This window comes from Loxodonta africana, chromosome 1, assembly GCF_030014295.1.
Source record: "Loxodonta africana isolate mLoxAfr1 chromosome 1, mLoxAfr1.hap2, whole genome shotgun sequence".
NCBI classification, from domain to species: Eukaryota; Metazoa; Chordata; class Mammalia; order Proboscidea; family Elephantidae; genus Loxodonta; species Loxodonta africana.
The window spans coordinates 41,361,351-41,433,439 of record NC_087342.1 but is presented as its reverse complement, the minus strand read 5'-3'; the positions used below and the strand labels follow the sequence as shown (position 1 = coordinate 41,433,439).

The window sequence follows — 72,089 nt, the reverse complement described above, 5'->3', positions numbered from 1 at the left end:
TTTAGTACTGTCATTTTGATGTCTTTTTTTGTGTGTGTTATTGTCAATGTCTCTTTCCCACTTAATTTTTTTGTGCTGCATAGTTTATCTTTATATATATTTTCTTTTCCTCTTATTCATTGCTGTTGATTTTGTTTTTGCAGTCTTTATTTTGTTTTGATGAGTAGAATTGTTAGTCTCTGTTGTGGTTAACTTAATATTTACCCTTATTTTTCTAAGTTTAAACCTAACTTTTATTTCTTTATATCACTTGACTTCCTCTCCATATGAAAGATCTATGACTACATTTCTTTGTCCCTCTTTATTGTTTCAGTGTTGTATTCTTTTACATAATGACATCTCTGTTTCCCTGTTTTGACAGTTTTTGTTTTTTTTTTATCTTGATTTATTTTTGTGATTTCCCTATCTGGGTTGACATCTGGCTTTTCTGTCCTGTATTCTAGTTTTGGGTGGATATCTGATATTATTGATTTTCTAACCAGAGAACTCCCTTTAGTATTTCTTGTAGTTTTGATTTGGTTTTTACAAATTCCCTAAACTTCTCTTTATCTGGAAAAGTCCTAATTTTGTCTTCATATTTGAGAGACAGTTTTGCTGTATATATGATTCTTGGCTGGCAATTTTTTCCTCCAATGCTTTATATAAGTCATCCCATTGCCTTCTTGCCTGCTTGGTTTCTGCTGAGTAGACTGAGCTTATTCTTATTGACTCTCCTTTATAGGTGATTTTTCGTTTATCCCTAGCTGCTCTTACAATTCTCTGTCTTTGGTTTTGGCAAGTTTGATTATAGTATGTCTTGGTGACTTCCTTTTAAAATCTACCTTATGTGGAGTTTGATGAGCACCTTGGATAGATATCTTCTCATCTTTCATGATATCAGGTAAGTTTTCTGCCAACAAGTCTTCAACAATTCCCTCTGTACTTTCTGTTATCCCTCCCTGTTCTGGTAATCCAATCACTCGTAGGTTATTTCTCTTGATAGAGACCCACATGATTCTTAGGGTTTCTTCATTTTTAAAAATTCTTTTATCTGATTTTTCTCCAATATATTGGTGCCGTGTTTTATCTTCAGTCTCACTAATTCTGCCTTCCACTTGCTCAATTCTGCTTCTCTGACTTTCTATTGTGTTTTCTAATTCTGAAATTTTACTATTAATCTTCTGAATTTCTGATTGCTGTCTCTCTATGGATTCTTGTAGCCTATTAAATTTTTCATTATGTTCTTGAATAACATTTTTAATTTCTTCAACAGCTTTATCTGTGTGTTCCTTGGCTTGTTATGCATGTTACCTGATCTCATTCCTGATGTTTTGAAGAGTTCTGTACATTAATCTTTTGTATTCTGCATCTGGTAATTCCAGGAATACACCTTCATCTGGAAGATCCCTTGATTCTTTGTTTTGAGAGCTTGTTGAAGCAATCATGGTCTGCTTCTTTATTTGATTTGATATTGACTGTTTTCTCCAAGCCATCGATAAGTTATCGTAGTAGTTTATTTTATGTTTGCTTACTCTAGCCTAGCTTTTTGCTTTGTTTTGTTTTGATGTGCCCAAATGGGCTGCCTGAGTGAGCTAGGTTGATTATTTTCCCCTTTGAAGCTCTAACGTTCCATCACCAGGTGGCTAGGGCTGTTATCAGGTATATGAACCTAGAAGTCCATTCACTTTTCTTGTATGGATTCAGTTCAGGTGTCCAGGTAGTTGGTCATCTAGTGTGTGCTACAGGTTCTGTCCTACAGTTTTAGAGGGCCAGGGGTGATTGGTGTAGGTGCAGGTATCTGGTTGCAGCAGGGGGTCATGCTCTGAACAAGGCAGGGGGCTGACCACCATCCCCTGAGTGTTTGTGAGGAAAGCACATCCCTGTTCCCTAGAGTGCACAGGCGGGTGGGTTCTGGGTTCTGCAGCTGGACAGTGGGCTCCCAATGCTTTTTGTTGTAAGGTCTGGGAGTTACCACTTATCCTTGGAACCCTGTCATGGCTGGCTAGGTGGCGTGGGTGGGGCCACCAGTCCTTAGGCCCCTCAAGTGGGTAGGTGAGGACCGAGTTTAATAGGCAAAGTGGTGTCAAACATCAAACACCCACCTCTCCACCACCCAGCTGAAATGGTTGCAGTCCTCCAACAAGGGCCTGTTCTTCTGAAATGGGACCACACAGGTCCATGCAAGGGTGAAAGGTATTCAAAGTTTGTAGACTGTGCCTGGACCGAAGCTGCTTCTGTCCTGAGTTCCCCATCTTACTGCAGCTGGCATGTTATTTTTCCCCCCAGTTTTAATTTATTCCTTCTCCTAGGCTGGGAGAATGCTCAGTGCATGCAGCAGGACCTATCTCAGGCCCAGGAAAATTAACAGGCACTGAAGCCAGCTTGGGGGCTGGGGACTTGGTAAAATAAACACAAGTACTTAGCTTTTGCCAAGAGTGCCATTATTCCCTGGTTTCAGAGGTGTGAGTAGGCTGTGTGGCTTGCTGTCTCTCCCTGGGTAAATCACGTCCAGAGTGATACCACCAGGCCTGCTGCAGTTGCTCCAGGGAATCGTGCCTGAGGGTTCCTGGTGAATCAGGTCCGGCAACTCCTTGCCACTTTTGAACCACTTCTACCCACTCCCTCCCCACCGCTCAGCCTGTTTTCTAACTTTGCCTTTCATGTTCAGGACTCCTAGCTTGTCGTATATATAATCGTTTCACTTGTTTTTTCAGTTCCTTCTTGTAAGAGGGATCACCAGAAGCATCTTACTACTCTGCCATCTTGGCCCCACCTCTTGAGATTGCAGCTCTTTTACACTGCTGTTGGGAATGTGAAATGGTACAACCACTATGGAAAATGATATGGTGCCTCAAAAAGCCAGAAATAGAAATACCATGTGATCCAGCAATCCCACTCCCAGGAATATATCCTAGAGAAAAGAGCTGTCACATGAATAGACAATATTCACACCCATGTTCATCGCAGCATCATTCACAATAGCAAAAACCTAAGTGCCTATCAGCAGGTGAATGGATAAACAAATTATGGTGCATCCACACAATGGAATACTATGTAAGGAAAAAGAACAATGATGAATCTGCAAAGCATCTCACAACATGGATGAACCTGGATGATTCTGAGTGAAATAAGTTAATCACAAAAGGACAAATATTGTATGAGACTGCTATTATAAAAACTGAAGAAAAGGTTTGTACACAGAAAAAAATAATCTTTGATGGTTATGAAGGTCAGGAGGTATAGGGAGGGGAAATTTCTTACTAGGTTATAGAGAAGTGTTAACTTTGGTGAAGGGAAAGAACCCATGATATAGGGGAGGTCAGCACAACTAGATGAAGGCAAAGCCATAGAAGCTTCCTAGACACATCAAACACATTTAGAGACCAAGCTACAGGGAATAAGGGCTGGGAACCATAGTCTCGGAGGACATCTAGATTAATTGCATAACGCAGTTCATAAAGAAAATGCTCTATATCCTACTTTGGTGAGTAGTGTCTGGGGTCTTAAAAGCTTGCAAGGGACCATCTTAGATACATTTATTGGTCCCATCACATCCAGAGCAAAAGAGAGTGAAAAAACAAACAAACAAACAAACAAACCCTAAGACACAAGGAAAATATTAGTTCAAAGGACTAATGGACTACATGAACCACATCCTCCACTAGCCTGAGCCCAGAAGAATTAGATGGTGCCTGGCTACAACCGCCAACCCCTCTGACAGGGATCAGAGTAAGAGGGAGAAAACTATAGTATAAAATTCAAAGTTACAAAAAAAGAACAGACTTACTGGACTGATGGAGACTGGAGGGACTCCCAACACTATGACCACTGTACACTCTGCTATCTCAGAACTGAAGCCACTTCCAAAGTCTACCTTTCAGCCAAAGATTAGACACGCCTACAAAACAAACAATAACACATGGGACGAATGTGCTTCTTAGTTCAATCAAGTATACAAGACCTTTTGGGCAACACTTGCCCAAAAGCAAAGACGAGAAGGCAAGAAGGACCAGGAAACCTTGATGAATGGACACGGTGAACCCAGGGTTGAAAAAGGGAGAGTGCTGACAAATTGCAGGGATTGGAACCAATGTCACAAAACATTTCGTGTACAAATTTTTGGATAGAAAGTCATTTGCCCTGTAAACTTTCACCCAAAGCACAATAAAAAAAAGACGTGAATCAACTGGAACTGCCATACATTGCTGGTGGGAATGTAAACTTTGGAAAATAATTTCTTAAATTAAATATATACCTGACTCATGACCCAGCCTTTCTTTCTAGATATTTACCAGGAAAGGAAGCACATATCCACACAAGGTCTTGTACACAAAAGTTTGTAGCAACTTTGTTTGTAGTAGCCAAAAATGAAACAAAGCAAATGTACATCAATGGATGAACAAACAATGGAATATCACTTAGCAAAAAAAAAAAAAAAAAAGCAAACTATTGATACATTCAACAACATGGATGAATCTCAAAATAATTATGCTGGGTGAAAGATGCCAGCCAACCTGCGCCCCCCAAAGAAGTATATACTGTATGATTCCATTTATATACAAATCTAGTAATTGTAAAGAAGCCCTGGTGGGGCAAATGGTTAAGTGCTCAGCTGCTAACCCAAAAGTTGGCAGTTTGAACACACCAAGAAGCTCCACGGAAGAAAGACCTGGTGAATTATTTCCATAAAGGTTATAGTCAAGAAAATTCAATGGGGCAGCTTTACTCTGTCACATGGGGCCTCTATGAGTTGAAATTGACTCAACGGCACCTAACAACAACAGCAAGTAATTGTAAACTAATCTATAGTGACAGATAATCAGCGGTTGCCTGGGGTCAGCGTTGGGAAGAGGTAGGAAAGGATTACAAAAATGAATGATGAAATTTTAGGGGCTGGTGGATACATTTACTATCTTGGTTATGGTGAACAGGTATATACTTACGTATACCTTATCAAGACGTATACTATAAATCTGTATAGTTTATTATATATCAATTCTTCCTCAATAAAGCTATTAAAAATATCTCTAACACCTTTTCCTACTTTTCCATTCCCACTGACCCACCTATGTTCAGGTCCTTATTATACCTCACCTCTACTACACAGTAACACCTTACCAATCTCCCTGATTAATTACCTCCAATCAATTCACTCTTTCGTGCCACAAGATGGAACTTCTAAAACCCTAAGAATATACCAATACACTGCTCTGAAATCTTCAACAATACCCTTTATCCACTATTTAAGCAACAATAATAGCTGTAAAAAAGGTGCAGTGCATCTGATGTACTCTAAATTTAAAACAAACAAACAAAAACCAAACCTGTTGCCATATAGTTGATTCCAACTCATAGCTACTTTACAGAATCAAGATCATCAACCTTGGCCCAGGGCTGATTCCTATGAGGTGGAGGTCAACCATACCTCCATCCTCCAACCTTTTCACCAATTCAGACACCAGTTGTCCCTCCCGTTGCACTCTACTTCTCTGCTAGCTTTGATAATTCATTACAATGGCCACACAGAACTCACAGACCATACTCTCAGTTATGGGGTTTATTAGGGAAGTAACAGGTTACAATTCAGGATCAGGAATGACCAATTCAGGATACAGTTCTTCAATCAGGACAGTTTCTTGCCATGCCCATAGGCAGGACCCTTGACACCTCAGCCCCTCAGCCTCTGCCTGCTCAGGCAAGTGTTACAAAACTCTTTAGCTCTGCCAGTAAGTGCCAGGAGGTACCCCATTCCATCAGCAAGCCTCCTGTCTGAAGGTGCTTAGCTCCGTCACTCCATGGGTTGGCATGCCACTGTAGCTGTCCTGCTTTGTGGGCTGGAAAGCCCGCTGCACTGTCTCACACTGGTTTCCTTGTTCTGCTGCCACCGTTTTTCTGCCACTGGGCTCTGCCATGCTTGTTGCCTCTTATGCTGCTGCCACACCGTATCTCACTGTCTTCAGTGTTACAGCTTTTTCTGCCTCCTCAGTCTAGGAAGTTCTCAGTGCAGGGACCCCTGTCTAAAGGATGTGCTCTGCTTTGGCTCTTCTTCTGATGGTAGTGAGGTCCCTGCTCCACTTCTGGGATTAGCTCCCTTTAAGCCTACTGGGATGGCAAAACTGACCAATCTCTTTGTTAGGGTTCCATATAGCTTATTTGCATAGTCCCATTCCCGCAAGTGTTCTGTGCACCTTATTTGCATTATGATTAGCAGGCTGTCCAATCCCCTTGGTGGGCCACAAGTACCTTATTTGCATAGTTCCACCCAATCATTTTGTGAGAGTCACAAAGACCATGGCTAGAAGGGCCATATTAAAGTAATTCAGTACACCACAATGTGTCAGATTCTTCACATATATTATCATATTTGATCTTTACAATAACCTTTCAATGCAAATATTATTACTCTCATCCTAATTTTCAGATAAGGTCACCCAGCAGCACCAGGAGAAGAACCAGGTCTGTCTGACTACATTAGCCTTTACCACCTCTTACATCCCACACTAGCATGAACTACTCAGCCTGGCATTCACGGTGCTGGACCCCTTCCACCACTACCTGCATCTATGTCACCTATATTTTGAGTCATATAGAATTCCATTTTTGTATGTGTGCATGTGTGTTTGTATATGTATCAGTGGTTGTCACCTGGGGGTGATTTTGCCCCCTCAGGGAACATCTGGCAATGTCTGGAGACATTTTTGGTTGTCACAACTGGGGGAGAGGGTGCTACTGGTATCTAGTAGGTAGAGGCCAGAGATGCTACTAAACATCCTGAAATGCACAGAACAGCCCCCACAGCAAAGAGTTATCCAGTCCTAAATATCAATACTGCCAAAGTTCAGAAACCCTGATCTACACTGAAGCAGAACTATTCATGCCCTTCTTTCTTCTAGAATGCTACTTTCTACCATCTGCACCTGCTGAAATACTACTCAGACTTCAAGCCCATATCAAAATGCTTCCTCCACCTCAAGCTTTTCCTGATAGAGAGATGCTCTCTTGAATCCTTGAGCCTCCACTTTAAGACTTACCAGATACTTCTTTGAATTACCACTGGTGTCCTTGTCTTAAAGCTGTAAACTCCTTGAGAGCAAAGACTTGCTTCTTACTTATCTTTGTACCTTCTTTCATCTCCTAGTGAGTTAACTAAAGTACAAAGCAAAGCATGAAATGGGATATGATACCAAAGATACTGTGCCAGCCCTGTTGGAGTGTAAAGGAAAGAAATATTAATTCAGATTGAGGGACTTGTCCTAGGAGATGGCATTGAACCAGGTCTGCCTGTTATTACCAAATTTACTGTCTGAATCGTTTTATAATTACACTTGAAAATATTTTTAATTTAACCTCTCAATCTGTGTGACTATTTAGGGGTTTATAAGTCTACTACGCATTTATCATATTGATAAATCCTGAGACTCTAGATTCTATAAGGTTAAGGAGCACACCAAAATTATACAGCACGTGATTCCGGAAGCCTGCATCTGTTGGTGATAAATGACATTGCCTAGGTGGGGACTATTGAGGTCTACTGTGTTGAATATGTGAAGATGCTTGTGAAATAGTGTCTTTGTATCTCAGAGGGGTGCCCTTTCATGGATTAAATTAACATGTAGGATTGTCAGCAGCATTCATTTATATAATCTTGGCCTCAAGCAAAAGTTCTTATGGTTCCCAGAATTGTCTTGACTGTGCTTCCTGGGCGTTCCCTCTTTCAAAAAACTCTGCACCTTTTATGAGTGTCTCAGCAGAGACTGAGGGGAGAGAGTGACATGTTCAACACTTTGGTCAGAAATTTTCTGACTGAAAAAGATTACCATTTCATGGACAGACCCTGTTCCCCAAGTTTGACACCTGTGTCACCATTTACTCCCACATCTGACAGACTCCCAGATGTGTCAGCCCCACTCTGTCATTACCATCCTCATCATGAGAGATCGGAGAGATAGCACCATCTCTCACCTGCAATTCAACCCCACACTGTGGCCACAGTGAACATTATAGACTCTCATTTGGATCAAGTCACTCCTTTGACTGAAAATTCTCATGGCTTTCCATTATTTACCAACCACTATGCTGGAATCGACTCGACAGCACTGGGTCTCAGTTGGGGTTTATGCTGGATAATAACTATCTGCAATAACTAACTTTTTTCCTGCCCCCATCCAAGTATTTCTCTTTCTGTCTTCTATTCCACAGTACCCAGTAGCACCCCTGGTCCATAGTGAAGCAAAATAAAAGACTCAAGAATCTGCTGAATCTATGCAAATATTTCTAATTGCCGCAGTGGGGTGGAAAGATTTCGTGACATATTTGAGGAGCTAGTTTTTCTAATTATAAATATTTGATAAATCTGGGGCTGAAGGAAAAGTTGATAAGCTGCAGGGGGATATGGGTATTTGGAATAGCTAAGGAAGGTCCACTGTGCAGTGATAATGGGCAGAGGAACAAGAAAGCAGAGTGGAGATAATATGTGTCAAGTTGTCCTCAAACTAACTCATTGTCTTAGGACAACCTGTCCTCCATTAGTCCTGGATACAGATGGAATCCTGAATACAGGGTCAGAGACTTCGGTGGGGAGTCAGGCTTGAAGGGAAAGCCATGCTAACCTGTGGAAGTGGAACTGAACAAAATCAGTAAGAAGTCTTCCTATTTTCATTTATCGTAGATAAGGATTTAACTCTCTTTGATTTCACCATTCCCTTTGCTTCTAATCACCCATTTTCTTTAGTTATAGTACAATCTGGGGTTAAATTGGTATGTAGTATTAACATGTTTATGTTCAGCATGCAAGGAGTATTCACAACTGAGCATTGTAGTATATTTTTATTATGTTTCCCTTCTCACTTTTTAGTTTTACCTGAGGTTAACAACACCCCCTTTTTCATTTCTTAGTTTCGTTCTACCTTTCATTAATTTTTCTCACTTTCCAATAGCCTCTCAGTGATGTTTTCCACAAGGTTCATAGCATCAGTTAGTCAACTGGGTTTATTTTTGTTTGTGGAGACACCTTCCTGCAGACCTCTACTCACCTTCAGTGGAGGGTGAGTGCACAGGGCTCCTCCTGGACTTCCATTTACTCTCATCCTTGGGATTCCCTCTGCCTTTTTTTTTTTTTTTAATGTAGTTCCTTGGTTGGTGGAACATATCCTCCCACTGTTTCATCAGGATGAAGAAATGTAACAGGGTTAGAGAACACAGTGATGACAGCCTAAACATGCTCTCCCTGAGCTACATGGTCCTCTTTTTAATGGTTTCCTTCTATGTCCAACATATGAAGGTTTTCATCATCCTGGAGATTTTCTTTGTTTTTTTTCTATTTGGACTTCCTATTTTCTACATCCTATTTCTATTCATTGGTTCATTCTCTGTGTGGAAGATATCCTCTAATAACTTCCTGAATAGGATACAAGGAAGGGAATTTTGTTGCTGTTGTTGACAATTTGCATATGTGTGAATGTTTTGATCTACCCTTGGATTTTATTGGTAGTTGTGGTTTAGCATTCTCATGGGAAATAATTTTCCTCCAGATTCCTGAAGGCAAAACTCCACTGTATTCTGTGTTCTAGTGTTGTTTTTGAGAAGTCCCTGATTCTTTGTAAGTAAATTGTCTATTTCATCTCTGAAAATCAAAACTGCCACTAAAGTGGCAGGGCCAAGATGGCAGAGTAGTAAGACCCTTCCAGTGATCCTTCTTACAACAAAGACCTGAAAAAACAAGTGAAACAATAGTATTTATGAAAGCGAGGAGCCCTGAACATCAAAGGCAAAGTTAGAAAATGGACTGAGTGGCAGGAGGAGGGAGAGACAGTTCAGAAGCGGAGAGGAGTTGCCAGACCTGAATCGCTGGGAACCCTCAGGCACCATTCCCCGAAGCGACTGTGGCAGGGCTCATGGTAGTGTTCTGGATGCAGTTTCCTCAGGGAGAGACAGAGAGCCACACAGTCTACTCACACCTCTGGAACCAGAGAAGAAAGGCGCTCCCAGCAAAAGCTAAGTACTTGTGTTTGTTTTATCATGCCCTCAGCCCCCAGGCTGCCTTCAGTAGCTATCAATTTCCCTGGGCCTAAGATAGGTCTTGCTGCGTGCCCTGAGCCATTCTCCCAACCTTGGAGAAAGAATAAATTCACAACTGGGGAAAAGACAATCTGCGAGCTCCATTAAGCTGGGGAGCTCAGGATAGAAGTGGCTCCTGTCCAGGCATAAATGGTCCATGGACTTTGAATAAATTTCCCCCCTGCATAGACCTGTGTGGGCATAGTTCAGAAGAATAGATCCTTGTTGGCAGACTGCAACTCTTTCAGAAGAGTGGTGGAGAGGTGGGTGTTTGATGTTTGACACCACTTTGTCTATTAAACAGGATCCTCACCTACCCACATCAGGGGCCTAAGTACTGGTGGCTCCATCCACATCACCTAGCCACCTGCAACAGGGTCCAAGGATAAGGGGTAACTCCCAGACCTTATAACCAAAAGCATTGGGTGCTCATGGTCCATCTGCAAAACCCACCCAACTGTGCACTCCAGGGAACAGGGGTGAGCTTTCCTCACAGACACTCAGGGGATGGTTGTCAGCCCCTGCCTTGTTCAGAGCATGACCTCCTGCTGCAACCAGATACCTGCACCTACACCAATCACCCCTGACCCTCTAAGACTGTAAGACAGAACCTGTACCACACACTAGATGACCAGCTACCTGGACACCTGAGCTGAATCCATACAAGAAAAGCGAGTGGACTCCTAGGCTCATGGAGCAGATAACAGCTCTAACCATGTGGTGACAGGACGTTAGAGCTTCAAAGGGGAAAATAATCAAGCTAGCTCACTCAAGCAGCCTATTTGGGCATATCAAAACAAAACAAAGCAAAAAGGTAGGCTACAGTAAGCAAACATAAAATAAACTAATACAATAAATTACAGATGGCTCAGAGACAACAGCCAAAGTCAAATCACATAAAGAAGCAGAACATGATCACTTTAACAAGTGCTCAAAACAAAGAATCAAGGAATCTTCTGGATGAACGTGCCTTCCTGGAATTACCAGATGCAGAATACAAAAGATTAATATACAGAAGTCTTCAAGACATTAGGAACGAGATCAGGAAGGAGACCAGGCAACACACAAAGCAAGCCAAGGAACACACAGGATAAAGCTGTTGAAGAAATTAAAAAGGTTATTCAAGAACATAATGAAAAATTTAATAGGCTACAAGAATCCATAGAGAGAGCAATCAGAAATTCAGAAGATCAACAATAAAATGACAGAATTAGACAACTCAATGGAAAGTCAGAGGAGCAGAATTGAGCAAGTGGAAGGCAGAATTGGTGAGAATGAAGATAAAGCACTTGGCATTAATATATTTCAAGAAAAATCAGAAAAGGGAATTTAAAAAAAATGAAGAAACTCTAAGAATCATGTGGTTCTCTACCAAAAGATATAACCTACAAGTGATTGGAGTACCAGAACAGGGAGGGACAACAGAAAATACAGAGAGAATTGTTGAAGATTTGTTGGCAGAAAACTTCCCTGACATCATAAAAGATGAGAAGATAACTATCCAAGATGCTCAGCAAACTCCACATAAGGTAGATCTCAAAAGAAAGTCACCAAGATATATAATCAAACTTGCCAAAGCCAAAGAGAGAATTTTAAGAGCAGCTAGGGATAAATGAAAAGTCACCTGCAACGAAGAGTCAATAAGAATAAGCTCAGACTACTCAGCAGAAACCAAGCAGGCAAGAAGGCAATGGGATGACTTATATAACCATTGAAGGAAAAAAATTGCCAGCCAAGAATCATATATCCAGCAAACCTGTCTCTCAAATATGAAGGAGAAACTAGGACATTTCCAGATAAACACAAATTTACGGAATTAGTAAAAACCAATCCAAAACTACACAAAATACTAAAAGGAGTTCTGTGGTTAGAAAATCAATAATATCAGATATCAACCCAAGACTAGATCATAGGACAGAGCAACTAGATGCCAACTCACATAGGAAATTAACAAAAATAAATCAAGATTAAAAAAAAAAAAACTCTCAAAACAGGGAAACAGTGATATTATTATGTAAAAGAAGACATCATTAAAAGAATAAAGAGAGACTAAGAAATGTAATCATAGATCTTTCATATGGAGAGGAAGTCAAGGTGATATAAAGAAAAAAAAGTTAGGTTTAAACTTAGAAAAATAAGGGTAAATACTAAAGTAACCACAAAGGAGACGAACAATCCCCCTCATCAAAATAAAATACAAGAAAAAAATAGACTCAGCAGAAACAGAATCAACAACAATGAATAACAGGAAAAGACAATATATAAACTACTCTGCACAAAAAATTAAGTGGGCAAAAGAAACTGTCAACAACACACACAAAAAAAGACATCAAAATGACAGCACTAAACTCATACCTATCCATAATTATGCTGAATGTAAACGGACCAAATGCACCAATAAAGAGATAGAGTGGCAGAAAGCTAACACACACACACATAATCCCTCTTTATGCTGCCTACAAGACACACACCTTAGAGACACAAAAAAAACTGAAAGTCAAGGCAAGGAAAAAAAATATATCAAGCAAACAACAATCAAAAAAGAGCAGGAGGGGCAATATTAATTTCTGAGAAAATAGACTTTAAAGATAAATCCACTGCAAAGGAAAAGGAAGGACACTATATAATGTTTAAAGGGGCAATATACTAGAAGCATATAACCATATTAAGTATTTATGCACCCAATGACAGGGCAGCAAGATACATAAAAAAAAACTCTAACACCATTGAAAAGTGAGGTAGACAGCTCCACAATAATAGTAGGAGACTTCAACACACCACTTTCGGTGAAGGATAGAACATCCAGAAACAAGCTCAATAAAGACACAGAAGATCTAAATGCCACAATCAACCTCAAAGACATATACAGAACACTCCACCCAACAGCAGCCAAGTATACTTTCTTTTCTAGCGCACATTGAACATTCTCTAGAATAGACCACATATTAGGTCATAAAGCAAGCCTTAGCAGAATCCAAAACACTGAAATATTACAAAGCATCTTCTCTAACTATAAGGCCATAAAAGTAGAAATTAATAACAGAAAAAGCAAGGAAAAGGAATCAAACACTTGGAAACTGAACAATATCCTGCTCAAAAAAGACTGGGTTATAGAAGACATTAAGGAGGGAATAAAGAAGTTCATAGAATCCAATGAGAATGAAAATACTTCCTAACAAAACCTTTGGGACACAGCAAGAGCAGCGCTCAGAGGCCAATTTATAGCAATGAATGCACACATCCAAAAAGAAGAAAGGGCCAAAATCAAAGAATTATCCCTACAACTTGAACAAATAGAAAGAGGGCAACAAAAGAAACCCTTAGGCACCAGAGGAAAGCAAATAATAAAAATTAGAGCAGAATTAAATGGAATAGAGAACACAAAAACAACTGAAAGAATTAACAAGACCAAAAGCTGATTCTTTGAAAAAATTAACAAAATCGCTAAAGCATTGGCCAAACTGACAAAAGGAAAACAGAATAGGAAGAAAATAACCTGAAAAAGGAATGAGATGGGCGATATCACAACAGACCCAAAAGAAATTAAAAGAATCATATCAGACTACAATGAAAAATTGTACTCTAAAAAATTTGAAAACCTAGAAGAAATGGATGAATTTCTAGAAACACACTACCTACCTAAACTAACACAAACAGAGGTAGAACAACCAAGTAAACCCATCACAAAGAAAAGACTGAAAAGGAAATTAAAAAACTCTGAAGAAAAAAAAGCCCTGCCAAGGATGGCTTCACTGTACAGTTCTACCAAACTCTCAGAGAAGGGTTATCACCACTACTACAAAAGGTATTTCAGAGCATAGAAAGGACAGAATACTCCCAAACTCATTCTATGAAGCCAGCATATCCCTGACACCCAAACCAGGTTAAGACACCACAGTAAAAGAAAATTACAGACCTATATTCCTCATGTACTTAGATGCCATAATCCTCAAGAAAATTCTAGCCTATAGAATTTAACAACATATCAAAAAAAAAAAAAAAATTCAGTATGGCCAAGTGGGATTCATACCAGGTATGCAGGGATGGTTCAACATTAGAAAAACAGTGAATGTAATCCATCATATAAATAAAACAAAAGACAAGAATCATATGATCTTATCAATGGGTGCAGAAAAGGTATTCGACAAAGTCCAATACCCATTCACGATAAAAGCTCTCAGGGAAATAGGAATAGAAGGAAAATTCCTCAAAATAATAAAGGACATTTATACAAAGCCAACAGCCAACATCATCCTAAACGGAGAGAGTCTGAAAGCATTCCACTTGAGAACGGGAGCCAGACAAGGATGTTCTTTATCACCACTTTTATTCAACATTGTGCTGGAGGTCCTAGCCAGAGCAAGATAAAGAAATAAAGGGCATCCAGATTGGTAAGGAAGAAGTCAAAGTATCTCTATTTGCAGATGACATGATCTTATACGCAGAAAACCCTAAAGAATCCTCAAGAAAACTACTGAAACTAATAGAAGAGTTCAGCAGGGTATTGGGATACAAGATAAACATACAAAAATCAATTGGATTCCTCTACACCAACAAAAAGAACCTCGAAGAGGAAATCACCAAATCAATACCATTTACAGTAGCCCCAAGAAGATAAAATACTTAGGAATAAATCTTACCAGAGATGTAAAAGACTCATACAAAGGAAACTACAAAACACTTCTGCAAGAAACCAAGAGACCTACATAAGTGGAAAAACACACCTTGCTCACGGATAGGAAGACTTAACATTGTAAGAATATCTATTCTTCCTGAAGTGATGTATAGATACAATGCAATTCCAATAAAAATTCCAAGAACATTTTTTATTGAGACAGAGAAAAAAATCAACAACTTCATATGTAAGCAAAAAGAGGCCCGGATAAGTAAAGCATTTCTGAAAAAGAAGAACAAAATGGGAGGCCTCATACTAGCTGATTTTAGAACCTATTATACTGCCACAGTAGTCAAAACAGCCTGGTACTGGTACAACAACACATACATAGACCAATGGAACAGAATTGAGAATCCAGACATAAATCTATCCACATATGAGCAGCCGATATTTGACAAAGGCCAAAAGTCAGTTAAATGGGGAAAAGACAGTCTCTTTAACTAATGGTGCCAGCATACCTGGAGATCCATCTGCAAAAAAATGAAACAAGACCCATACCTCACACAATGCACAAAAACTAACTCAAAATGGATCAAAGACCTAAATATAAAATCTAAAATGATAAAGATCATGGATAAAAAGTAGGGACAACTCTAGGGGCCCTAATACATGGCATAAACAGTATACAAAACATTACTAACAGTGCACAAATATCAGAAAAGAAACTAGACAACTGGGAACCACTAAAACCCAAACACCTATGCTCATCCAAAAACTTCACCAGAAGAGTAAAAAGATTACCTACGGACTGGGAAAAAGTTTTTAGCTATGACATTTCTGATCAGCGCCTGATCTCTAAAATCCACATGATACTGCAAAAACTCAACAACAAAAAGAACAATAACCCAATTAAAAAATGGGCAAAGAATGTGAACAAGCACTTCACTAAAGAAGGCATTCAGGTACCTAACAGATGATCATTAGCCATTAGAGAAATGCAAATCAAAACTACAATGAGATTCCATCTCACTCCAACAAAGCTGGCATTAATCCAAAAAACACAAAATAATATATTTTGAAGAGGTTATGGGGAGACTGGAACACATACAGTGCTGGTGGGAATGTAAAATGTACAACCACTTTGGAAATCGATTTGGCACTTCCTTAAAAAGCTAGAAATAGAACTACCATCTAACCCAGCAATCCTACTCCTTGGAATATATCCTAGAGAAATAAGAGCCCTTACTAGAACAGACATATGCATACCCATGTTCATTGCAGCACCGTTTACAATAGCAAAAAGATGGAAGAAGCCAAGGTGCCCATCAACAGATGAATGGATAAATAAATTATGGTACATCCACAGAATGGAATACTACGCATTGATAAAGAACAATGATGAACCCGTGAAACATTTCATAACAGGGGGAATATGGATGGCATTTTGCTGAGTGAAATTAGTTAGTTATAAAGGACAGATATTGTAGGAGACCACTATTATAAGAACTCAAGAAATAGTTTAAACACAGAAGAAAATGTTCTTTGATGGTTACAAGAGCAGGGAGGGAGGGAAGGAGAGGGGTATTCGCTAATTAGATAGTAGACAAGAACTATTTTAAGTGAAGGGAAAGACAACACACAATATAGGAGAGGTCAACACAGCTGGACTAAACAAAAGCAAAGTAATTTCCTGAATAAACGGAATAGTTTGAAGGCCAGTGTAGCAGGGACTGGGGTTTGGGGACCATGGTTTCAGGGGACATCTAGGTCAATTGGCATAATAAAATGTATTAAGAAAACATTCTGCATCCCACTTTGGAGAGTGCCATCTGGGGTCTTAAATGCTAGGAAGCAGCCATCTAAGATGCATCAATTGATCTCAACCCACCTGGAGCAAAGGAGAATGAAGAACACCAAAGACACAAGGTAATTATGAGCCCAAGAGACAGAAAGGGCCACATAAACCAGAAACTACATCAGCCTGAGACCAGAAGAACTAGATGATACCCGACTACAACCAATGACTTCCCTGACAGGGAACACAACAGAGAACCCCTGAGGGAGCAGGAGAGCAGTGGAATGCAGACCTCAAATTCTCATAAAAAGACCAAAATTAATGGTCTGACTGAGACCAGAAGGACCCCAGAGATCATGGTCCCCAGACCTTCTGTTAGCCCAAGACAGGAACCATTCCCAAAGCCAACTCTTCAGACAGTGGAGTGGGTTAAGGGGTAGAAAACGATACTGCTGAGGAGTGGACGCATGAGACTATGTGGGCAGGTCCCCTCTGGAGCGGAGATGAGAAGGCAGAGGGGGACAGAAACCGGCTGAATGGACATGAATGTAGAGGGTGAAGAGAGGGAGTGTGCTGTCTCATTAGAGGGAGAACAACTAGGATTATATAGCAAGGTGTATATAAACTTTTGTATGAGAGACTGACTTGATTTGTAACTTTCACTTAAAGCACAATAAAAAAAAAATTCCACTAAAAAAGAAAATCACAGATCAATATCTCTCATGAATGTAGAGGCAAAAATTCTCAGCGAAATTCTAGCCAATAGAATTCAGCATCATATCAAAAAAATAACACACCATGACCACCTGGGATGCATACCAGGTATGCAAGGATTGTTCAACATTAGAAAAATCAATGAATGTAACCCACCACATAAATAGAACAAAAGAAAGGAATCATATGATCATCTCAATCAATGCAGAAAAGTGATTTGAGGAAGTCCAACAGCCATTCCTGATTAAAAAAAAAAAAAACTCTCAATTTTTCTCAATAAAATAGGAATAGAGCGGAAATTCTTCAGCATAATAAGGGGCATCTATACAAAACCAACAACCAACATCATTCTGAATGGGAAGAGGCTGAAAGCATTCCCCCTGACAATGGAAACAAGATAAGGGTGTCCTTAATCACCATCTGTTGATGACAATTCAGATTATTTCCATCTTTTGACTATTGTGAATAGTGCTGCAATGAACATTGCAGTTTTTGTGTATGTATCTAACTGTGGTATTATTGGATCCTATTTAGTTTTATTTAGTTTTTTGAGGACCTTCCGCACCGTTTTTCATAATGGCTGTAGTATTTTGCATTCCCACCAGCAGTGGATAAGTGTGCCTATTTCCCCACATCCTTGCCAACATATGTCATTTTCTGTTTTTTTTTTTTTTTTTTAATCATAGCCATCCTATTGGGAGTAAAATGGTATCTCATTGTGGTTTTGACTTGCATCTCTCTGATGGCTAATGACGTTGAGCATCTTTTCATGTGTTTCAAGGACTTTGGCTCATTTTATCATTAGATTGTCTTTTTGTTGTTAAGTTGAAGTTTTATATGTATTTTGGTTATAGATTGTTATGGGATATATGGTTCCTGAAGATATCCCAGTCAATAGCTTGTCTTTTCAGTTTTTTTGTAAAGTCTCTTGATGAATAAAAGTTTAAGTTTTTATGAAGTTTCATTTACTTGTTTTGTCTTTTGCTGTTTGTGGTTTTTAAAATCATATTGGACAATGTATTGTCAAATGCTAGACTGGACAGCATTGTCCCTGAATTTTATTCTAAGAATTTTCTGGTTTTAGTTTTCGTATTCAGGTCTTTAATCCATTTTGAATTGTGTGTGTGTGTGTGTGTGTGTGTGTGTGTATGCTGTGAGGCATAGATCCTACTTCATTTTTCTGCATGTGGAAATTCAATTTTCCCAACATTATTTATTGAAAAGACTCTTCTTTCCCCATCTAATGGACTTAGCACCCTTGTCAAAAATCAGTTGACCATAAATGTGTGGGTTTATTTTTAGGCTATAAATTCTATTCCATTGGTCTATGTGTCTATTATTATACCAGTACCAGGTTGTTTTGATTACCATAGCTGTGTATTATGTTTAAATGTCAGGAATTGTGAGTCCTCCTAGTTTGTTCTCCTCTTTCATCAATGCTTTAGCTACTTTGGTCCTCTGGTGCCATTCCAAATAAAGTTGAGGATTTATTTTTCCATTTCTGTGAAGAAAGCTGTTGGAATTTTGATCAGGATTGCATTGAAATCTATAGATTACCTTGGGTAGTATTGACATCTTAACTAAGTCTTCCTGTTCACGAACGTGGAACATCTTTCCATTTATTTATGTGTTCTTTAATTTCTTTCAGCACTGCTTTATAATTTGCATTGTATAAGTCTTTCACATCCCTGGTTATATTTATTCCTAGGTAAAATTTTTCTTAGATATTATTGTAAATTGAATTGTTACTCTAATTTCCCTTTCAGATTTTTGTTGCTGGTTTATAGAAACTCAATTGATTTTTGTTTGTTGACCTTGTATCCTGCAACTTTGTTAAATTCTTCTGTTAGCTCTAGAAGCTTTCAGCATAATGTTTTCAAGGTCCATCCATGTCATAGCATGTATTAGAACTTCATTTCTCTTTATGGCTGAGCCACATTCCACTGTATGATTATAGCACATTTTGTTTATCCATTTATCTGTCAATGGACACTTGGGTTGTTTCGTTTTTGTATCCCCAACACCTACACACTAAATCTTTTTTAAATAAGTGAGGGAAGAAATAAATAAAAGAATGAACTAATACAATTAGGTAGCCATGTCCAGTGACTAACTATGGATTTAAACTGAGACGCTGTGATGTGAAGTGGAAGGTTCTGAAATGACCTACTGATCTTCCATTTTTTTCTTCTACACATGATTCAAAGGAAACCTGTGTATATCTTTCTTCGGCGGATCCCTAGTATCTGTAGAAACTGAGAGGTAATTAAGCTGAATGTCATGGAATTTTGGTTAAGTACATGGGGCCAGTAGAGGAATTAACTTTTTTAGTTAATCACATTTTTACTGAAAGGAGTACAGTCTCAAGTTAAATTCTCCGTAGGCATAATCAACTTTTTTTTTTTTTTTAAATAAGCTATTTTTTTGTGTGTTTGCAGGCAGAAGCATTATCAAGATGATTAGATTGGGAGATGGTATTTACTTGTTATATTAATGGAAAAAGTTGTGATAGAACAAAAAATGTAACAAAATAACTGTGATCTTGATCTATTTTCTTCATCATGTGAAGTTTCTGTCACATGGACAGTGGACCATACATAATTATGATAGGAATTGGATTAGATGACTCAGAAGTTCCTTTCCAGTCCTATGATGCTATGTGCAACAGTGCTGATTATCTATAAGTGATCTAATCTTAGGGCTAAAACAGAGATTGTCACCCAGCTCCATTTATTTATCTATGTTTCAGCAAAACAAGAAAAAAGATCCAGAGAACTAAATTACAAAGTGAGCGTTTGGCACATCTGGTTTTATAGGCTGGAGAAAAAATCATATCTGGACAGGTCCCAGCACAGTGAAGCAATGTCAGCTACCTCTGAAAACGCCCAGTATTAGAGAGAAAAATCTTTTCTTTCAGTAGAATGAGTTATTACATAGGGAGCTTTCAAGATTTAAAACATTTGTGAGCTAGGTTTTTTACATTTATTATTTTGAATCCTCTTTAACCCTACAAGTTGATGTTGCTGTCTCAATTTTACAAATGAAGAGACTAAGGCTCAGAGTGTAGATATAATGAGCTAAGACTCAAAAATAGGCTCGAATTCAAAGCCCATGATCCCTCTGCTGCCCTTCTCCACCCCTTGGTGAGTGACTGTGGTACCAGGGGGTGGGGCAGTGAGAGGTAGATGGTTACAGAAGGAAGAAGGACAGATGTAAGAGGGGGCAGCAGTCAACTCAGTGGCTGCTTTTGATTGCACTCTCAAAAGATTACAGAGCAGAAGGAAATTCCCCTCAGACTTTTACAGTTGTTGAAGATGAAGACCCTCTGCCTAGTCCCCATTTCAAAATAAATTTGGAGCATTTTCTCAATAGGAAATCAGAATACCTAAAGTATCAATAAATAAAAATTTCCCGATGGGTAGGTGAGGAAGTGAGACCTGATCCCTACCCTGCCCCGTTCCTCCATCCTTCCCTGAACTCTCACAATGGGCATGGCTCTGAGTGGTGCTGAGTCATGGATTTAATAATGTAGCCATTCCTTGGTAAATTCTACCTAGCTCAGCTCTCACCCCATTTATGTCTTAGAGTTTTTCACAACTTTTCATTCCATGTTGCTGAAACCCAGTTTAAACTGGATTAGGCAGAAAGAAATGGGGGATTACTGGAAGTTTCAAGCTACCATGAAAACTGCAGAGGTGCTGCTGGCATTAGAAACATCTGTAACTAAGGCCTTAAATATCTCCAGGCTCTCTCCTTCTCTTGACTGCTTTATTTCCTCACACTGGGTTTCTTCACATAGCAGGAAACACGTTCTCACACTTCTAAGCTTCGTGGCCAAAGAAGAAACAAGTCTTTCTCTCTATGATCCCAGGTTCAAATACTCCAGGGAACAACTTGGGTCAAGTGCTTATACTTTATGAGCATCAAAATAAGCCAACTTAGTGATATGTTCTCCCCTGGGCAGAAGGTGAGGGGGACTAGGCCTCTGAGACATTCACAGCTCAATCTCATGTCACATGCTTAGAGCAGAGAAAGCACATGTTCCTGAATAAAAGGGACTTCTGTTATGGATACACAAAATCATAGACATCCACCATAGCTGTCCAAGAAAATTTTCAACAATTCATTCCTGCCCACTGCCAGTGAAATGGATCATAGCATTGGATATTAAACCAGTAGTTATCTGTATTGCAACCTGTTGTAGGCAAGGATTAAAGTCCAATAGAGGACTTTACATGAATTTTATGTTTAAAATATTATTTAATTTGAAGTTACTATCACTACCTCATATGCATATCTTTAGATCTCAACAAATCTTTTTTAAAAGTATCCTTTTGGAGCTGAAGCAAGGTAGTGGCACAGGCAGCTATGCATTCCTGTCCACCCACAACAAATCCAGAAGAACAAACAAGCAAAGTTGGTGAAATCAACAGTCTTAGAACTCTGGACACCAAAGGGTTAGACGATTAATGTGAACACTGAACTAAGAAAAAGTCAATATATAAAGGATAGGGAAACATAGGTTCTACACTTGTCTGCTTCCAACACCCTTTCCTGGCTCAACGTGACCATCTCAGGGCAGCTGTGCACCCAGCACCCCCAGGCAGGGAGTCTAGTGGTGAACCAGTGACAGCTGGCACTGTCGGGGGGGGGTGTCAGGTGGCGAATCTGCAACAGCTGGCACTCCCAGGTGTGTGTGTGTGTGGAGGGGGGCAATCTAGCAGTGAATTGGTGACAGCTGGGCCCCTGGGCAGGGATTCTTGTGCTGGGGTAGCATGGCCAGCACCCCCAAGCAGGGAGACAAGTGGTAAAGCAGCCATGGCAGGTGAGCCAACACAGGAAGTCTGATGTTGCAGTAGCACAAATCAGTGCCCCAAGGCAGAAGCCTGGCATTGTAGCAGTGACAGCTGGTGCTTCTAGGTAAGGTGTCTACTGCTGAAGTGAACTATAAAAAAAAAAAAAATTTTTTTTTTGAACTATAGCCTTCAATAATTTACAATAATAATACTAATAGTAATAAAGAAGAGCAAACCCTAGAGAAGGGGAAGATGCTAATCTCTGAATTTACCACAGTACTAGCTAAATGTCCCAGTCACAAGGGATATGAAGAAATAGGAATGGATGGCCCATGCAAAAAACCAAAATAAAGTGACAGAGACTGTCCCTGAGGAAAGACAGATAATGGACTCACTAGACAAAGGCTTTAAAACAACACTACTAAATATGCTCAAAGAGTTACAGGAAAACACAAAGAACTAAAGGGAATCAGGAAACAATACAAGAATTAAATAAATATTTCAACAAAGAGAAAAATTTTAAAAGAACCAAACAGAAATACTGGGGCTGAAAAGTACAATATAAGAAGTGAAAAATGCACTAGAAGAAAAAGAATGAAGGAATGAAGGGAAGTGAACTGAGCCTTAGGGGCCCGTGGGGCATCATCAAGTGGACTAATATACATATTATGCAAGTACCATCGGAAGAGAGAAATAAACAAGTAGAAAGAATATTTGAAAAAATAATGGCCAAAAATGTCCCAAATTTGAGGAAAGACATCAATCTAAACATCCAAGAAACTTGATGAACTCTAAGTAGGATAAACTCAAAAACAGTCATGAGGAGACACATTATAATCAAATTCTCAAAAACCAAAGACAGAGAATTTTGAAAGCATCAAGAGAGAAGTAAATTACCACATACAAAGCATTTTCAGTAAGTACTAATTTCTCCTCAGAAACCAGGGAGGCCATAAGACAGTAGAATAACATATTTAAAGTGCTAAAAGGAAAGAATTGGCAATCAGGGATACTATTTATATCCAGCAAAATTGTCCTTCAAGAATGAGGGCAAAATTAAGACATTTTCAGAAAAACAAAACTGAGAAGGTTCATCACCACTAGACCTGTCCTACCAGAAATGCTAAAGGGAGTCCTTCAGATGGAATAGAAACAGCCTAGACAGTAACTCGGAGCTGTACATAGGAAAACTCTAAACATTGAACGAGATAACTCCTATTGTTCTTAAATTTTTCCAGACACAGAACAGGAGGGAACACTTCCTAACTCACATTCTATGAGGCTAGCATTACTTTGATAAAAGCCAGAAAAATATATCACAAGAAAACTACAGACCAATAAACCTTATGAATATAGATGCTAGGATCCTTAACAAAATACTAGAAATCTAAACGTAAAAGGATATTAAAAGGATTATATGCCATAATCAAGTTGGATTTATTCCAGGAATGGAAGAGTAGTACATTAGAAAATCAATCAATGTAATATACCAAATTAATAAAACAAAGGAAAAGGACCACATGATCATTTCAGTCAACACAGAGAAGGCTTTTGACAAATCCAACATCTTTTCATGAGAAAAGCACTCAAAAGCTAGGGACAGAAGGGAAATTCTTCAATCTGATAAAGGGCATTCATGAAAAATCCACAGCAAACATCATACTTAACGGAGAAATACTGAGAATTTTACTATTAAAACCAGGAACAAGACAAGGATGCCACTCTCACCACTGCTATGTAACATGGTACTGGCTGGAAGTCCTAGCAAGAGCAAATAGAAGGTATCCAAATTGGGAAGGAAGAAGTAAACCTATCTTATATGATCTTATATATAGAAAATCCCAAAGAATCCACAAGGAGGCTACTTCTTGTGTTGTTGTTAGGTGCCGTCCAGTCGGTTCTGACTCATAGCGATCCTATGCACAACAGAAAGAAACACTGCCTGGTCCTGAGCCATCATCCTTAACAATCGTCGTTATGGTTAAGCTCATTGTTGCAGCCACTGTGTCAATCCACCTTGTTGAGGGTCTTCCTCTTTTCCCCTGACCCTGTACTCTGCCAAGCATGATGTCCTTCTCCAGAGACTGATCCCTCCTGACAACATGTTCAAAGTGTGTAAGAAGCAGTCTCGCCATCCTTGCCTCTAAGGAGCATTCTGGCTGCACTTCTTCCAAGACAGGTTTGTTTGTTCTTTTGGCAGTCCATGGTATATTCAATATTCTTCACCAACACCACAATTCAAAGGCGTCAACTCTTCTTCAGTCTTCCTTATTCATTGTCCAGCTTTCACATGCATATGATGTGATTGAAAATACCATGGCTTGGGTCAGGCGCACCTTAGTCTTCAAGGTGACATCTTTACTTTTCGAAACTTTAAAGAGGTCCTTTGCAGCAGATTTACCCAATGCAATGCGTCTTTTGATTTCTTGACTGCTGCTTCCATGGCTGTTGATTGTGGATCCAAGTAAAATGAAATCCTTGACAACTTCAATCTTTTCTCCGTTTATCATGATGTTGCTCATTGGTCCAGTTGTGAGGATTTTTGTTTTCCTTATGTTGAGGTGCAATCAAAACTGAAGGCTGTGGTCTTTGGTCTTCATTAGTAAGTGCTTCAAATCCTCTTCACTTTCAGCAAGCAAGGTTGTGTCATCTGCATAACACAGGTTGTTAATGAGTCTTCCTCCAATTCTGATGCCCTTTTCTTCTTCATATAGTCCAGCTTCTCGGATTATTTGTTCAGCATACAGATTGAATAGGTATGGTGAAAGAATACAACCCTGATGCACACCTTTCCTGACTTTAAACCAACCGGTATCCCCTTGTTCTGTCCGAACAACTGCCTCTTGATCTATGTAAAGGTTCCTCATGAGCACAATTAAGTGTTCTGGAATTCCCATTCTTCTCAATGTTATCCATAGTTTGTTATGATCCACACAGTCGAATGCCTTTGCATAGTCAATAAAACACAGGTAAACATTCTTCTGGTATTCTCTGCTTTCAGCCAGGATCCATCTGGCATCAGCAATGATATCCCTGGTTCCACGTCCTCTTCTGAAACCAGCCTGAATTTCTGGCAGTTCCCTGTCGATATACTGCTGCAGCCATTTTTGAATGATCTTCAGCAAAATTTTGCTTGCGTGCAATATTAATGATATTGGCCTGTAATTTCCACATTCGGTTGGATCACCTTTCTTGGAAATAGGGATAAATATGGATTTCTTCCAATCAGTTGGCCAGGAAGCTGTCTTCCATATTTCTTGGCATAGACGAGTGAGCACCTCCAGCGCTGCATCTGTTTGTTGAAACATCTCAATTGATATTCCATCAATTCCTGGAGCCTTGTTTTTTGCCAATGCCTTCAGAGAAGCTTGGACTTCTTCTTCATCATATGCCACCTCTTGAAATGGTTGAACGTTGACTAATTCTTTTTGGTAATGACTCTGTGTTTTCCTTCCATCTTCTTTTGATACTTCCTGCGTCGTTTAATATTTTCCCCATGGAATTCTTCACTATTGCAACTCGGGGCTTGAACTTTTTCTTCAATTCTTTCAGCTTGAGAAAAGCCGAGCGTGTTCTTCCCTTTTGGTTTTCCATCTCCAGCTACTAGCACTAATAAATGAATTCAGCAAAGTTGCAGGGTATAAGATCAACACACAAATATTAGTTGGGTTTCTATAAAATAGCAGTGAGCAATCTCAAAAGGAAATTAAGAAAACAATCCTATTTACAATAGCAAAAGGATAAAATACCTAGGAATAAATTTTGCCAGGGAGATGAAAGGCTTGTACAAGAAAAACTAGTAATAAACTTTGCTGAAAGAAATTAAAGAAGTCTTAAATATATGGGAAGATATTCTGTGTTCATGGATTGAAAAATTTAATTATTTTTAAGATATCAATACTACCCAAAGTGATCTATAGATTCAATGCAATCCCAGTCAAATTTCTAACACCCTTCTTTGCAGAAATTAGAAAGCCAGTCTTCAAATTTAGCAAGGGGCCCAGAATAGCCAAAGAAATCTTGAAAAAGAAGAACAAGTAAGAGGACTCACATTTCTCAATTTCAAAACATACTATAAAAATACAGTTATCAAAGCATTTTGGCACTCAATGGAATAGAATTGAGAGTCCAGAAATAAACCCATACATTTACGGTCAATTAATTTTCAACAAGGGTGCTAAGTCCATTCGATGGGAAAGAATATTTTCCTTAATAAATGAAGCTGGGACAGCTGGATTTCCACATGCAAAAAAATGAAACTGGACCCACATCGCACACCATATATGAAAATTACCTCAAAATAGATCAAGGACTAAATTGTTATATCTAAAACCATAAAATTCTTAGAAGAAATCCTAGGGGTAATGCTTTGGAATCTAGATTTTTGTAGTTGTTGTTGAGAATATACACAGAAAAACATACACCAATTAAAGTTTCTGTATGTACCGTTTAGTAAAGTTGATTGTATTCTTTGAGTTGTGTAACCACTCTCACCTTCCTTTTCTGACTTGTTCCTCCCCCCGTTAACATAAATTCACTGTCACCTAAGGGTCTTATATAATCTTTCAAGTTGCTATTGTCAATTTGATCTGATATACGAAACCAAAAAAAAAAAAAAAACCCATTGCTCTTGAGTCTATTCCAACTCATAGCAACCCTGTAGGACAGAGTAGAACTTCCCCATAGGGTTTCCAAGGCTGTCATCTTTACGAAAGCAGACTGCCACATCTATTTCCAGTGGAGAAGCTGGTGGGTTCAAACTGCCAAACTTTCATTTACAACCGAGTGCTTAAAAGCATTGTGTTAGACGTGAGATTTGAATCCATGCCTCCATTTGGGGAGCTCTGGCGCTGCAGCGGTTAAAACTTGGTTGCTAACCAAAAGGTCGGCAATTTGAACGCACCAGCCACTCCTTGGACACCCTGTGGAACAGTTCTAATCTGTCCTATATGGTCGCTATGAGTTGAAATAGACTCAATGGTAGCAGTATGGCCTTCCTTCGCAGACTAGAAAGCCTGCAGGCAAGGTGTGCACCTTGAGCCCGGCGCCTTGGACCATTCGGCCATCTGACACTCAAGAGTGGGTTGGCTCCCTGATCTCATATAGATAGTTTTTAAAAGAGCATAATGCTCAAGGTAGACATTTTTCACTAGGTAAGCTAAACTGTTGCTTGCCTTTAAGAAGACTTTAGGGGATATTTTTGGCTTAGGGTTTAAAGATTATCTCAGGGCAGTAGTTTCAGGGCTTCACCCAAACTTCATAGCTCCAGAAAGTCTGGGGTCTATGAGATCTTTAAATTCTGTTCTGCATTTCCACCCTTTTTGATCAGGATTCTTCTGTAAAACCTTTGATCAAAATGCTTACTAAGAGTAGTAGGCACGAACCAGTTCTTCTTGTCTCATGGCAAAGGAGGCAGTTGTTCATGGAGGCAATTAGGCACACGTTCCATAGCCTTCTTCTGTTGCTGATGTGAGGTCACACAATATTTGTCCTTTTGTGATTGACTTCACTCACTCAGCATAATGTCTTCCATCTTCATCCATATTGTAAAGTATCAAGATTTCATCTCTCTTACTGGCTGAGTAGTAGTCCGTTTTATGGATGTGCAACATTTTGCTTATCCATTCATCTATTGATGGCATTTAGGTTCTTTCCACCTTTGGGTTGTTGTGAACAGCGCTGCAGTGAACATCAGTGTACAAGTGTCTGTTTGAATGTCTGTTCTCAAGTCTTTTGGGCATATACCTAGGAGTGGAATTGCTGGATCATAGGGGTTGCTCTATTTTTAGTTTTTTGAGGGCCCACTGCACTGTTTTTCACAACTGCTGTACCGTTTTTGCATCCCTATCAGCAGTGGATAAACGTTCCAATTTCCACACATCCTCACCAACATTTGTTATTTTCTGTTTGTTTTTTTAATCTTAGCCATCCTATTGTTGTTAGGTGCTGTTGAATCGATTCTGACTTATAGCGACCCTATGTACGACAGAATGAAACACTCCCCGGTCCTGCGCCTTGCTCACAATTGCTGTTATGCTTGAGCCCTTTGTTGCAGCCACTGTGTCAATCCAGAAGGTCTTCCTCTTTTCTGCTGACCCTGTACTTTACCAAGCATGATGTCTTCTCCAGGGACTGATCGCTCCTGACAACATGTCTACCCTAGTGTGAGTGAAACGGTATCTCGTTGTGGTTTGATTTGCATCTCTCTGATGACATTGAGCACCTTTTCATGTGTTTGGTGGCCATTTGAATGTCCTTTTTGGTGAAATGTTTATTCAAGTTCTTTTTGCATTTTATGATTGGGCTGTCTTTTAGTTATTAAATTGTCAAAGTTTTATATATATTTTCGTTATTAAATTCTTGTTGGATATATGGTTTCCGAAGATATTCTCCCAGTTGGTAGCTTGTCTTTTCACTTTTCTAGTAAAGTCTTTTGATGAACAAAAGTTTTTGATTTTTATGAGGTCCCATTTATTTATTTTGTCTTTTGCAGTTTGTGCTTTTGTTATTATATTAAATAATCCACTGCTAAAAGCTGGGCCCTGACAGTGCTGTTCCCACTTTTTACTCTAAGAGTTTTACGGTTTTAGTTTGCACATTCAGGTCCTTAAACCATCTGGAATTTGTTTTTGTGTATGGTGTCAACCATGGGTCCTGTTTCATTTTTCTGCGTGTGGAAATCCAATTTTCCCAGCATCATTTATTGAAGAGACCCTTCTTTCCCCATCAAATGGACTTAGCACCCTTGTCAAAAATCAGTTTATCATAGATGTATGGGTTTATTTCTGGACTTTCAATTCAATTCCACTAGTCTATGTGTCTATTATTAAACCAGTACCAGGCTGTTTTGATTATCATAGCTGAATGGTATATTTTAAAATCAGAAAGTGTGAGTCCTCCTACTTTGTTCTCTTTCAACATTGCTTCAGCTATATGGGAGCCTCCTGCCATTCCATATAAAGTTGAGGATTCATTTTTCTATTTCTGTAAAGAAGGCTGCTGGAATTTGATTGGGGTTGCATTGAATCTATATATTTCTTTGGGTAGTATTGACATCTTAACAATATTAAGTCTTCTAATCCATGAATATGGAATATCTTTTCATTTATTTGTGTCTTCTTTTGTCTCTTTCAGCAGTGTCTTAGAGTTTTCATTGTATAAGCTCGTCATAGTCCCTGTTAGATTTATTCCTAGGCATTTTATTCTCTTAGATGTTACTGTAAATGGAATCATCTCCCTAATTTTCCTTTCATATTTCTCATTGCTGATGTATACAAACCCAACTGATTTTTCTTTGTTGACCTTGTACCCTGCAACTTTGCTAAATTCCTCTATTAGCTCTAGAAGTTTTCTTGTGGACTCTTTGGGGTTTTCTATATATAAGATCACATCATCCACAAATAGAGATAATTTTTCTTTTTCTTTTTCAGCCAGTATACCTTTTATTTCTTTTTCTTGCCTCATTTCTCTGGCTAGGAGGAACTTCGTTTTTTAACAATTGATTCTTAGATATGATGATGAAAATATGAGCAACAAAAGAAAAAATAGGTAAATTGACTTCATCGAATTAAAAACCTGTTTGTCGAAGGACTTTATTAACAAACTGAACAGACAACCTACAGATTGAGAAAAAAAATTGGGGTTCAACTGTTTAATCTGATAAGGGTTTAATATCAAGAATATATAAAGAACTCCTACAACTTAATGACAACAACAAAAAGCAAACAACCCAATCAAAAAATGGGTAAAGGACTTGAATAGACATTTCACCAAAGAAGAAAGTGGTCAACAAGCATATAAAAATACACTCAGTGTCATCAGTCATTAGGAAAATGCAAAGCAAAACCACAATAAGAAATCACTTCATCCTAAGATTGCTATGATAAAAAGCAAAAACAGAAAACATCAGCTGTTGGTGAGGATGTGGAGAAATCGAAACTCTTCATCCATTGCTGGTGGAATTGTTAAAAAGTACAAGTGCTGTGGAAAACAGTTTGGCAAGCCCTCAAAAAGTTAAATATTAATTACCTATTACCCAGTAATTCCGTTCCTAGATATATACCCAAAATAATTGAAAACAGGAATGCACACAGATATTTGTACACCAATATTCATAACAGCATTATTCTCAATAGCCAAAAGGTGGAAACAGTGCAAAGGACCATCAATAGATAAATGGATAAACAAAATATGGTGCATGCATACAATGGAATACTACTCAGCCGTAAAGAGAAGTGAAGTCCTGATAGATGCTACAACATGGATGAACCTTGAAAACATTATGCTGAGTGAAAAAAGTCAGACACAAAAAGACAAATACTGTATGATCCTAGTTATATAAAAAAAACCCACTGCTGTCAAGTCGATTCCGACTCACAGCGACCCTATAGGACAGAGTAGAACTGCCCCATAGAGTTTCCAAGAAGCGCCTGGAGGATTTGAACTGCTGACCTCTTGGTTAGCGGCACTTAACCACTACACCACCAGGGTTTCCGATCCTACTTATATATGAATAGGTAAATATATAGAGACTAAAGTCTATTAGTGGTTACCAGGAATTGGGGGGAAGAGGAATGAGTGAGTCATTCATTAGGGAGACTGAGCTTCTGTTACGGTTGATGGGAAATTTTGGAAATGGATAGTGGTAACAGTTACACAACATGATGAACATAAATAACATCATTGACTCATACGTGTAAAAATGCTGAAATGGCAAATATTTTGTTACATAGATATATACTTAACATGATAAAGTTTTTTTTTTTTTTTTTTGCTTAAAAAAAGTATGGAGGGAGAAAAGGAGATAAGGATAGAGGGGGCAGAGAACATATTTGTCAGTTTAGATTGGAGTTCACTCCATTCCTGTTTGAATATCAAGCAAGCTGACGAAAAAAATCTGATTTTCATAGCATTAAAACCGAACCAAACCCATTGCTGTCAAGTTGATTCTGACTCATAGCAACCTTGTAGGACAGAGTAGAACTTCTCCATATGGTGGTGGATTTGAACTGCTGACCTTTTGGTTAGCAGCCAAATGCTTCACTACTGTGCCATCAGGGCAATTACTAATATTTTGTAACAATCATATATAAGTGGCCAAAAAATAATATTCCCTTACTTTTATACAGCACTTGAGGGTTGATAAGGTACTTTTCACCAATATTATCTTCTCATAAGAAACTTCCAATGTAAAAGCAGGTCTGAACAACAATGGAAAGGCCCTGCAGCCATCATGTGCCTCACTTTATTGCTGAGAAAACTGAGGTCTGAAGGAGTCAAGCGACTTGCCAGGGATTGAACGATGGCTTTGTCTCAAAATTGAGTTGTCACAACAACTGGAAAGATATAGAATGTACATTTTAATTTAATGACTCATCAGCAAAATGGGGAGTTAGCTTAAAGAGGCTTTAATGATGTGGGTAACAACTCTGCATCTTCAAACTGCATTAGCTTTTAGAGGTTATTGCAATTCACCCTCCTCTAGGAGATAAAGAGACCGAGGCTTTAGCAAGGCTAATGTTTTATGACTCTAGAAGCTATTCAAATCTATTTCATGACTTAACAGTTTAAGGAATGATTAATTTTTTATTCTACTTATTAAAACATCATGGAAAGGTAAAGAAGCACTGAATTTGCAAGCATAAATATATTGCAAAGGGACGTGGGTCCTGTTTTCAATACAGAAGTGGAACATTCATGCCATATTCTAAACTGCGTCCATCATTCCCAGTCGTACCACAGAAGCTAAGCTGCCAGACCTAGGAAAACAACCTCAAGATATGACCAATTCATTGACCTGAATAGAGAAAGTCACACCTACACTATCAGAGACAGGGGGATGTCTACACTTAAACATCACCATCTTCTCCAGCAGGTAAAGTCAATGAAACAAGTGCTTGCTGAAAACCCACTATGAGGCAAACATCATAGGGTAATGACATTATTGCTATTCTTGCCCTTGGACAGCCTGTGATCTAGTGCCAAGGAGACAGAAGGTGCAACATTAACCTTCCAGGTGGGATGCTGGCAGAGGAGGGAGCCATTTATTCTACCTGCATGGCAAGTGAAGGCTTCACATTTTTGATGGCTCTTGAGGCAGGATTTCAAAAAAACAGAGAATAGAAGCAATGCTGCATTCCAACTCCAACGCTTTTCTGCTTCAGGAAACAGTGCAGGCTGCCAGCTGGCTGTGTAACTTTCACTCGGCATAAGGAAATACCAGACCCAGGACGTTGTGGGTTGCTCAAGCTGATGGCTGCAATGGCCTGTGGCCCCTCAGAGCTGAGTGTAAGCAGAGCACTCCATTCCCCAGTCACAAGAGGCCCTCCTTGTGTCTGCACTTGAGAGTCAAGCTTCAAACACACGTGGTATGCTGTGTTCCCTGCACCCAGCCCAAGGGAATTTTTGTTTTCACTGCATTTATTTTCATTAACTGTAAGGTGAGGAAGTGGGGAGGCAGGTGGAGAATTTGCTGCAAAATGAAGCCCATGTATTTTTATGCCCCAGGAGGGAGCCAAGTGAGTAAGAAATTATTGGAGATACGCAAGAAGCACAGAAATCTGCTTGTTCAAAAATACCTCTTCCCTCACAGCCCAGCTAGCCCAGGTTGGTGACTTTGGCCAAATTAGAACAAACACACTCTTTTTAAATTTTAGCCTTCACACTTCCCTCCCAGCCAAGCACCCCTGGGCCTGGGGGACCTGCACAGCCACACAGCGGCCTTGTTTTCCCTACAATTTTGAATATGGCTAACTTCAACCAGCTATACCTGGACTCAATCAGCAGTTGTTATTTGAAGGGGCTCTGAAGGAGGAAGGAGTGGGGAGAAGGGAGGCAGGCCCCAGTGGTATGGGGACTTTGTCCAGGCCTGGAGGTTTCCTGAGGGCACAGGATATCTTTGGAGCATGGAAGAAAGGTAATGGTACAGGTAGGGAGGCAAGAAGACACACAGGCAGTAGTGCCATGGGTCTGAGACAGCCCACCTGCCACCGAAGCATCTTTCTCAAGTACTGATGGCAGGTGCCACAGAGTACTGTATGTGGCACAGGAGAGTTCTCAAGGTGTGCTCATAAGACCAGCAGCTTCAGCATCAGCATCACCTGGAAACTTGTTACAAGAAACACAAATTCTTTGACCAGATCAGAAACTCTGGGAGTGGATCCAATAATCTTGGCTTTAACAAGCTCTCCAGGGGATTCTGATGCTCCCAAAAGTCTGAGAGCCATTGGCCAAGTGGTCGAGTTTATCAGACCATGGGTTTGGATTCTGTCTCTGTTTGCCCACTAGCTCTGTGGCCCTGGAGGAATTAATGAACTTAAGTCCCTGTGTGGTCTTCTGTGTATAAACTAAAGACCACAGTATGAGCTCATAAAGTCACTGTAGAAATTGAGATACTATAAGTAAGACACTATGAACACAGAATAGGCAGTATATGAATGCTTGCAATTATTGCTGCTAGCCAGAATTAAAGCATCACATTTACCTAGAAGTGTTTGCAACACCATCGCCCCCAGGCCAGCCTTCCCATTCAGCTGGCCCCTCAGAGAAGGAAACAGGAAGGATGTGCGGGAGGAGCCACCTTGGCCATACACTTCTATGCTCTGCTGGTCGCCCACTGTCCTGGAGCCCAGTTGGCACTCGGGACCCTGCAAGGCCTTGGGACATAGGTGGGTCCTGGCCTCTCATGCCTGACTGTCCACAGGGAAAGACCAATATCAGCTAATGGCCCCCTGGGCCCCTGTAAAACTGCTAGAAGAGCTGTAAGCCAAAGGACACAGGCTGTGAGGGCACATAAAGGGAGGGAGCTGGCAGGAGGGGCATCTGACCTAGCCTGAGGGGTCAAAGAAGGCTGCTCCAGAAAGCAGTGTCTCAGCTAAGGTGGGCATGGGTAATGGTGACAGCTCACTCTTTATGAGCACTGACTCTGTCAGGCATCACCAGGTGCCAGCACTTACATACTTTAAATCCACATTGTGAGTAAGTAATATCTTGGTCCCCATTTTACAGATAAGGAAGGTGAAAAACAAAGATGGTTACCTTGACCAAGGTCACAGAGCAGAGGAATGGCAGAGATGGAATTCCAACCCAAGCAGACAGTCTCCTGTGCCAATGCTCTTACTATGCACAGTTGGCAGAGAGCTGCCACCTGGTAGCTGGTGGGCAGGGAGGACAGGATGGTGGGAGGTGTGAAATGGTGCTGGAGGGGTAGGAGGGAGCAAGCCATGCAGGTTGGGTGGGTACGTGTTTTTGTCCTGAGAGCAGAGAGGTACCATGTAAGGGTTGACAGGACGCAGTCAGATGTGTGTTCTTCCTCACTAGCTGGAGTGGGGAGACTGCGTTGTAGGGCAGTGAGAAGGGTGTGCAGAAGTCCAGGGAAGGGATGAGGCTGGAATAGTTGAGGGTGACAGCAAAGCAGATGAAGGAAGTGGGTGGATCTGCTGCTCGTGTGAGGTCCTCCAAACATATTCCACATCTCTGTAACTTTAGCGCCCACCTTAGAGCAACCAATGTGAACAGCAAGCCCTGTGTTGTGTAGCATACAACCTGTGAACCCACCTCCCCCAGCCCCCACAAATTACACAGCAAGAGACTAATTCGTGATGTGGAAAACCATGTGGCTAGGTGGAAAAAAGCAAGCTATAAAGCTCATGGTATCCTGTATGTTTCCAATTTCAGTGCACACACACACACACACACGCACACACACATCCACATACGGAAACTACCCGAAGGATGTATGCAAGAACGTTAACTGTAGCTATCACCGAGAAGAAATAGTACAGTTTTTATTATTTTCCCATGTGGGGTTTTTTTTTTTTTTTTTTTTTTTTTGCATCCTCCTGTTTGGAAGTGATCATGTATTATTTTAGTAAGCAGAAAAATAAATAAGTAATATTTTAAGGCTGCTTATTAATATGTGAGGCTAATCACAAACGCTGGAACTCAAACTTGGCATGAGTTTGGCCATCTGTACCAGACAGAAGCTTGGAAGGGAGGCAGCTTACAGACTGGCTCAGTTCTATCACAGCTTACGTCTGACTCCTGGTGGACAGGGGCACTATGGGCAGACTTCTATTTTAAGACAGCTATGTAAATATTTTTTTTATGTAAATATGTCGTGAAAATTTACTTATTGATTCATTTTGTCACTTAACAAACATATAGATCACATTCTATATACCAAGCATGATGGAAACATACAAGTAAACTTAGGATAGTACTGTTTAGGAACTTGGCTTATCTCTACTTTTGGTCAGGCTTTGTATTTATGATTCGATAGTTTGGTATTTTATTCACATAGGTTCTGCTCAGTTACCGTTAAGTTTATTTCTAGGCTGCTATTGAGAATGGGGAGCCCTGGGGGTGCAGTGGTTAAGAGCTACAGCTGCTAACCAAAAGGTCGGCAGTTCAAATCCACCAGCCGTTCCCTGGAAGCCCTATAGGTCCTTATAGGGTCACTATGAGTTGGAATTGAATCAACAGAAATGGGCTTTGGCTTTCTTGAGAATGGACATTTTTTGGGGGTACATTTTCTGATTACAATTAGTCCAGAAGCTACTGATTTTTATATATTTGTTAACATCTGATCACTTTACTGGACTATGTTAATTTTTCAAACTATCCTCTTTGGTTCTCAAGGTGTACATTCGTGTGGAAAGCGTTCTGTTTCTTCTGAAATAGAGCCATTCTGCTTTCAGAACTCTGTCCATACTGGATTATTACTCCTTCAGATCCACCCTCCTCCTCTACCACCTTCACCTCCTCCAGGCCTGGAGGTGCAGCTGCCTCCCTCTCCACGCCTTGTAAATAGTCCCAAGTTTAAATGCCTTTCCCTTTGAGTGCCCTCTGGGGGCTGACTGCTGGGCCAGTCTGTGGCCGATAGCGTTCATTTGTATAGCAATGAGAGCAGGTAACTGCATCTCCCCTCCCTCCCCCCACCCCAATTTTAACGGGAATGTCTTGAGGTGCTGTAGAACATTTAGTTTTAAAATTATTGGTTTTATGAATATTCATGGTTAACCCTACTATTAAAAATATTTCTGCCTGGTTCTCACTTAAGTTATAAATGCCTTCGAGGGCTAGAGCTGTCTGGAATACATCTACAAATGTCTGCTACAGTGCCTTCAAACTGTAGTCACTACACAGACACTAATTCATTAAGAAGTAAGATACAGCATTTAAAGTATAGGAAATCTATACTTTCTAATATAACATCAAAATCCAAATTCCTCATTTGGAATAAAAAACATTGCCCAAGTTTGAAGATTTCTACCTGGAAAAAAGATGAGCAACAACTATCCTAATCGTACCGAATGGGACAATTCTCTACAAATCATTATCAACATTATTATAATTAAATCCAGAAGTGTGGCCATATAAGGATGAACAAAACTACAAAAATAAACATAGCACATGAGGAGTAGGGTGTGTTTTTGTGATTACACTGATTTTTTTCAGAATCGGTAAATACTCAATGTAAGTGGCTTACATTGGGAAGGCCTGTCCCCAGTCGAAAGTTCCACTACGTACAAAGGATCTGACTCTTAATGGCACCTGGTTACTGATTGGCTTTTCCTAAGTTTCAGCTAACTCGGTGCTTTCACATCCATGATTGTTATCCTAGGTGCTACCAGTCAGGCAGTGGTTCACTGCTTTAAACTTGAAGTAAAGACTCTGTTTCTATAGGCAGGGCCAAGATGGCGGAGTAGTCAGACACTCCCCGTGATCCCACTTACAACAAAGACTCGAAAAAACAAGTGAGGCGATTATATGTATGACAAGTTAGGAGCTCTGAACATCAAAGGCAAACTTAGGATATCAGACTGAGTGGCAGGGGGAGGGAGAGATGGTTCAGAAGTGGCGAGAAGTTGCTGGACATGACTTGGCGGGAACTGGAGCCCCTGAGGCACAATCCCCTGGTGCAACTGCAGCAGGGCTGACAGTGTTCGGGACCCGGTTTCCGCAGGAGAAACAGCGAGCTGCACAGACTACTCACACCTCTGGAACCAGAGAACAACAGCTCTCTCAGCAAAAGCGAAGTACTTATGTTTATTTTACCATGCCCCCAGCCCCCAAGCTGGCTTCAGTGGCTGTCGATTTCCCTGGGCCCAAGATAGGTCCTACTGCGTGCTCAGTAGCCATTCTCCCAGCCTTGGAGAAAGAATAAATTAACAATTGGGGGAAAGGTAATCTGCCAGCTCCCTTAAGCTAGGAACTGAGGGCATAAGTGACTCCTGTCCAGGCACAAACAGTCCACGGACTTTGAATGCCTTTCACCCCTGCATGGACCTGTGTGGGCCCGTTTCAGGAGCTTAGGCCCTTGATGGCAAACTGCAATGGTGTATGTGCCTGAAGTCTGACTTCAACTGTTTCAACTGTGTGCTGAAGAGGCGGTTTTTTTTTTTTTTTTTTTTAATATTGCACATCACTCTGTTATTATCTTGATCTGGAAAAAAGATTTAGTACAGTTATGCTCAAACTGAGTACGGGGCCCAAGTGGCAGGGCCAAGCAACTGGAACATGATTCAGAAATCAGACACAGAAAAAAGACACATTTGGACATGACTGATAGGCATCTCACTGCCCCAAAACAGTAAGGCAGGGGACGAATTCTAAAATACGGAGCAGAATGAACTCCTACCCCTTAGAAGTCAAGGAGGGTTTTTGATGTTTGACATTGCTCTGCCTATTAAGCAGGGTACTCACCTACACATATCAGGGGACTGAGGACTAGTGGCTCCACCCACGCCACCTAACCACCCACGACAGGGGTCCAAGGATAAGTGGTGGCTCCCTGTCAACCAAAAGTATTGGGTGCCCATAGTCTGACTGCAGAACCCACCCACCTGTGCATTTTAGAGAACAGGGATATGCTTTCCTCACAGACACAAGGGGAATGGTTGTCAGACCCCTGCCTGGCTCAGAGCGTGACCCTACTGCAACCAGATACCTGTGCCCACACCAATCACCGTGCCCCTCTAAGACTGTACAAGAGAGCCTGCACCATGGACTTGGTGACCGACTGCCTGGACACCTGAGCTGAATCCATACAAGAAGAGTGAATGGACTCCTAGGCTTATACATCTGGAAACAGCTCTAGCCATCTGGTGACAGGACGTGAGAGCTTCAAAGGCACAAATAATCAAGCTAGCTCTCTCAAGCAACCTATTTGGGCATATCAAAACAAAACAAAGCAAAAAGCTAGGATACAGTAAGCAAACATAAAATAATACAATAATTTATAGATGGCTTGGAGGCAACTGTCAATATCAAATTATATAAAGAAGCAGACCATGGTCACTTCAACAAGCTCTCAAAGCAAAATATCAAGGAATCTTCCAGGCAAAGATGTTTTCCTGGAATTACCAGAGGCAGGATACAAAAGATTAATTTACAGAACTCTTCAAGAGATCAGGAAGAAGATCAGGCAAAAAGCAGAACAAGCCAAGGAATGCACAGATAAAGCAGTGGAGGAAATTAAGAAGGTTATTCAAGAGCATAATGAAAAATTTAATGGGCTGCAAGAATCCACAGAGAGACAGCAATCAGAAATTCAGAAGATTAGCAATAAAATTGCAGAATTAGGCAACTCGGTAGAAAGTCAGAGGAGCAGAACTGAGGAAATGGAAGGCAGAATAAGTGAGATAGAAGATAAACACTTGGCACCAATATATTTGAAGAAAAATCAGATAGAAAAAAAAAAAAACCCTAAGAATCACGTGGGATTCTATCAAGAGAAATAACCTATGAGTGACTGGAGTACCAGAACAGGGAGGGATAACAGAAAATACAGGGAGAACTGTTGAAGACTTGTTGGCAGAAAACTTCCCTGATACAGTGAAAGATGGTAAGAAATCTATCCAAGATGCTCACTGAGCCCCACATAAGGTAGATCCCAAAAGAAAGCCACCAAGACATACTATAATCAAACTTGCCAAAACCAAAGATAAAGAATTTTAGAGCGGCTAGGGATAAATGAAAAGTCACCTAAAAAATAGAGTCAATTAAGAATAAGCTCAGACTACTTAGCAGTAACTGGGCATGCAAGAAGGCAATGGGATGACATACATAAAGCACTGAAAGAAAAAAAATTGCCATCCAAGAATCATATATCCAGCAAAAGTGTTTCTCAACTATGAAGGTGAAATTAGGACATTTCCAGATAAAGAGAAGTTTAAGGAATTTGCAAAAACCAAATCAAAACTGTAAGAAATACTAAAGGGAGTTCTCTGGTTAGAAAATCAATAACATCAGATATCAACTCAAGACTAGAACACAGGACACGCAACCAGATACCAACCTAGATAGGGAAATCAAAACAAAGAAATCAAGATTAAAAAAAAAAAAAACAACACTCAAAACAGGGAACAGCGATGTTATGATGTAAAAGACAACATTAAATCAATAAAGAGGGACTAAAAAATGTAGCCATTGATCTTTCATATGGAGAGGAAATCAAGGCAAAATAAATAAATGAAAGTTTGGCTTAAACTTACAAAAACAGGGGTAAATATTAAGGTAACCACAAAGGAAACTAACAATCCTACACATCAAAATAAAATACAAGAAAAAATAGACTCAGCAAAAACAAAATCAACAATGAAAAATAGGAAAAGATGATAAAGAACGACTCAGCACAAAAACAAGTAGGAAAAAGAAACTGTCAACAACAACAAAAAAAGACATCAAAATGATAGCACTGAAGTCATACCTATCTGTAATACGCTGAATGTAAATGGACTAACTGTACCAATAAAGACGCTGAGAGTGGAAGAATGGATTAAAAAAACGTGATCTGTCTATATGCTTCCTGCAAGAGACACACCTTAAAGAGACAAACTAAACTCAAGGGATGGAAAAAAATACATCAAGCAAACAACAATCAAAAAAGAGCAGTAGTGGAAATATCAATTTCTGACAAAACAGACTTTAAAGTAAAATCCACCACAAAGGATAAGGAAAGACACTACATAATCATTAAAGGAACCATATTAAATATCTATGCACCCAATGAGAGGACTGCCAGATACATAAAACAAATGCTAACAGCATTGAAAAATGAGATAGACAGCTCCATGATAATAGTAGGAGACTTGAACACACCCCTTCTGGTGAAAGACAAAACATCCAGAGAGAAGCTTGATAAAGACACGGAAGATCTAAATGCCACAACCAACCAACTTGACCTTGTAGACATATACAGAACACTCCACCCAACAGCAGCCAAGTATACTTTCTTTCTTTTCCAATACACATGGAACATTCTCTAAATAGCCCACATATTAGCGTCATAACGCAAGCCTTAACAGAATCCAAAATATTACAAAGCATTTTCTCTGAACATAAAGCCATACAAGTAGAAATCAATAACAGAAAAAGCAGGGAAAAGAAATCAAACACTTGGAAACTGAACAACATCTTGCTCAAAAATGACTGGGTTGTAGAAGACATTAAGGATGGAATAAACAAAGTCATAAAATACAATGAGAATGAAAACATTTCCTATCAGAACCTTTTGGACACAGCGAAAGCAGTGCTCAGAGGTCAACTTATAGCAATAAATGCACACATCCAAAGAGAAGAAAGGGCCAAAATCAAAGAATTATTCCTACAACTTGCACAAATAGTAAGAGAGCAACAAAAGAAAACTTCAGGCACCAGAAGAAAGCAAATAATAAAAATTAGAGCAGAATTAAATGAAACAGATAACAGAAAAACAACTGAAAGAGTTAACAAGACCAAAAGCTGGTTTGTTGAAAAATTAACAAAATCCATAAACCACTGGCCAAACTGACAAAAGAAAAACAGGAAAGAAACTGAACAACCTGAAGTAGAAATGAGATGGGCAATATCACAACAGACCCAACTGAAATTAAAAGAATCATAACAGTATACTATGAAAAACTGTACTCTAGAAAATTTGAAAACCTAGAGGAAATGGAGGAATTTCTAGAAACACACTACCTACCTAAACTAACACAGAGGTAGAACAACTAAATAAACCCATAACAAAAGAAGAGATTGAAAAGGTAAGTAAATCCCGCACCCCCCCCCCCAAAAAGAGCCCTGGCCCTGACGGCTTCACTGGAGAATTCTACCAAACTTCCAGAGAAGAGTTAACACCACTACTGCTAAAGGTATTTCAGAGTATAGGAAAGGATGGAATACTCTCAAACTCATTCTATCAAGCCAGCATATCCCTGATACCAAAACCAGGTAAAGACACCCCCCAAAAAGAAAATTACAGACCTTATCCCTCATGAACTTAGATGCAAAAATTCTCAACAAAACTCTAGCCAAAAGAATTAAACAACATATCAAAAAAATAATTCACCCATGGCCAAGTGGGATTCATACCAGGTATGCAATGATGGTTGAATATTAGAAAAACAAAGTAATCCATCGTATAAATAAAACAAAAGACAAGAATCATATGATCTTATCAGTTGATGCAGAACAGGCATTTGACAAAGTTCAACACACATTCATGATAGAAACTCTCAGCAAAATAGGATATAGAAGGGAAATTCCTCAACATAATAAAGGGCATTTATACAAAGCCAACAGCCAATATCATCCTAAATGGTGACAGTCTAAAAGCATTCCCTTTGAGAACAGGAACCAGACAAGGATGCCCTTTATCACCACTTTCATTCAACATTGTGCTGGAGGTCCTAGCCACAGCAATTAGGCTAGATAAAGAAATAAAGGGCATCCAGATTGGCAAGGAAGAAGTCAAAGTATCTCTATTTGCAGATGACATGATCTTATACACAGAAAACCCTAAAGAATCCTCAAGAAAACTACTGAAACTAATAGAAGAGTTCAGCAGAGTATCAGGGTACAAGATAAACATACAAAAAACGGATGGATTTCTCTACACCAACAAAGAGAACGTCAAAGAGGAAGTCACCAAATCAATGCCATTTATAATAGCCCCCCAAAAGATAAAATACTTTGGAATAAATCTAACCACAGATGTAAAGGACCTAAACAAAAAACTCTACAAGACACTACTGCAAGAAACCAAAAGAGACATACATAAGCGGAAAAACATACCTTGCTCACAGATAGGAAGACTCAACATTGTAAAAATGTCTATTCTACCCTAAGTGATATATAGGTACAATGCTATTGCAATCCAAATCCCAACAACATTTTTTAACGAGATGGAGAAACAAGTCACCAACTTCATATGAAAGGGAAAGAGGCCCCGGATAAGTAAAGCATTACTGAAAAAGAAGAACAAAGTGGGAGGCCTCACACTACCTGATTTTAGAACCTATCATATCGCCACAGTAGTCAAAAGGGCCTAGTACTGGTACAACAACAGATACATAGATCAATGGAACAGAATTGAGAATCCAGACATAAATCCATCCACATATGAGCAACTGATATTTGACAAAGACCCGAAGGCAGTTAAATGGGGAAAAGACAGTCTCTTTAACTAATGGTGCTGGCATAACTGATATCCATCTGCAAAAAAATGAAACAAGATCCATACCTCACACCGTGCACAAAAACTAACTCAAAATGGATCAAAGACCTAAATATAAAATCTAAAATGATAAAGATCATGGAAGAAAAAATAGGGACAACTCTAGGGGCCCTAATACATGGCATAAACAGTATACAAAACATTACTAACAACGCACAAACACCAGAAGAGAAACTAGATAACTGGGAACTCCTAAAAACCAAACACGGTCACCCAGTAACTTCAATACAGAGTGCGAAAAAAATTTTAGCTATGAAAATTCCTATCACCGTCTGATCTCTAAAATCTACACCATATTGTAAAAACTCAACAACAAAAAGACAAATAACCCAATTAAAAAATGGGCAGAGGATATGAACAGGCACTTCACCAAAGATGACATTCAGGCAGCTAACATATACATGAGAAAATGTTCACGATCATTAGCCATTAGAGAAATGCAAATCAAAACTACAATGAGATACCATCTCACTCCAATGAGGCTGGCATTAATCCAAAAAACACAAAATAATAAATGTTGGAGATTTTGTGGAGAGGCAAGAACACTTATACACTGCTGGTGGGAATGTAAAATGGTACAACCACTTTGGAAATTGATTTGACATTTCCTTTAAAAGCTAAAAATAGAGCTATCATACAATCCAGCAATCCCACTCCTTTGAATATATCCTAGAGAGGTATTTGCACACCCATGTTCACTGCAGCACTGTTTACGATAGCAAAAAGATGGAAACACCAAGGTGTCCATCTGCGGATGAATGGATAAATTATGGCATATTCACACAATGGAATAATATCCATCCACCTACTGCCATTGAGTTGATTCCGACTCATAGCGACCCTATAGGACTGAGTAGAACTGCCCTATAGAGTTTCCAAGGAGTGCCTGGCAGATTCAAACTGCTGGTTAGTGGTCATATAGCACTTAACCACTACACCACCAGGGTTTCCAATGGAATAATACACAAGGATAAAAAACAATGATAAATCCGTGAAACATCTCATAACATGGAGGAATCTGGAAGGCATTACGCTGAGTGGAATTAGCTGCAAAAGGACAAATACCGCATGAGACCACTATTATAAGAACTCAAGAAAAAGTTCAAACGCAGAAGAAAATATTCTTTGATGGTTACAGGGTGGGGTGAATAAGGGGTATTCACTAATTAGATAGTAGACAAGAGCTATTTTAGGTGAAGGGAAATACAACACACAATACAGGAGAGGTCAGCACAACTGGACTAAACCAAAAGCAAAGAAGTTTCCTGATTACAACTGAATGCTCCCAAGGCCAGAATAGCAGCGGCAGGGGTCTGGGGACCATGGTTTCAGGGGATATCTAGGTCAACTGGCATAAGAAAATGTATTAAGAAAACATTCTGTATCCCACTTTGGGGTCTTAAACACTACGAAGTGGCCATCTAAGACGCATCAATTGGTCTCATCTCACCTGGAGCAAAGGAGAATGAAGAACACAAAAGACACAAGGTAATTAATGAGCCCAAGAGACAGAAATGGCCACATAAACGAGAGCCTACATCAGCCTGAGCCTGGAAGAACTAGATGGTGACCAGCTACCACCAATAATTGCCCTGACAGGGAACACAACAAAGAATTCCTGACAGAGCAGGAGAACAGTGGGATGCAGACTTCAAATTCTCATAAGAAGACCAGACTTAATGGTCTGAGACTAGAGGGACCCTGGAGGTCATGGTCCCCAGAACTTCTGTTTGCTCAAGAGTAGAGCCAACTCTTCAGACACAGATTGGACTGGAGTATAAGACAGAAAATGTTACCGGTGAGGAGTGGGCTTCTTGGCTCAAGTAGGCACATCAGACCATGTGGGCATGTCTTGTCTGGAGGGGAGATGAGAAGGCAGAGGGGAACAGAAGCTGGCTGAATGGACATGGGAAATACAAGGTGGGGAAGAGTGTGCTTTGTCATTATGGGGAGAGCAACTAGGAGTACATAACAATGTGTATGTAGGTTTTTGTATGAGAGACTGACTTGATTTTTAAACTTTCACTTAAAGCACAATAAAAAAACAACCTGCTTTCACTTTTAAAGTTTCTTGAAACAAACAAAAAACATATCCTAACTTTCAAACTTAATTTTACAATGACAAAGTAGGTGGCCCACCTAACATACTGCAGGAAATATGGACTGTATGAGAACAGGTACAATGTCTGTTTCATACAAGTGATATCAATGCCAAAATCTAATAAAACAAATGATCTCCAATAGTTCTAATCATCTGTTGGTTTGAGTTACAGTGTTTGAATCACCGGCATAGACTGATTCCCAAGCCTGACTCCCATAGCCTCTCTGGAAATAGGTAGGCGCAAACCATTTGTGGCTGACTCATAAAGGATCGTTTTAATTTCCCCTCCAAGTTACATCCAGAACACACTATCTTATCTGAAAGTGAATCTATCCCTTTATTTTTGAAGAATCAAACTGAAGGAAAATTGAGATGCAGACCTCTTAATGAAATATTAGTAAAGATGATGGATTGAACCTACATCTAATTTCACTTCCTCCGAACTCCCCGCCAAAACCACAGGAAAGGAATTTTTAGAAGACATTAACTCCAAGAATGGGAGAACAAGATCATAGCTTTGGAAACGCTATGGGGCACACAACAACAACATGTAGGAAGGAGAAATAAGAAATAATATCCTTAGGGAGAGAAGAAATGCAGACACCAAATAAATGCATACATACAGAGATGGCAGTTCCCAAGCAGGAGGACACTGAGTGGGGACATCAAACTGACAGATTACTGGGTGGGTCAGTCCTTGTGGAAATCTGTACAAAATGGCTACTAAAGAGTTTGAAGAGAATTGGGAATGGGCACTGAAAAAAAAAAAACACAAGTCGAGGGAGGGGGTGGAGGCATATTTAACTTCAGAAGACATCGAAAGTAAAAGAGGAATATATTATTTAGAAATATGGGCTGCAAGAAGAGACAGCTGGGGAAGGAGGAGGTATGCACAGGGACTGCTGGATTCTGGGATAAGCCTTCTGACACTGTGTGAATGCATCACTTTAATAAAATTAAAATTGACTTTCAAAAAGACATACTAACTTCTCACTAAGCTCTCCAATCTTCTCAAATATAATGATTTTTCTTTCACAGTATCATTTAGCTACCAAAATGTGCTAGCGACAGATATATCTCAGAGCCCAGGTAGGCAAAAAGCTTAAAGAACTGAAGAGTACTTTGAAATAGTTTTATTGGTTCATAAGACCTTTGCATATAAAAAAAATACCCAAAACACTATGCAGTATTAAATCACAATTACCTTTTTTTTTAAACCAACTGAAACTACCCAGAATATACATTTTTTAAACAAACAAAAAAATCCTATAGAACTGAAATTCTGAAATGACGTTATGACTTAAATACTATGACAAAATAGATAACTCCTTAGAACGTGAACTGCACAAGGCTGCCAGATACTTCCACAAGCGTAACCAGTGCACAGGGTGCAAACAAGCACAATTCCAACGCTACACATGTAGATGAAGTAACTGTGCCACCACTTAGGGAATTCTTAAAATTCTGGCACAAACTGTTGGTCTGTCTGAACTCCCCCAGGCAGCCAACTTCACAATCTGTTACTCCTTCTCCCTGGCCCGCCCCAAAAAGAAACAGCTTTCCACTGTTGAGTCTGAAAGAGTCAGCATCGCCTTTGCTTGAAGAAGTCGACCCCTCGTAATTCTTCGGGCAGGTACTCCTGGTCCACTGGCTCACTGTACATGGGGTTGTACTTGTAGCCTTTGCCATACCCCAGATCCTTCATCAGCCTGGTTGGCGCATTCCTCAGGTGCAGCGGGACGGGTGGCAGAGGCCCCTGGTGGTTTCTCAAACAGGCTTTGACGTTGTTGTAGGCGCTGTATACCTCAACAGACTTGGGGGCTCTGGCAAAATAGACTACACACTGGGCCAGAAGCACCTACAACACAGAAGGTGAACATTTCATCACAAAGGTGCCAAGAAGGTTCTGTTTTGCAGTATGCTTTACGACACCTTTAGCTAATTCTTAAGTTTTCCAGCATGTTTTTATTATCCACTTCCCTGTTTTGCCTACAGTCTGGATAGCCAACTATCACAAGGAAAAGAAATTCCTATACAAGGTGACAGAATGAATTAGATGAGTGCTTTTCATTTTTTTTAAGCTGCAGAACTTTTGTTAAATAAAATTTTTCTTCAAACCCCAATGTATAAAATAGATAAACACAAAGGTGCTCTGTTTGGAGGTGAACTCTGCAAGGCTTTCCGCTCAGCTTCCTTAATGCTTCTGCGCCCGGAAGGCCCGAAGCCCATCCTTTGGACCCTAGAACTCCTAAAAACAGCTGGAAGACATGGCCTCAGGCCCGTGTCTCTCTAGTGACCTAAGAGCTAACATGAGAGTGAAAAAGGAGGGCAGCTTCTTCAGTGGCTCATTCATTAGTGGTGAAGTCTGACACAGTCAAATCCACAAAGGGACAGAGCACAGGAGAAGGGGGCTGACTGCAAAGAACTGAGCTGATTACTTTACCTCACATTCGGGCATGCCTATAAAATGACAGCCTTGGTAGGCAGCAACCGCTTGTGTTAATGCAGCCGGGTCTGCCAGACCTGCCACACATACAGAGACAAAGGAAAATTTAAGTCACAACACACAATATCATCCCGACCAGCGCACGTGCTTTCAGGACAGTAGACAATCACTACACATAAACTTTGCTGACCCGAAACAATCCCATTAGCACAGTGGATTGGTTTTTCTCTGATCTCACTAATTTATTCTAGAACTATTTACTGAGTGGTTACTGTGTACAAGAGAGGGTGCTAAGAATGGTTTCCTTGTGGATAAAAACTCTATAGTAGGAAAAACAAGGAACTGGGTACAACAAACAGAAGTAACAAGGGTCATAAGACATTCACAAGGATGAATACCTTAAAAACAAAACATTTATTAAGACCAATGAAAAGTAAAGCTTTTCTGATCTTTTTCTTTGAACAGTGTCCAGATCTTCCATTCCTATCTCAGGAGCTACCCAATGAAAATCTGAACACCTAGCTGCAAAGCAAATTAAAATTTTTTTTCTTTTAGTTCAATACTCTGAGTAAAAACGTTATCAAAGAGGAAACAGGAAATGGTGACTTTGTGACCACACTTAAAAGCACACACAAAGCAAGAAATAAACTTCTGAGTTCATATTTAAAAGCCCTCTTATATCCTCCTTACCTGTCCCACATGGTATATCAAGATATTCTCGGGCCACAAACAGGCAACACCTCCCCTCACCCCACATGGGCACCAGGTTCTGGGGCCTTCCCACTACACTTACCTATGTCCTCGCTAGCAAATCTCACAAGCCTCCTTGCCACATACAGGGGGTCCTCTCCTCCTTCGAGCATGCGGGCCAGCCAGTAGAGGGAGGCGTTCTGGTCGGAGCCGCGCATAGACTTATGAAGTGCAGAGATGCAGTTGTAGTGCTCTTCCCCTAGACGCCAGAGAATACCTCAGAGAGTGACAGGACAGAGGGCCCACAGAGCTCACGGGGCAGAATGATGCCCACATTATTCAACTGGCTGATTTTATGGAATTCTGTCAAAACACATGGACTCAGAAAGCTGGAGGACAGTAAAGTTTGACAGCTGCTTGCAAACAGCTCAGCAGGAAGGTGCAAATAAATGCCCCTAGCATACCAGACCAAATAAAAACCAAACCCGCTGCTGTCAGGTTGATTCCAACCAGCAGCACAGAGTACCAGAATATGCCTCCAAATGGACATCTTTGGGGGTGGTGGGCTTCTCTGGGACCTCCGTCATCACTGAGAGGAATGTGATGGTACTGAGAAAGCCCTTGGCTGTCTACCCGGAGGGCAAGCAGACACTCCCTTTGTAAAGGTGGTCCTCCCAGAACCACAGGGAAGGGAGGGTGGTTCTGACGCCTTCACATGTCCTTGCTGTCCATGGGAAAAAAAACGACCATGGGCCTGGGTAGCCTTGCTGTCCGTGGGAAGAAAAACGACCATGGGCCTGGGGGTAGCCACTATGATGGGGAGTCAAGTGGTGAGGGCAGCTGCTCAGCCCATGTGTCCCTCAAGTGTCATTCCAGCTGGTGTCATTTAAAACTCTCTCCCCCACCGCTGGTGTAGGAAACCAGTGTGGCTGGACCCAGAAGGACTGACTGACACCTCTCACTTGGGAGGTACTGCAGTACCTCTCTCCTCACTAGATCTTACCCTATTTCTGGCCCTAGGTTCACATGCAAGCAGATCAGTGAACTGTGTTTTAGAAAAACACCTACTTAGGAGCAGACAATCATGGCTACACAATCCTCTGTAAACGCGCAGTCCTTTATACGTTCTGGAGTGTTCTGCAGAGCACCCCCCTCCTGACAGGGCACAGGGCCTCCTCTCTATTTGTCTCAGTCCTTCAGGAGAAGCTCCTGGTCTGTGGTCACCATCAAGCGAACATAAAAGGTCAGACTGGAACTGCTTCCACCGCATGTGGACTCCGGTCACAAATCCTGGTAGCTGAGCTCTCCAGTCAGACACACTTGCCTCAAAGTGAAGGAGAAGGAGTGGCCAGAGTTGCCCCCTGCCAGAGAGTGAGGCGCACAGGGCTGACTGCAGAGGCCTGGGCAGTTCCCATCTCAAGAGCACAAGGGCTCATCCCAGTGGGCAGATTGACAGAATGAGTTTTCCCCTGGCCCATGGCTTCCTAAGTTAAAGCACACCACGGAGAAAGGCTGGACAGTGTCCCGAGCGAAATCCACATGGTTCTGGGCCCAGGAGCCTATCCTACTAGCCTGGGAACTCTAATTTTGTGCTGTCGTCCTCTCTGAAGATGACCGTGGTGTCGGGAAGAGGACCGGTGAGTCCCCTCCAGGGCAGGCTTGGCACCCGTGGACATGGAGGGAACAGAAAAAAAAAAACACCGCTAGTTCACTTTGTCAAAATTAAATTAGGAGATGGACATGGGTCACTCCTTTCTCCTACCTTCACTGGGGCCCAGCGCAAGCAGTGGGCTATGGCGGACGCAGCACAGGCAGCTGGCTACAGCGGGTAAGGGCATGGGCTCTGATGTCAGGCAGCCTGGGTTTGAACTCCAAACTACTAGCTATGTGACCATGGATAAGTTACTTATCCTTTGCATGCCTTAGCCGTCTCATCTGAAAATTGGGGACTGTTAGAGTACCCACCGTGTAGGGTTGTGAGTCTTCAATAATATATGCCTGGTACAAAGTAAGTGCAATATAAGTGTGAGGTATTATTTTATTCTATGCTACCTTCCCTTTTTGCTTTTATTATACTGCTTTATAATCTGAAATTTCACATTTTTCATGTCAGAACTTGACTTCAATGCATGGTAGAGAACTTGCTTTCATGTGGAAAATTTTCACTCTGATGCAGAAGTAGCTGAGCTAGTTACTGGATCCCACAAATGACTACATACTAGCTGACATTAGGCACTCTGGTGGCACAGTGGTTAAGAGCTATGGCTGTTAACCAAAAGGCTCGTAGTTCAAATTCATCAGCCGCTCCTCAGAAACCCTATTGGGCAGTTCTTCCCTGTCCTGTAGGATCACTATGAGTCAGAATTGATTCAATGGCAGTGGGTTTTTAGGTGACATTAGAAGAAATAAATATTCTGGGGGCAAGGATCTTTGTTTCCACAGAGTGGCGAAAAGGCCAGAGTAACACCTTACAGGTTTCCAGGGCGATACTCCTACCACCCCTATTTACAGAACGGCACCAGTAGGGCAGTCTTGGGGACAGGACTGCTGAGGTCTGCAGACCTCCTGGGGAGCAGATGTGCTATGGTGGTGGAGGGGGTGTGCCCACGTGAGGCAGAACACAGACCTGCAGAATGTGGCGCTCTCAAGGCCTGTACTCCCAGCCACCTTCATGGCCCCAGCTCTACCTGGGACAGCACACAGCTGGAGAGGAGACCCCCAACATGCATGGCTCCCCTGGACAGGATATGAGGCTCTATGAGTAAAAACCAGTGTTCTGTGTGGTGAGGAGGGCTCCAAAAGGGCCATCAGTGACCATGACAGCTCGACTTGGAGGCACCAGTAAACAGTTCCTGGAATCAGTCTGCTTTGTGAACTTAGGACAATGGGGATGATAACAATAGCTACCTCAAATGGTTATTTTAAGGAGCCCTAGTGGCACAGTGGTTAAAGTGCTCAGCTGTGAACCAAAAGGTTGATGGTTTGAATCTACCAGCCATTCTGCAGGAGGAAGATTTGGTAGTCTGCTTCCATAAATATTCACGGCCTTGGAAACCCTATGGGGCAGTTCTACTGTGTCCTATAGGGTTCCTATGAGTCAGAATCAATTCAATAGGAAGAGGTTTGGTTTGGGTGGTGAGGCTATTTTGAGAATTAAAAAAGATAATGTATTTAAAATACTCAATGAGTAAGTGGTTTTTTTTTTATTGTTATGGTAGACGGTAGCTCTCTGGTTTTTAACTGACAGTCTGATAAAACGGCAAGAAGGAGCTCCAGCTGGTCTTGTCACAAGAAGACAGTCTACGGGGGACACCGCACAGAAGGGGGAAAGACCCCAGAAGCAATGAAGAATCCAGCATGTGGGAATTCTGCCTCTTAAATATTGTATTTATTCCTATCTTCAATTCTTATTTCTGGCCAAAATTAAAGTAGGGTTCTACACCCAGAATGCTTTGTTCTCTAGACTTGTCAAGCATTCATATGACATTCGCCAGCACGAGAAGAGTGGTCACCCAAACCCCTTGGGTTGTGCTAGGATAAGGGCCCTGCCAAGGGGCACATCCCCACCAGAATGCAGACAGGTAGCTCCACACGTCTCAGGATTTTTCACCAAATGTGTCTGATGTGTCCTCTGCACTGATTAACAATCACCACACGAAAAGCGTTACTTGCTTTACCAAGACTGCAGTGCTCACTCATGACGAGGCAGTGCCCGGACAAAGGTCACTCGTAAACCCCTCCACCCCTTCTCTAACTAGTAAGAAGTACTCTGTAATCAGAAAGCCTTCGGGAATACTGAAAATATGGTTCAGCCTACATGATACACTGCAATGTTCAATTATCAGCTTCCTTTTCTGGTGCAGCTTGTAAAGATGTGGAAATCCTATCCCACTTACTGCAATATAACTCTACCCAGAAGCACACAAACATATAAGTGTAAGTCCAGCCTAATCTGTGTGATGCTATCTTCATCACCTTCTCCTTCTATAAAAAGATATAAACGTGTTGTGCTTATGACATTGAATCCTGCCAGGCTACGACTGGATAAGAGCTGGTATCACATTTGGTCTTTGTAAACGTCATTCTACGTCAGCAGATATGGGCACACAAAATTAATTTTTTAAAAAGCTTTCGTTTTAAAAGCTCCATATAAACTTAGTTTTTAGTTTAGATTCTAGGGGTTTAATTCTCAATCAAAACTAGTAAAAATAAGTCACTTATCGTGAACAGTCCTCTTATCACTGACTGCCATTGTAAATGACCATAAGAATGCTTCACTGTTATCTGAGTAAACAGGCTTTTCAAGACACTTGTGTTCTAAAAGGTGCCATCACAGAGTAAGTGAAAAGGTATCTAACTACCTTAAAAGATAAAATTTGAAGCCTGCAATGTCAAACCCCAGCACCTCTCAATCCGGCCAGTGCAGCTCCTGTGTTATACAGTTGTTAAGAATGGTCAGGATGCCACTTCTCTGAAGGGTAGCTCTGTATGGGTTTACTTCTATTACCAACATGGAGCTCCTGGAAAGCAGGACATACGGACACGACTTCTTCCATCAGGGTTTCACTCTTTCCACCTTTCAGTGACTTACCTGCTCGGTCATATAAAATGTGGGACCGCTGCAGCCCCTCCTTCACATCGTTTTCCGTGATCAGAACTCTAGCGGGAGAATAGGTTTGCCCACTTTTCTTACAAAACATCTTCCTTGAGCTTAACCTGGCCAGAACTGCCAGCTGCAGCCCATTTAGTCCAGCTCTGGCATCCCCATCACTGAGATAAGCCAGCGTGTCCACAGCTTTATCTTCTATGAGCACGGACGGCCTGCAACACAACCAGTGGTGATTACTGTCACATGCACATCACACACTCTTCATTCTGCAGCACAACTTACTGACTCACACTTCTTAGGAAGGTCACTGACAAACTACCTTAGGTTCCAGGCAGTTTGCCCCTCATTCTTACCTCATGTTGTTAACATGGTTTTGCATTATCAGAACAGAGAACTGACCCGGCCTTATAAACCACAAGGGTACTTCACTGTATAAGCACACAGAGATATAAGCACACTCACATATAATCACGTGTGAAGGAGACACTGAATGTTTTGGAAAGTCACTGTTAACACATGGTCTCTCTGATTCTACCCTACAAGAGTTGGGCACTTGCAGCTTCTAGTGAAAACTTTTATTAAAAACGCTAGTACCTTACTATAACCCCGTTGCTGTAGTGTCGATTCTGACTCATAGCGACCCTATAGGACAGAGCAGAACTGCCCCATAGGGTTTCTAAGGAGCACCTGGTGGATTCAAACTGCCGACCTTTTGCTTAGCAGCCATAGCTCTTAACCACTACGTCACCAGGTTCTCCCGGTACCTCACTATAGTATACAGAAAGTGTAGCTCCAGACTACGCCCAGGTCTAAAAAGAAAGGTATGTTATAACACTGTGTGGAAACACGGGAAGGGGCAGCATCACATCAGAATGTCAGCTCTGAATGGCTCTAGAGACCCTATAGTTTAACTTCTGTGTCTTACAGATCACAAACGAGGGCCCGGTTATGATCAGGGCATGCAATAGGACCTAGCAGTGTGTCTCTGGAATAGCAGTGGACTGCTTCATGGTGGACATTAATCATCAGATGGTAACACAGAGAACAGAGGTCACTTGCCTTAGAATCAATCAGAAGACTGCCAGAACTCAGCTGTGGGGCTCTGAACATCAGGACTAAGATTCTACGACTACATTTCTAAATTTGGACCTTCATAAAGAAGGCCTAACTATGATTAGTTTCCAAGTCAGCAAAAGTTTCTATTCCTAGTCTAGTTAAACAAGATAGCTAATGTATTTAGGTACTTAGAAAGGTCTTATTAATTCCTGGCTGAGCAGCTAGCTGCACATTTGTGAAGCAAAAAAAATAATTTTTCAAAGCTCACTCATGCCATTGCCAACCTTCGGCTAAAAATATCAGTAGTAATTAGTAAGTCATCAGGGCCTTTCCAATTAGCTTCTTAGAAAACACTGCACAGGCACTGGCTGCGCTGGGCTGAGGAGGGAGGATCATGAGGGGTTCATCTTGCCTCTAAAAGTCAATACAGAATTCTTTACAGCCATACTACTTGCCTTTGTGACTGACTGGAAGAGTGCCAGTTTTTATTTCACTCACTAGAAGATTTAGTTCTATGATTTTAAACACTGGGTCGTCTCCTTCCCCTATTTACTGAAAGCCTGGCTTGTCTTCACTCTATAATGAATGACTCTCTCATCATTCATGTCACCACCGCATGGGTCCCAGGTCACAGCATGGCCTGGAGACCAGTCTTCTCCCTTCCTGAGAGAGCTCCACCTCAACAGAGATGCCCAGCCAGATACTCAAAACAGACACTGAGGCCATGTTCAAAAACCTTTGGGCCATTTCTCAATCAGATACTGTTTAGCAGACTTTCTGGAAGATGTAGGGACCGAAGTCAGAGGAGGGAGCATAGGCTTGCAATGTGGCTGAAAAGGAATTACTCTCATGGCTTTTGTTTGTACACTGTGGAGAGGGGAAGACAGGGTGAACCAGGAAGGCCTCAAAATCTCAGTTCAGTCTTGGAACTCATTAACGCAACGCCTTCCACCCTCTTGGAAAACTTCCTAGCAATAAAAGGCCTGTACGACACTCTGTAGGAAGAAAAAGAAGTAAAGGAGGGGCCGTAATCAATGCTGCCTTAGTAACTGACTGAGCCCTCACCAGAGCTGGCTATCTGCTGAGTTCATGTCATCCCTCTCCCCCGACTAAGTACTGCGTGCTCCAGGGCAGGAAGCATGATGTGTTTATTCTTGTATCCCCAGTGCCTGGTAGATAACAGGCACGCAATATATACACAATGAATAGACTAACTACAACTATCCCACAACCTCACAGGGCAACTTTCATTTTTAAAAAATTATACTGTATGGAAAGTATAAAGAAAACAAAACACATAATACTGCCACCACCTAGAGAGGGCAACAGCTAATGTATTGTTGTTGGAATTTCCTTTATGCAGCCTGATACCCCTGCAACCATCAACCTTTCATCTAGTTTTTTCAACAAAATTGGGATAGTACTGGGTATAGTTTCACATCCTGCTGTTTTACTTAATAGTTTTTTGAAAAATAAATGAGCTACTCAGAACTCTGAATATCACTTAAAACACACACACACATACACACATTATATTACATCAAAAAAACGCAGACAAAGGGGCAGGGGGCAGAAGTCACGTGTACTACCTTGACATTACTCTGCTGGTTTGCCCTATGTGTCTATTTACGGCACATGGTGCCCTTGTGACGGTTACAAGATGGGTGGTCTTGCACAGTCTAGTCCTTACTATACTGCCCCCATTTCCATTAGTCCTCATGTAAAGGCAGGGAGTAAGCCTATTAATTATGAGAAAAGCAGACTGCTCCATACTAAAAAGTATGCTGTGAATAACAAGCCTTTTAAAATGGGTATATATTTTCGCTGGAAAACTCCTAACCAAAGAACAAACTGTTCTATTGTGGCCTTTTGTCATTAGGTTGAAGTCATGGGGGATGGGGGTGCTGTGACAACACAACCAGAGCTGAGTGCTTTGAACCAAGAACCCACTGCTCCATCCTCCTTCCTCCCCTTGGATAAGAAACAGATTTCAAATTTCACCCCTGGCCAAAATGAGGGAGTGTATTTTTATACACAAATGAATCTGTCAACAACTCTATTCAAGTAATAGAAGGAGGCAGCTGAGGGCAATCACAATGGCCATACAGATGAAATTACAAAACTGAAATCCGGTATAAGAACATTGTGCAGGATGCTGAAGAGGTTCTACCTACCACCCAATACATCTGGAACCCCAGCTTAGGCTAGCTATGGTCCTAAAGACTATTAAAAGAAGATGTGCTAAAATACCCTGAGATCTCAGGAGAGGGAGATAGATTTGTAAAACTCCTCAGCAAATAGTAACTATTGCACAAAATATCTTGAAAGAGTAACCCTACTCTGGAGAGTTTAACATTATTTTTTAATTTGGGCATTAAATTTTAACAGGAAACTTACAAAATATTTTCCATCTGGAGATACCCTCTCACAGGTAAATTAGAATTAAATTAGGCAAAATCTGCCTTGGGGAAAGAATGCTCGAAATTTAGTATCATCGTAACAGCCTGGGTGGCACAATGGTTAAGCTCTCATCTGCTAACCAAAAGGTCGGTGGTTCGAACCCACAAGCGGTCAGTGGTAGAAGAGACCTAGAGGTCTGCTCCTGTAAAGATTACATACAGCCTTGGAAACACCATGGGGCAGTTCTACTCTGTCACGTAGAGTCTGAATCAACTTGACTGCACACAACAACATAGGGAAATAGGCAAGAGATAATTACACCGTGCAATCTTTCGTCCCTGTTCCCTGTACAAATGAATACTGTTAGCCTCATACAGAGAACCCAGAAAGGTCAGAATGTTAACACTTACTGTAGCATTGACCCTAATTTTAACTTGGTGTCTAGATCCCTTCTAGCAACTAAGGTAGCTCAGGAGTTAGGCTCCATCACTTTCAAACTGGGTGACGTTTGACAAGTTACATAGCCTTTTTGTGCCTCAGTTTTCTCATCTATAAAAGGAGACACTATCTACTTCACAGAGCTATACTGTGGATTAAATGAGATAATACATGCAAAATGTTTAAATGTTAGATATTTTCATGGTTAATGAAGAGAATAATTTTATTAGCATACTCTCCAGAATAGCAAATCTTCAGGGCAGAGCCCAAATACTGCTGCTTCCATTATCACTGTAGGGAAAGCAAAACATAAAACTTACTGTCTCCACAAGGAGGGAATATACACTTCACAGATTCTGCCACCTTCCTGCTTAATCCCATGGAGGACATGTCCTTCCTTATCACACTGTACCTTATATCTGGTAGGGGCCATTATAGGATAATGGGCCCCAAAAAGATACATCCTGGTCCTAACCCCGGTAGCTATGAATGTGACCTTATTTGGAAACTGGGTCCCTGTAGGTGTAATTAAGGATTCTGAGATGATCCTGGATTTGGGGTGGGCCCTAAATCCAAAGACAAGTGTCCTTAGAAAAGAGAAAGGGAGAAGACATAGAGACACAGGGAAGAAGGCCATGTGAAGATGGAGGCATTGAAGTGATGTGGCCACAAGCCAAGTAACAGCAGGAGCCACCAGAGGTTGGAAGATTCAAGGAAGGATTCTCCCCTAGAGCCCTGGGAGGGATCACGGCCCTGCTGACACCTTCGTTTTGGACTGCTGGCCTCCAAAACTGTGAGAGAGTAAGTTTCTGTTGTTTGAAGCTCCCTGGTCTATGGCATTTTGTTATGGCAGTCCTAGGACACTAATACCAACTCAATGAGGTCTCTGTTCCTGGCTGCCAGTGTTTCCATGTCATCATTTTAATAACCTATACTAATGTAGGTGGCATAGTGGTTAAAAACTGAGCTGCTAACCAAAAAAGTGGCACTTCAAATCCATCAGCCGCTCCTTGGAAACCCTATGGGGAAGTTCTACTCTGTCCTATAGGGTTGCTATAAGTCGGACTCCACTTGACAGCAATGGGGTTTATACTAATGTGGAGTTCCTAGGTGGTGCAAACGGTTAATGTGCTCAGCTGCTAACCAAAAGGTTGGAGGTTCAAGTCTACCCAGGGACACCTTGGAAGAAAGGCCTGATAATCTACTTCCGAAAAATCAGCTACTGAAAACCCTATGGAGTACAGTTCTACACTGACACATGTGGGATCACCATGAGTCAGAGTTGCCTAAACTGCAACTCATTGTATTAATATAGCTTTAAATGTATACAAATATAATTAAAACACTTTAAAGAGAAATTATTAAAATCTATACTCACAACTCATTCTGGTGAAGGTATACCTTCTATTCTGGTGTCCCACTATCCTTCTATTTGGTGTTAGAAAAGACTGAGAGGCAGGAAAAACATAAAAAAAGAAAATATAGCCATCTTGTTTGGGGCTCCCCTCTCATGACGACCAGGGAAACGCCCCAGCACCTCAGGTAGAAGCCCCGTGGTCTACACAGTTAGTTAGACACACTGTAGAAGCCACTGTGCATCCTTCAACCAGCTCTTGGAACTCTGCCAAGATAGACAGTAACAGGGCAGGTCCGGCTTCTCATTTCATTCTCTGCATCTCCACAATCTTAAGTGCTGCATCTGGTCCACACAGAGCTGACCCTTCAGATGACCTGGGACTCTACACCCTTCAAAGCAGTAAGCAGTGCAGGGTGGTTCAACACTATCTTACCTTCTCATTTCTGCAGCACAAGCTCGTCTTACAACAGGCCCGTCTCATTTTTTTTCCTGGCCTCCAAAACTGAGCCAGAACACAGAGAACATGTGCTTCTTTTTGAATCATGTGATCAAAATGCTTAGAGTGCAAAATACATGAAAACTGCTGTTACCCATAAAAACGAAGGAACTATGGCATAAGTACTTCAACAGAGATTGCCAGCTTACCTGTATCTTTCTCTTCACAGCCAAACTGCTTAAGACATCTGTCTATCCTTGCTACCTCCTTCTTCCCCTACAGCCATTCCTTCCCATGCTGAAGGCTGGAGTCTATCCCCACCACTCTACCAACATGGTTCTGAAGACATCAACGGGCAAATGCTGAATCCAATAATGCATTTCCTCTATCTCCTTGTGACCTTTCTGAAGCCTTTGACTGTTGTGGAAGAGCCTCCGAGTTACATTCTAAGCCACTGCCCTCTAATTCTCAGCAGCCACCACCTCAAGTAAGTGTGGAATGCTAGTTCGCAGCCATCTCCCTAAAGTGGGGAGGGGATGCTGTTCTTTGACACTTCTTCCTGTTACCTGGAATGCAAACATACTGGCTCGAGCTCCAGCAGCCTCCTCAGAGCATGAAGTAGAGCCATGTGCTCGGGGTGGTGGAGCAGAAAAACAAGAGCCCAGGTCTCTGATGATACAGCATCATGCCCTGTCTACCTTCAGACTTTTACACGAGAAACAAACCTCTACCTTGTTTATGCCACAAGTAATTTGATTTGTTTCCATTACAGGCAGCCAAGCCTAACCCCAGTGCTCTTTCTTTGCTAGAACTCTCCTCTCAAGGGCTCCCTCTGGTTTTCCTCCTTCCTTCCTGGACTTTCTGTCTCCTTAGGCTCCTCTTCCTTTCCCACCCAATTTATGCTGACAGTACTCAATTTATCACCTGTAGCTCCTGGCTCTCTTCAGCTCTCCCTGGGAGAATTATTCAAATGCATGGGGTATACTCTCTCTTAAACGTTGCTGACTCCCAAATCTCTGTCTCAAACCTTTCTACTGTTCTCTTGAGGTCTGTATCTACCTGCCTAGTAGACCTCTCCATGTGGATCTGCTCAAGGTCCCACAAGCTGAACAAGTCTCAAACTGAATTCTGCAACATTTTCTACCCCCACCCTCCACCTTCTGCTCCCTGTCTCTTGCTCTAAGGACAACTGAGCCACCCTGATCTGAGCTTCTTGGACCCCTCATTTGTACAGCTTCATCACACCCTGGCCCCATAGACCTTACTTGCTCACTGTTTCTCACAGTTTTATCCTCCTCTGTTTCTGCTGCTCCTGCCTTTGTTCAAGTCCTTTGCATGTATCTGTCTTTTGCATCAGCCTTTTGCCTTCCTGCCTCCTGTGGGAGCTCCCTCCAACCAACCCTCTCCAAACTGCCAGTGAGCTTCCTGAAATGTACATCAGGGCATGACATTTTCCTGCTCACAATCTTTCCATGGTTTCTCATAGCCTTCCACATCAACTGCTGACCCCAGAACACAAGCTCTTTAATATTCTGACCTTGTCCACCATCACTCCCTCATACCACTCTCCCATCCCACCACAACAAACGGATCGTGCTCATTATTACGTTTTTCCACAGGTTGTATCCTTTGCCAAAATCAGCTAATTCATCCAGTTAAACTTGGTTTATGCTTCTAAACTCAGTTTCAGCATAGCCTCATCGAGAAGGTGAAATTCTTTTTTCTACCCAGAGGCACCCTGGAAGAAATACCCAGAGATCCACCTCCAAAAATTCTGCCATCAAAAACCCCACGAGCACAGTCCCATTCTGACACACAAGAGGTTTTGATGAGTTTGAATGAACTCAACAGCAACTGGTGAGACAGCAGAACCATGCTGTCCAAAGATGTGAAATATCTGACCTCACACATTCTAGATGCCTTTTCTCTACACCCCACTGCTCCTTGCGTATAACTCTATTAGAGCACGTCCCTATAAGCCGACTGCGACGTGAGGGATCGCCTGTATACGGCCTTTCTCATCATGGTCTTATAACTCCCAACAAAAGACTGGTGGGACTATGCAACTGAGGGCTTGTGGCCCACCAAGGGGATTAGATAGCTTGCTAATAACGTAGATCAGGTGTATGGAACCCTAACAAGGGGATTAATTCATTTTGCCATCCTGCTAGTATTAAAAGAGAGCCGGGGGGGACCTCACTACCACCAAGGAGAGACAGGAGTGGGGCATGTCCTTTGGATCTGGGATCCCTGCACGGATACCCTCCTAGACCCAGAAAACAGAGAAAGAGAGCTGTAACACTAAAGAGGGCAAGATGGTGAGAAAACATCAGCAGAGAAACGACGGCAGGAAAGGCAGCAGAACAAGCAGACTGGCAGGAGATGGCATAGTGGCTTCCTGGCCAAGGGAAAAGAAACCTTAGTGCCTTTGGGCAGGAGGCTTGCTGGTGGAGCAGGGTGCCTCCAGGCACTTGACAGAGCTAGGTTTGCCGACCCACAGAGCTAGAGCTGAGCACCTTTGGGCAGAGGCTTACTGGTGGGGTGGGGTGTCTCTGGGCACTTATACGCAGAGCTAAAAGAGCTTTGTAACTCTTGCCCAAGCAGGGCAGAGGCTGCATCAGCCCAAAATCAGAGAGAGGCCTGCTTGCAGCACGGCTGAGATGAGGCTGTCCTGATGGAAGAACTGTATCCTGAGTGTTCCTGAACTTGAGAATTGTAACCTGTTACTTCCCTAATAAACCTCATAGCTATATGGTCTCTGAGTTCTGTGTGGCCACTGCAATAAGTTATCAAACCCAGGAGAGCAGAGTGGCATGGAAGGGATGGTTTGAGGGTGGAGGCATGTCTGACCTCCTCCTGATCGAAGAACTATATCCTGAGCACTGCTGCACCTGAATTGTAACCTGTTACTTCCCTAATAAACTCCACGACTGTGAGTATGGTCTGTGAGTTCTGTGTGGACATTGCAACCAATCATCAAACCCAGCAGAGAGGTGGAGTGCCGTGGGAGGGTCGGTTGGAGGATGTAGGCAAGTCTGACCTCTGCCTCATAGGAATCAGCCTTGGGCTGTTGATGCTGTTAACGATTCTCTCTTCTATTCTTAGAGGAGGTGAGACCCGCTCCTGTGCCATTTGCATACCAACCCACTCGCCTATCCCTTTCTCATATAACAAAGCTCTCTAAAGGCACAAGAACATGCTCTTTTCAATGCTCAGCCAAGGCCTAGCACAGGCAAAACTGTCAATTTCTACTAAATTAATAAGAGCGGGAAAAAAATTAAACCCTATGCCTCCCGGCACTTGTCGGTAGAGTTAGGCATGTAGACCCAAAGAGTGAGAGAGCTGAGAGCCTTCCTGCCTTCCTGCAGAGAAGCCGAGACACCAGAAGTTGAAGAGAAAGGAACACAGGAAGCAGAGCTGCCTCGGTCTTGAAGGGTAGGGTCATGACCTTTGGGGTCTCAAAGGGTGGAACCAAGACCTGCTGGGCCTCAAAGGGTAAGGCCACAGTCTCCCAGATTTCAGAGAGTCAGATCTTCACCAACTCATTGTGTGGGGCGGCCATTCACAAGTGCCAGGGGGACGGGGCCAGATTCACTGACCAAAGCTGAGAGGGCGGGACTGTCATAACCAAGGGGCAGAAGAACAGGGCCTGCTAGGGCTTAACAGGTAGACTAGGAGAATGAGGCCAAGTTGCCATCCCAGTGGGCCTAGAAGGCAGAGCTGAAGCCCAGGGCCAAGAGGCCTCCACCCAGAATCCAGACAGGATGGCCAATGCCTAGAGGCTGGAGGGGAGGACTGCTGTCTAAATGGTCTCAGAAAAGAGAGGATTATTTTCAAGGCTTGAGAGGTAACGTAAATTATCCTGTTGGCTTTGGAGTTGATTGATGCCCATAATCTCTTCTTTCCCTCCGTTTTTTCCCATTTGTAATGGAAATATCTACCACTGTACTTTGGAAGACAGTAACTTGTATTTTAGATTAAGATGAAAAGCAATTTTGAAAAAGGTGAGATTTTGGACTTGGAGTTGATTTAAGACTTTTGGGACGATATGATGGGGTGAATGTGTTTTACAATGGTGCAAGGACATGAATTTTGGGGGCCAAAGGGTGGAATGTTATGGATTGAATTACATCCCCCCAAAATGTATGTCAACTTAGTTTTTAGGGCAAGATTCCCAGTATTATATGGTTGTCCTCCATTTTGTGATTTGATGTAATTATCCTATGTGTTGTAAATTCTAACCTCTATGATGTTAACGGGAAACCCTGGTGGTGCAGTGGTTAAGAGTTTGGCTGCTAACCAAAAGGTTGGCAGTTCAAATCTACCAGGTGCTCCTTAGAAACCCTATGGGGCAGTCCTATAGGGTGACTATGAATCAGAATCGACTCAACGGCAACAGGTTTTTTTTTGGTATGATGTTAATAAGGCAGGATTACAGAAAGTTATATTAATGAGGCAGGACATAATATATAGGATTGTCTCTTGAGTCAATCTCTTTTGAGATATAAAAGTGAGCAGAGAGAACAGGAACTTCATTTCTACCAAGGAAGAAGAGCCAGGAGTGGAGTGCATCCTTTGGGCCCAGGGTCCCTGTGCTGAGAAGCTCCGAGATCAGGGGAAGACTGATGACAAGGACCTTCCACCAGAGGCGACAGAAAGAAAGTCTTCCACTGGAGCTAGTGCCCTGAATTCGGACTTCTAGCCTCCTAAACTGTGAGAGAATAAATTTCTTTTTGTTAAAGCTGTTTACCTGTGGTATTTCTGTTACAGCAACATTAGATAACTAAGACATCCCGAATACTTTTATTTCAGTCTAGACAGATTGGTTTTAGACAGAATTTATTATGTACACGTATAGACTATGGGAATTCACAATTTCTCAAGTACAATCTGGGATGCTGTGTCAGTGTGATTGGTTTCGAGTCCAGTCCCCCTACCAATCTTCTCTCATGCACAGCGGGGATAGTCTAGAATTTCTCTGTAAATGTTCTAGCTGCCATACAGTGTAGTACAATGGGACATAAGAATTCAAATGTAGACTCATGCCTTCCCAGAGAAAGCAGTTATTGGTGTTAAAAGTCCTTTATTCCAGTGACATTAGTATAACCCGAACTGATTTATGTCCACAAGAAGGTAGACATAGTTGAAGCTTGTCAACAGGCATTTGAAAGTAAAATTTCACCTGAAACAGCTTAAAGACAATACAATCTACTCTGATTTATACATAGCAGCTGGGGTGGCAGGCACTTATATTATGAAATTACACATAACATAAGAGCTCTCTGATGGCCTACTGACATCTAACTTATCAGGATTGCTACCAAGTAGCCTATTAATGGAGCAAAGTTTAATACTCTTTAATTTCATTCTGGTTGCTGATGATGAGATGGGTAATAGCATTAAAGACAAAGGTTCTTCATACCCGGGCAATGGGCCAATCATCCATTATTTTGGTCTATAATTCCCTTCCTCTACCCTTCTAAATTAAATTACGTCTCCCATATCGAAAGCTAGGATTTACTGACTTAATAGCCATTTATTAGCCCACATCGTACGTCAGGCACTGTGCTAGGTGCTGGAAATCCTGGTGGTGTAGTGGCTAAGTGCTACAGCTGCTAACCAAGAGGTCAGCAGTTCAAATCCACCAGGCGCTCCTTGGAAACTATGCGGCAGTTCAACTCTGTCCTATAGGGTCACTATGAGTCAGAATCAATACAACAGCAGTGGGTTTGGGTTTTTAAAAAAACATTTCTGGTGCTAGGTGCTGGGAATACGAGCAAGAAAGACAAGCTCCCAGTAAGGTGGGGGATATAAATGAGTAAACAAGATACAAGTTTAGGGATGATGGTGAGAAGAGAATGAGAAGCCATTCTAATTAAAATCCATTATAAGCAACTGCTAATGATAGCAAAAGAAGTAATCTATTGGATATGGAATGTTTTCTCTGACTGAAATGTAATTTTAGTAATCTACAAATCACTGACTCTCTTTTAGATCGGGCTCTTAGTTTCAGTAACCAAAAAGAAATCTTAAATCTTTCACTTGACCCTCTCAAGCTTTAATATGCATACACATCACCTGGGGCGGCTGTTAGACTGTAGAACAGGGCTTCCAACAGGTTCCCCAGTTCACACCCCTGCTGAGAATTTGCATTTCTAACAAGTTCCCAGGAAGTTATTACACATAAGAATCACCTGGGAATCTTGTTAAAATGTAGACGGTGATTCAGTAGATCTGGGATGGAAATGTAAATTCTCAGCAGGGGTTCAAATCAGAACAAACAGGTTCAAAGCTCTGCTACAGCCCTACACTTTAAGAGGAGGAGCTCAAAGTGCTACTGCCTATTTGGTCCAACAGGTTCAAAGCTCTGCTACAGCCTACACTTTAAGAGGAGGAGCTCAAAGTGCTACTGCCTATTTGGTCCGTTCCAAATTCAGACCCATAATTTAATAATCTGGCAGTGACTGGAGAGAGGAGAAAACTTGAGGGTATCTGAAAAACTAAATCGCAGGAAACAACGCCATGAAACAAATAAAAATTACCTTAAATAAGTAAAAACACAGGATAAAATGTTGTAGATAGATCAGATAACCAGCACACTGAAAAAAGTTAGAAGGAAATACAACAAAATGTCAGAGTGGTTGTGTTAGGAATAAGGAATTTTTTTCTCCCTTCTCTTTCAATTTTTATTACTTGCTTATATTAGTTTTATAATGAAAATTTTGTTTAAAGAAAAGCTATACTAGATCGGAAGGGCTAGCAATAGCCACCGTCAGGCAGTGATAAGCATCCAGCTTACAAGGGGCTCTTGAATATTAGGACAAAATCAATACAACACAAAAATGTCCATCACTTATTTTTGGCCACAATTCTGAAGGCTAGCCCACCACAATCTATTCTAAAACAAGGATACTTCGTTCTGCCTGAGGGTCCTTAGCCAAATGCTTCCAGGCTGGTGCCAGGCATAGAAAATTCTTCTCATATGTGAGACAGGAGCAAATGGGAGAGGTCAGATGCATAAGGAGAATGTTGAAACCTAAACCCCAAGCTAAAGCTATGCCCTGTACTTTAATCCCCACAGAAAAGTGTCTCCAGGACTTAGCCTCAGGGCAGGCACCAGCAGCTGTGGCGCACACAGTGCGAGGAGCAGGAAGGGCTCAGCCTCTTCCCAGACCAGACTATGTTCCACTGCTTATTTCAGTAATGAGATAAATAACATCTGAAGAACATGTTTTAATATAAATAAAAAGAAAAATTTTCTGACCCAAATAATCTAATTGGTTATTGGTGATGCACACTTTGTATTAATAAACTCGTTATTCGTGATACAGAAACACATCACCAAAAGGAAAGGGACAGCACCCAGATGGCCATTTTCAGTTAACATTACTTTGATTGAATTCAGTTTGACTTTCAGAATGTGCAAAAAAAAAGGTTTAAAGAATTGTGTGCTAATGTTTACATTTTTAATTAATATTTTTAAAAGAACAGTAAAGAGCAAAAAAAAAAGGAATTTGAATCTGATTACAAATCTCACAAGGTTTATAAATTAAGAACCAAATCCCTAAGCACAAAAGCAAACATCCAAGGGCTAAGATACAAGGCAAGACAATGTTAAAGGCTGAAGAACTGTAGACACACTCATTACAGGCCTAAGCATTAAAATCGCATTCTAAAAGAAATGTTTGCAGACATATACTTGTCGGTATAATCTGGCACTTGCCTCCTCTTTTATTTTCATCACTCTTAGATCAACATTTTCTTCTCCCTGTCCCTAGTCTCTCCCTATTGACTCCCACAGCCTTTCCTGGCCCCCTGCCAAGAGATTCTTTGGGCAGTGTGCACCCTCATGATAGGGCATAACCAACTTACTCAGAAGTGCTGTTGCTGCTGTGGCTCAGAGGGTCAGCGGGTTGGCTAGAGTCTAGGACATGGATTCCCAGGGAGTTGATCGCTCGCATTAAAATAGTCACCATTGCCTCTACTGGAAGCTTCTCAAGAACGATCACCCGGCAGCGGCTCAGAAGAGCAGCGTTGACCTGGAAGGAAGGGTTTTCCGTGGTGGCCCCAATCAGAGTAATCGTCCCACATTCCACGTGAGGAAGAAAAGTGTCCTGATCATGGGAGGAAAACAGAAGACATTGACTCCGGTTAACAATAACCTGCAGAGTCCTATGTAAGTTGGCTATCAATGCCTCCCTTTTCCTAACTTTTATCTCTCAAGTTCACTGTGAAGATGAGTGTGACATTTGGGGAGTGCAGCCCTGGCTTTTTAAGTCCAGACGTGTCTTCTGGACACCAGTGTCTCAGCCTGGTCTCTCACTGGTAGGCAGATAGTGCTGAGGACAATTTAGCTTCACCAAAAATCATTTATGTAGAGAAGTATTTTTTCTCTCAAGGCTGAAATGGTATGTAACTTAAGCACAGCAAGACAGAAGAGGCTGAGAAAATACCAAAACATTAATCTTGATTTCCAAAACCATCTTCTATTGCAAACAGTCATACTGTATTCTACCTGATGGTGTCTTAGGGGAAGAAATACTAACATGAGTCAATGGTCCAATGTTAAAGGTAGAGTGCTAGCATCCCATCAGAACTCCAAATGGTCTGTTTATTCAAGGAGATTCAAATCAGTAAAAAAAAGCTTATTAGGGTTTTGTGAAATATTTCTATCTGTGGCTGTAGTGGGTGGGTGGCTGTAAAACTGCAACAAAATATAAATATTGAAGAAAAAATTCTAGCTAAAAAAGAATTTTAATGTCTCTTTAGGAAGAATTGTGTGGTTTTCTTTATAAAAATGTATCTTGTTATTTCAGAAAGTCAGAAAATTAATAGGAACTACTGGATCTTGTAATGTTCACCTTGATAAGAGCCTGGAGTCACAGAGACTATAGACTCTCTAAGTGTGAAAACAAAAAAGTAACACTTCATAGGAAAAAAAGAAAATATATTCAAATAATGATCTTAAAATCAAGTTAAACTTCACTATGACTACAAATATAGATTAAAAATCTCTAAAAACTGGAAGGGGCTCTTGTGGTGCAATGGTTAAGCGCTCATCTGCTAACCAAAAGATCGGGGGTTCAAACGCACCCAGAGGCTTTGCTGGAGAAAAAAACCTGGAGTTCTGCTCCTATAAAGCTTAGGAAACCCTATGGGCAAGTTCTACTCTGTCACACTGAGTGGCTAGCAGTCTAAATCGACGCGACAGCACCTAACAACAAAAACTGGAAACTTGATCCAAACGCCAACCATTTCATTTTCAGATAAAGAATGCATTTTTTTTTTTGGTCGCACACACAAAAAAATTGAGAAAAATAGGCTTGAGGCAGATAGGCTGACAAGTCTCTGTTTCTTTGTAGATGGAGTCGATAATGATAATGAGCACCTAACATGTGCACAAGGCTTTATACTTGTCAAAGTTATTTCACATGTATTTGATGTCTGCAATGTCCAAAGGTAGAAGAAAGATAATATACCTGCTGAGATTTATTGAAACGATGAATCTCATCAATAAAAAGGATTGTTTTCCTTTTGAAAAAGCTCTTTTCGTTTTGAGCTTGCTTTATGACGTCTCGCACATCATTTGTCTTGGCATTTGTCGCAGACAAAGTCACAAACCTAATGCTGTGCTTCTTGCTGTTGTTGGCGATGATGTGAGCCAGAGTGGTCTAGAACAGATGACAACAGAGCTTAGGGAGCCGATATGACAGAGAAAGAAGCGCACCCAGGGGTACTAACACAAGGAGAATCAGCACTGTTTAACTAGTAACAGCAAAGAATGCTAGCAGCACACATATAATCTGCAATTTCACTACACATTTTTAAAAATTAAAAACAAGGACATTACCAATAAAAAAGGAAAGCAGCTAAACCTTAAGCTAATCCCAACCTTTACTTTTTATTTAACCTGTTTTGATTCCTTTTCTTGGGGACTCTAAGATCTTTGGAACCCCAGTAAAAAGAGCGGCTGTCTTCATTTAGCAGTCTGGATGACAGCTGTGATCTCTCACCAAAGAGATAAAAATAATTCTCCCTGCTCCACCCAAGAAAGCATTGCTGCTAAAGGAACCCAAGTGTAGAACTGGACTGCACAGAACTAAGGCTGAACTGGAAGCTCACCAGTGTAGCTGCAAACCTTCCCCCTCCACCAATAGAAAATAGTGAATGAATTAGCTTTTGAGTTGAAAGACCAATGACAGCTACCTAATATTTAAGACGACTGCATGCCAACTGTCTACTTTAAAAGTGGATGAAGTAACAGCACTTTACTCATGTTAGTACTTATCAGAAAACAAATGAGATCCATGGAAAGCATTGCTCAGGTGGTTGATAAATATGTACATGCTGTTGTATTACTACTGTGAGCAAAGAAGCCCTGGTGGCACAGTGGTTAGGAGCTATGGCTGCTAACCAAAAGGTCAGCAGTTCAAGTCAACCAGCTGCTCCTTGGGAATCCTATGGGGCAGTTCTCCTCTGACCTGAAGGGTCGCTATAGGGTTGTTATGAGTTGGAATCAACTTGATAGTGATGGTGTTTTTTTAATTGTGAGGAGCATGATAATAAGTATGGGAATCAGAAAAAGGGAAAACTGTCCAATAACAGGAACAAACTGGCTCCTGGAAGGAAACGTGGCACTTTTTCTTAAGGTTGTGCAGCTGCTTCTTTACCAAACCCCAGCCTACCCACCTTTGGAACTGGACTGTGCCTAGGCTTGCGCCTGATCACCAACCATTATGCTGAGCAGCAAGGCCTGCTCAGTCACTTGCCTGGCTTTTCTGAGCTCACCCTCATCTCCCTGGGGGCTTTTTCTTGACATCTGGGACCACCAACTGATTATCCATTCTCACATTGTATGAAAAGAACCCACTGACAAGTAGTAAGACCACCACCACCCAATTCTCTAATGGGGTTACAAAGTAATACACAGGGATAGATGTCAACACCACCACTACTATCGTAAAAGGTTATCTGGGATAGATCTGATTTATTCTCAGTCAGAAGGAAAGCATGAATGCATAAGAGAGTAGAAGCATTCCAATGAACTGGCTGGAGCCCTGATGACAAAGTGGTTAAGTGTCTGACTGCTCAGAAAGAGGTCAGCAGTTTGAATCCACCAGCTGCTCCTTGGAAACCCTATGGGGCAGCCCCGCCCTGTACTGTAGGGTCACTGTAAGCCCAACTTGATGGCAATGGCTTTTTTTGGTTGGAGTAAAGGGTGGTGTGGTTAAGCTGTTGGAGATGAAGCCTGGGAGAAAAATGATAAGGGTTCTGAACCTCAAAGCTAAGAGAGAGCCTTTAAACTTTGATTCTGTATTTTGCCTTTCACTCACTGGTGCTCATTCTGCTCCTTCCTACAAATTTAAAAAAAAAAAAAAAATTGAACACCTCTTAGTCTTCTCTTTCTTCAGGCTAGATTCTCCCAGTTTCTTTCAAGTGCCCTTAAAATGACATGCTTTGTAGACCCACAATATCCTGATTACCCTACCCTGGACTTGTGTTAATTTTTAACTACAGTAAGCACAACTGGACACCAAAATGCACTGATGTTTATTTTTCTAAAGTACAAGGCATACTGAAATACTAGCTCAAACTGACTTCAGAGGTAAAAGAGTTTCGCTGTAGTCCTGTTAAAGAAATATACTCTCCGGGATAAATAAAAACCAGTCTTACAAAATAAACCAAGAGCTAGAGGAAAGAGAAGGAAGTACGACATAGAAATAACAAAACTGTTTGATTATTTTATTCAAAGTGGAACCCATGTATGTACAAATGGAACATAAATGTCCCTCTGCAATTTTTGTAGTATGTTTTTTGCTTGACAACTGGGTCACTAAAAGTCGGGGGGGGGCGGGTGGTAGAACACAAAGATGGATCAAATCTAAGAGTTCACATATTCATGTTAACCTGTGAATTAATAAGCATCTTAATTTTGAAGACGACTAGAAAACGTCTTAAGAATGGGCGGGGGGGGGGGTGCTGTTCCAGCACATAAGACTCCACCTGCGGGCTGAGCACCGCCCCAGCTCGGGCGGTATCTGAGCCTCTGGACTCTCAGGTGAGCCCAGCAGACTCCCTGGGAGACCGCAGCACGCCACCTTTTCTGAACCCCAAATACCTTCGACAGCTGGATCCGTTCCCGAGTTTTCCAGGCGAGTACACATCAGAGATGAAGGCCCGGTACCCCTTCTGTCAAGGCGGCACTCACCTTGCCACAGCCCGGCGGCCCCCACAGTATGAGGGAGGGGATTTCGTTCGTCTCCAGAAGGGACCTGAGCAGGGTCTCCTGCCCCACGGCTCTGCTCTGCCCGATGTAGTCCTGCAACGCGTCAGGACGCATCTTATCGGCCAGAGGCTTGGCCTCCAGCATCTGCCGGATCTCCTCGGCAGCCAGCGCCCGGGAATGCGGTCGCCCCCCGCCGCTGCCCCCGAAGGCCGCGGCGGCCGCGTCAGCATCCCAGGGGCCCTGGTCGTCCTCGCCGTCTCCGTCCGCGTCGCCATCGCCCACCGCCTCCTCCTCCTCCGGCGCCTCCACCTCGTCCCAGCTCCGCGGAGAAGCGCTCCCCGCCGCGGCGGCCGAGGCTGCCGGCCTTTTGCCCGACCCCTTCCTTCCGGGACTGCTGGCCCGGGCCACTGGGAAGTCGGGGATGAGGCGGGCCCCGCTGGGTGTGGGCGGAGCGTCGTAGCTCTCCCGGCTCTCCGTCTCGCCGCCGTCGTCGCCCTCCTCGCCCTCGCCCTCGCTGCTCTCGGCCGCCGTCGGGGTGGCGGGCTGCTTCAGGGCAGAGCTCTCTGACAGCCGCCGCCTCTTGGAGCGTGGCGGCGAGGGCCCTTTGGCAGGCTCCCCGGCGCCATGCGGCCCGGCCACGGGCTCCGCGTGCCCGGCGGGGTGCAGGAGCAGACAACGGTCCAGGTGCGAGTTGATGTGGGCGGCCGGCATCATCTGCTGGCACACAGGGCACTGCACCTGATGGAGCTGCGACAGGAAGGGGTCGTCCTCCGGCCCGCTCACCTCCATCGCGGCCGCGGTAGCCCCAGCTCGTGAGCAGGCCTCACGATCCCCGCCGCGTAGGCCCAGCGCCGCGCGACCCTCGGGAAGGCGGCAGGACGAGCGCGGGCCGCGGGAGGGCGCGTCTCATGCCGCACGTCCGGATCTGCCGCGTCGGCCCGCCCCCTGGCCCCCGCCTGAGGCGCCTCGAGCGGCACTCCGGGAAGTGTAGTCCGCGGCCACCGGCCCCAGGTCGCCGAGCAGTCCACTTCCGGGCCGCGCACGTCCACTTCCGGATCCGCGGTGTCTTGTGCAAGGCCAGAGGCAGCGGGTCGGCGCGACGAAGGAAGCGGTGCCTCACCCCCACCGTTAGGTGGGGGAGCCCGGGAGCGTCTTCGGTGCTACGAGGCCCGCGATGGCCTAGGAAACGTCGATGAAAACGCGCCGAGATTGCGGTTTTATGCGAGAACGGCTTTATGCGCTAGCGAGCTGAACTGCGGAGGAGCGCGCGGATCCCCACAGCGGGTTGTCTGTAATTTAAAGGAAATGGGATGAAACGTTCTAATGCAAACTGGAAGACTGACTTGAGTAAAAACAAAACAAAACAAAAAAACCCACTAAACAAGTGAAAAGCAAACATTCGTCATGGTAGTGGACAGAGAAATGCAAACAAAGAGAGTCGTTTTATTTTGCTTTTTTAGGTTTTTTTGGACTTTTACCCAAGGGCACTATCACAGCACCACTGAAGGTCCTACTTTCAGAGATGCTTATCTTTATATAATAGCAAAAAATTGGAAACAGACTTAATTCATTTAGATTTTTAGTCAGATTAGGGTATATGTCCCAGTTAAAACATGATGTTATGCAACCATTTAATATAGAAAGTGGAGAAAATTTCTACCTTAAATGGAAAAAAAGTTAAGATTAAAACATAAATATAGCATTCTACATCTTTGAATGGTAGGGTTATCAGTCATTTTATTTTCTGTAAAACTCCCCTTTAGAAAATGTACCCAAAATGCATTTTTATACAGGAGGAAAAATGAATTGAGGAAGAATGGCAATTTTTCTGAAATTTGACAAAAATGGAATTTTTATCTCACATACTACACAAGA

At 41.7% G+C, this 72,089-nt stretch overlaps 1 protein-coding gene across 2 annotated transcripts; it reads right to left on the bottom strand.

Moving 5' to 3' along the window:
- Positions 1-45,678: 45,678 nt before the first annotated feature.
- Positions 45,679-71,072, bottom strand: WRNIP1 (WRN helicase interacting protein 1). Of its 2 annotated transcripts, XM_003417832.4 has the most exons (7): positions 70,197-71,071; positions 67,468-67,659; positions 65,861-66,102; positions 52,284-52,513; positions 47,796-47,951; positions 47,000-47,079; positions 45,679-46,414 (listed from the first exon to the last, which is right to left on the bottom strand). In XM_003417832.4, the coding sequence occupies exons 1-7, from the start codon at positions 71,001-71,003 to the stop codon at positions 46,139-46,141; spliced, it is 1,983 nt and encodes a 660-aa protein (XP_003417880.1). In that variant the 5' UTR covers positions 71,004-71,071; the 3' UTR covers positions 45,679-46,138. The 2 variants fall into 2 exon arrangements, with proteins under 2 accessions (XP_003417880.1, XP_010595838.1); XM_010597536.3 differs by lacking the exon at positions 47,000-47,079 and having other exon boundaries at positions 46,252-46,414; positions 70,197-71,072.
- Positions 71,073-72,089: the final 1,017 nt, after the last annotated feature.

Excerpts from the sequence above, each read along its gene's own strand:
- WRNIP1 (XM_003417832.4), bottom strand. The coding sequence starts at position 71,003 with ATGGAGGTGAGCGGGCCGGAGGACGACCCCTTCCTGTCGCAGCTCCAT. Across the intron at positions 52,514-65,860 it reads AGCAGCAACAGCACTTCTGA|GCCGTCCGTGCTCATAGAAG; the intron begins GTAAGTTGGTTA and ends GTTGTGTTGCAG. Across the intron at positions 47,952-52,283 it reads CATTTTATATGACCGAGCAG|GGGAAGAGCACTACAACTGC; the intron begins GTAAGTCACTGA and ends TCTGGCGTCTAG.